This window comes from Melitaea cinxia, chromosome 17 (assembly GCF_905220565.1).
Source record: "Melitaea cinxia chromosome 17, ilMelCinx1.1, whole genome shotgun sequence".
Classification (NCBI taxonomy): domain Eukaryota; kingdom Metazoa; phylum Arthropoda; class Insecta; order Lepidoptera; family Nymphalidae; genus Melitaea; species Melitaea cinxia.
The window spans coordinates 6,415,776-6,487,864 of record NC_059410.1 but is presented as its reverse complement, the minus strand read 5'-3'; the positions used below and the strand labels follow the sequence as shown (position 1 = coordinate 6,487,864).

Here is a 72,089-nt window from a genome sequence, read left to right as displayed (position 1 = left end):
ATTGACCGCTCCAGCGGGATTCGAACCCGCGTCTTCGACATACCGTGTCGACGCTCTAGCCAATTAAGCTATGGAACGATATACCACTAGAGCGAAACTTTTGATATGATGATTTTTACTTTCGGTTTAAGCGAACCGTGGCGCCGTCTATAGTGAGTTCTTTACAGAGACTCGTAACTATTCAAAGTTTCATATTACAATGAAAATCTTTGACAGGAGACGACACCATGCTATTTTTAATATGTACGATTTTTATTTTTTGTGTTACCCACAATTAGGAATTCTAAACATTTTTTGAATATCATATCAAAAATTGACCGCTCCAGCGGGATTCGAACCCGCGTCTTCGACATACCGTGTCGACGCTCTAGCCAATTAAGCTATGGAACGATATACCACTAGAGCGAAACTTTTGATATGATGATTTTTACTTTCGGTTTAAGCGAACCGTGGCGCCGTCTATAGTGAGTTCTTTACAGAGACTCGTAACTATTCAAAGTTTCATATTACAATGAAAATCTTTGACAGGAGACGACACCATGCTATTTTTAATATGTACGATTTTTATTTTTTGTGTTACCCACAATTAGGAATTCTAAACATTTTTTGAATATCATATCAAAAATTGACCGCTCCAGCGGGATTCGAACCCGCGTCTTCGACATACCGTGTCGACGCTCTAGCCAATTAAGCTATGGAACGATATACCACTAGAGCGAAACTTTTGATATGATGATTTTACTTTCGGTTTAAGCGAACCGTGGCGCCGTCTATAGTGAGTTCTTTACAGAGACTCGTAACTATTCAAAGTTTCATATTACAATGAAAATCTTTGACAGGAGACGACACCATGCTATTTTTAATATGTACGATTTTTATTTTTTGTGTTACCCACAATTAGGAATTCTAAACATTTTTTGAATATCATATCAAAAATTGACCGCTCCAGCGGGATTCGAACCCGCGTCTTCGACATACCGTGTCGACGCTCTAGCCAATTAAGCTATGGAACGATATACCACTAGAGCGAAACTTTTGATATGATGATTTTTACTTTCGGTTTAAGCGAACCGTGGCGCCGTCTATAGTGAGTTCTTTACAGAGACTCGTAACTATTCAAAGTTTCATATTACAATGAAAATCTTTGACAGGAGACGACACCATGCTATTTTTAATATGTACGATTTTTATTTTTTGTGTTACCCACAATTAGGAATTCTAAACATTTTTTGAATATCATATCAAAAATTGACCGCTCCAGCGGGATTCGAACCCGCGTCTTCGACATACCGTGTCGACGCTCTAGCCAATTAAGCTATGGAACGATATACCACTAGAGCGAAACTTTTGATATGATGATTTTTACTTTCGGTTTAAGCGAACCGTGGCGCCGTCTATAGTGAGTTCTTTACAGAGACTCGTAACTATTCAAAGTTTCATATTACAATGAAAATCTTTGACAGGAGACAACACCATGCTATTTTTAATATGTACGATTTTTATTTTTTGTGTTACCCACAATTAGGAATTCTAAACATTTTTTGAATATCATATCAAAAATTGACCGCTCCAGCGGGATTCGAACCCGCGTCTTCGACATACCGTGTCGACGCTCTAGCCAATTAAGCTATGGAACGATATACCACTAGAGCGAAACTAGTTAATATTATAAGGGTGAAAAGCTGGAGCTTTGAATTGAATTTTTTTCTGTTGAAGGCTATATGGACCAGTCCAGCAGTGGACTGCGATAGGCTGAAGTATGTGTGTATGTGTGTGTGGGTGTGTTACACATACAATACACAGCTAATAAAATTATAAAGAAATTAGCATTCATTATTTCTAATTGTTGAAAATAGAAATAGAAAGTTTTCATAGTGTTAATATCATTATTAACATCTCTGAATATATACTTTACATATTATATGAAAATAATAAGAACCTTTTACTATCGAGCTACATTATTTATTATAAGTTATATATTTAGAACTTCCTTTTTTGACTCATATTTTACGTAATACGCTTTTTATTACGATAATATTTCAAAAGTATTTTATATTATTATTTGACGAGTTGGCGATCACCGCACTGGTTTGTGGCTGTGTCGCTGGCGGTTGCGGGTTCGATCGCCGCACATTGTAAACGTTTGTATTGTCCATACAGGTGTTTGCCGTGGTCCGGGAATTGGTCATCGTTATCACTTCAGCTTAATGCAGTCTCGCAGTAGCGTGAACTCGTGTGTTTTGCTCATAGTCACCACGCTGGGCAGGCGGGTTGGTGACCGCAAGGCTGGCTTTGTCGCACCGAAGACGCTGCTATTTTAGCAGACTAAATATATGAATTTTACAGTTCCTAAAAGTCACATAGTTTGGTCATAGTTCCGCTAGGAAAATTACTATCGTGTTAAAAAAAAAAAAAAAACGCGCCAATTGACCTGCATAGAATTCTGTAAAAGCTACAATTGATTTCAATTTTTATTAATTATAAGCTTTAATTCGCCGAACACTCAATTTATTTAAAAAAAATACCCCGAGTATACTTACTTTTTGTAATCCACAGGTCTTTAGCAATCGAACCGACAAACATTTATGTTATTGGCAATATGTAAACATTTTTATCCATTTCGTAATAAAAAGCTTTTATTTAAACAATGTCAAAACAATTATTGTCTAGTTTTGCGTATTACATTTTTCAAATTACTGTTATAAAATCTCATTACCATAGAAAATATTTTATGTAACATTTTAATAAATATCTAAGCAACAAAACTGATAATAAATGCCTCAACTATAATTTCATTAGTGATTGTATCCGCCGCTTAATACATTGTTAACTTAACTCCCTGCACAAGTTATAGGAATAACAAAGTTGACGAACTTACATGTTTAGCGTAACTTAGTTTATAGTGGTTTCATACAACTCCACTTTATTGTTTATACTTTTTTTTTTTTGTTTCAAACAACGCTTGAATATTGTGTCTTTAGTTCTTACTGTGTTAGTAATAAACTACTTTTTTCTTCTATATTTATGTTCCTAATGAAAAAACTACAGTAAACAGTTAGTGTGTTTTGCAATTGCACCAACACAAGCTTGGGTTTAATGTTTTATTGATCTTAGTATCTGTGTTTTCAAGGTCTACGAAACTACTTCTACGAAATAAACTACATTTTCGCTTAAATGCAAGAAAACTAATACATCTATCTTCGATAGAGAATAAAACAGTAAGCAATATACAATACTGACACGTTTTTATGAATAAATAATTTGTCGAAAATTTATTAATCATTGCTAGAAAAACAATGACATCAAAACCTTATACATTAGGTACTAATACTTAACCTAAATAAAATATCGTATTCGTAAAGACAGTTTAACGTTTAATAAAGGTGTGTGTGTATGCTTACTTTGACTAAATTCGTATTCCAGCTCCGCACACAGCGATACATTTCTAACCGTGTCGAATTAAACAGCACTAAAAATTTCGCCAACAAATTACATGTATTGTGTGAAAAGAAACGCTGATAAGATACAAGAGTCGTTGAGCGAGATGGCCGCGGCCATTAGAGTTAACGAGGAGTACAAAATGTCCTGTGACAATGCCCACCTACGTACATAAAACCGTTGTTACCCTACCGTACCTTTGTGTTTCGGTAATTCTTCAGAAACGCCGCAATTTATAAGAGATCTTCGCATTCGTGTTTTTAAATTAGAAACAGTGAACCTTACGAATCTAATTAAATGACTCATAAAATTAATGGAACCGTGGTGATTTAAACAATGTCCACGGTAATGGAACGTTGGTTATACGTTTACCGCTAGAACGAACTTATACATTCGCGGTAATGCAATGCGAGGATTTTACGACCGCCAACTAAATTTATAACCGCAAAAAATACAGGTAGGTTTGATGTTAGAGAGACGTTAAATTTTAAATGAGACGTAGCCATATATTCGTGAGCCTAAATTGAACATTATTTCGGTGGCAGTTCAAGTTACGAATGAATGTCTAGTCTGATGACTAGACATTCATTCGTAACTTAAGATCCTATGTTAAAGGCATATAGCGTCACTCAAGTGGAAAGTCAGAGTCATTAATCTTTAGAAAATTAAATTAAAAGGAATTTATTATTATAGTATCGTAGAAGATATTTAGTTATGTTGTTTAGCTAGAATATTACAAGAGAGTATAAAAGTAAATTGTAACAGATTAAATTGAACATCTGTTATTCATATTTGTATAAATTTACTTAAGATAGCTCTATTTATATTCACTTACGGGTAATGAAATTATAGCCATAGTTCAAGTTCAAGGAAGTTCAAGGAAGTCATTGATTAATGCGATAATTTATTTTACGATTATTTAATTAATTTTCGAGTATGTACTCAAAGAAAGTTTGGCTTTTATTTATTTTATGAAAAATTGATGTAAAAATTTCTAAATATTTTTTTATACGAATTATACTTTATAATATAGATACTCATATTGTCGTATAGATTTTAATCCAGATAAAGACAGAATATTCCATTTTATTTGTGATAGTAAAAAAAAAACTCGGAACACAAGACACAAGGAAATCTTCACCCATTATAGCTAACGAAGAGGAAAAACTGTTCTGCCGACATCGTGTAACTAAGGTACAGGCTTTACGTACACGTACTACAATTTCATACTCGACTTGCTGTTTTTAAGGCTTAATGACATGAGAAGTTTAAGTTCAAATTATGTGTACGTCATTTTTAAAATATTTTAAATATTTGTTATAGTAAATTGATTTTCTTTTACATATTATATCACTCTGTATTAAGAAATCTAAGCTTGAAATACTAAGTTTATTTGAAATGTTTTAAAGCACAGTTATAAAACTTTTAATTTTTAAATTATTACACTAATACTAAATGTTGATCATGCCCTGTGGTGTCGGCCGAGTAGAATAGTACCACCACCTTTCTTCCCGTGGAGGTCGTAAAAGGCGACTGAGGCCCGAATTGGGGTCTCGTCAAGCATTTGTGGCATAGCTCTTAAATGCGAAAGACTCCAGCAGCCGAACTGGCTCCACACGTATCGACTCGTCGTTCCTGTGGGCCTAGCCAGTGAGGTCGAGATAGTGGCGCAGAGCTTAGGCAACTCCGCTTTTTCCAGAAGAGTGTCCTATGCGACACAGTGTCTGTCTGACACTGTCTAAATTGTCTACAATAGAAGGACTAAGACCAATGATCAAATGTTGATATATAGAAGAAAGATTTTGCTTCGTGCTTAGTTATTTTTAGTCGTCCACTGTACAACCTTTTTATGAAAACTAAGATCTTCTCCACTTAACATGTCAAACAAAACAACTACAATGTTTTTGCGTTACTCTGAAAGTTTTAATAACATTTTCCCGAGGGGGCAATTACTGTGGAATTATCTACAGAATTTTTTTTTTAATATATAGACTAGCGCTTGACTGCGATCTCACCTGATGGCAAGTGAAGATACAGCCTAAGATGGTGCGCGCTTGCCTAGAAGATGCCTATTCACTCTTGATTTAAATATACCCAAGTTATAGTTCGTTGTAAAAACGGAAGCCGGAAGGGCATTCCAAATTTTTGCGGTGCGTATTAGGAACGAGGAAGCAAATCGTTTAGTGCGAGATCGTGGGATTTCAACCACATAGCGGTGCAGATTCATGTGATGCCTTGCGGTTCGGTGGTAGAAAGGTGATGGTGGAACCAAATTGTATAGTTCTAGAGCACACTCTCCGAAATATAACCTGTAAAATACCGACAAACAGACAACCTTGCGCCGATGTTCGAGACTTTGAAGTCTAGAGCGAACCACCGATTTGTCACCGATGAGTCTTCTGGCGCGCCGATCCACAGAATCCAAAGCAGCGAGTTGGTACTTGGCAGAGCCATCCTATAAGTGGCTGCAGTACTCCATACACGATCGAACTTGTGCTTGGTAGAGAGTAAGAAGCTGTTCCGGTGTGAAGTACTGCCTGACTTTATTGAGGATACCAGGTTTCTTACCAGCAATCTTTGCCTTGGATTCTATGCATTGTCCGAAGTTCATATTAGACGAAATATTTATGCCTAGAAGATCAATACTGTCGGTGAGCGGTACAGATACACCCCGGAAAGTCGGAGCTAATGGGAATGGACTCCGTTTAGCAGTGAAAAGACACGCTTGCGTTTTGGAAGCATTAAATTTGACTAGGTTGGCTTCACCCCGATCGGATACCTCTTTCAAAGCCAAATTCATGCGTTCAACCAGAGCCTCTCTATGCTCGTGAGTTTCAGCCCCACCAGCTCGGGGACCGGACACGTATCTCTCCGTAACAGTGCTGTCATCCGCGTATCCAAAGATACCGGGCCTGAGGAGGTCATTAATGTGAATCAAGAAGAGGGTTGCAGAGAGAACGGATCCCTGAGGGACACCGGCATTAACCGCCATCAAGTCAGACGAGGAGCCATCTAAGACCACCCGAAATGATCGCCCACTCAGGAAATCTGATATCCAGTCACACAAGCTCGGGGTTATTCCGTAAGCTGAAAGCTTGCTCAATAGGCTCTCATGCCAGACCCGGTCAAATGCCTTCGATACATCAAGTAAGACAGCTAGCGCCTCTTCGTGCTTGTCCAAGGCTTCGCCCCAGATGTGCGAGGCGTACACTAAAAGATCCCCCGTGGACCTGTTACGGCGGAAACCGTATTGCTGGTCGGTTATTTTTATAGATACTATTCTATAACAAAGTTTGTAAATATATTCAATATCTATAAAAAAATTACACAGACTAATAATATTATTATAGTTCTTACAACACTTTAATAAGTTTTATCTTACACGGTCACTATGAATACTTTTTATTCTACGGGCTTCTTACCGCAAATAAAATATACAGGCTATGCACGAAGTTGTTCAATGTAGCGCAGTTATTCAATAAATAATCTTACAGATACATGTATAGGTACATAGATAGATAGATAGAATATACATAAAACAGTTATTTTTACAATTAGAGTTTGTAATTTACAAAGGCGGTCTTATCGCATAGTAGCGATCTCTTCTAGAGAACCTAGAAAGAGGCAAATATGCCTTGAAAAGGTATATTTGCTCCGCTGCTGGTATGCCCTGAAAGGTGCCGTAGCGTAATTATCTGTATAATTTGTAAGTAAAACATTACGTATGCAAACATGATTTATTTTTGTACTCTACATAATAAATATACAAAAAAACATACTTAATACACATACATATTTACAGACATAATAGTAACAGAACATTTACATACATAGATCACATATATATATATTGTTTATTGCACTTTAAAAAAATCATAATTACAAGTCATTTTTACAAAGCATGTTGGCAAGGGCGAACTTATCTCTGTAAAAGATCTCTACCAATCTACCCATGGTGGTGAGAGATGATGTTACCGCGAGACTTATAAATGCATTTGTGATAAAGTGAAAAAAAAAACTGAACAAAAAGGTTAAAAATAATAAAAAAGCGTATACTTATTTTTCAATACATACATTCAAAACTAGTAATATAAAATACTTAACTACAAACACAGTTACATGGACATATACATACATACAAACATACAGACATACATTCATACATACATACATACATACATACATACATACATACATACATACATACATACATACATACATACATACACACATACACACATACACACATACACACATACAAACATGCACACATACACACATACACGAATACACACATACATACATACACACACACATAACATGTCGTCACAAGTTAACAAAGTTAATAAGAAAATAGAAGTTAAAATAAGTAAACGTGATGCAAATTGGAAAACACTAAACTAATTAATCATAGTGAGATGAGTGTGCTTTAACCAAGTTTTTTAAGTAAATAAGTAATTATTATTAAGTATAACTAAATCTCGTAATTTTAAATCTATAATAATATATATAAACGCGAAAGGTCACTCATCACGAAATCTCCGAAACTATAACACCTAGAAACTTGGAATTTGGCAGGTAGGTTCCTTCTAGAGCGTAGACATCCGCTAAGAACGGATTTTACGAAACTCGATCCTTAAGGGGGTAAAACGGGGGTTAGAAGTTTGTATGAAAGTCCTATGTTTTTGAAGTAAGAGACTTGAAATATAAAATGTATGCTCTATAGATGGTGAGAAGGTGTCTAAATAATGTATATTTAGAAATCAACTCCCTTTTGGGGTTAAAACGGGGGATGGTAGTTTGACTCATTCATCACGAAATCTCCGAAACTATAACACCTACAAGCTTGAAATTTGGTAGATAGGCTCCTTATAGGGCGTAGACATTTGTTAAAAACGTGTTTTACGAAATTCGACCCCTAAGGGGATAAAACGGGGGTCGGAAGTATGTATGAAAGTCTTATGTTTTTGAAGTAAGAGACTTGAAATTTAAAATATATGCTCTATAGATGGTGAGGAGGTGTCCAAATAATGCATCGTAATCTATATATAATTATAAAAGAGAAAGGTCACTAACTCACTCATGACGAGAACTCAAAAACCACTGGATGGTTTATCCATCCAGGTTGGACATAGACAAAATTTGGCAGGGAGGTAGATTATAGTTAGCAGACGTCCGCTAAGAACTGATTTTACGATATTCCACTGCTAAGAGGGTTTATTGGGGTTGATGGTTTGTATGAAACATATACAGCCTGAAAATAAAACTAAAAATGTGGTATATAGAGAAGTTTTATAAAAATAACTATTAAATTACACTAAATTGTGCCTTTTAAAATTTTAGTTTGATAAGCATTTTAAGTGACTGAAATAAAAAAAATAATTTGCGTTAAACATCTTAATAGTAATGCATAGCGTCATAACCACGCGGACGTTGTCGCGGGCAACAGTTAGTGTATTATAAAACAAAGTCCCCAAAAGTGTATGTGATCGATTCGCTCAAAATCTACTGAACAGATTTTCATGCGGTTTCACCATTGGAGAGAGGGTTCCAACATTGGCAAGAGGAAGGTTGAAAGAACGGCTAAGCCGATTTTGATGAGAGTTTCACTGGAAGTTTGCCAGGAAAACGTTGTGACACTAATTTCAACGCGGGCGAAGCCGCGGGCACAGCTAGTCTTTTTAATATGTAATTAACATATATACTAAGCCTATATAAACGAAAAAATAACACTAAAAATTTAACATACCACGAAAACCGGGGCGGCTTCCTTTGTACTTTTTCCTTTGAAACATTAATCCCTCACGTATTCGCAATTAAACGATTATAATTAATTGTAGCGTAAAAAAGTTTTTCAATAATAAATTTTCCACCGTATGTGCCTTTATAAATTATCCCAGTCAGGTCATTTCGTTCTTTCAAAATATGCCTGAGTGGAGTAGCGAATTAAACTACAAAGTTTTCTTATACAAAGAGTCTTCCCAGCAGTGGGAAATTTACAAGAGTGAGTCATTGACCTTTCTCTTATATATAGGGGGTTTAATCCACCATCTATATGGGATACATTTTAAATTTCAAGTCTCTTACTTCAAAAACATAGGACTTTCATACAAATTTCCAAACCCCGTTTTACCCCCTTAAGGATCGAGTTTCGTAAAATTCGTTCTCAGCGAATGTTTACGTCCTATAACAAACCTATCTGCAAAATTTCAAGTTTGTAGCTGTTATAGTTTCGGAGATCACGTGATGAATGAGTCAACCTACCATCCCCCGTTTTAACCCCAAAAGGGAGTTGATTTCTAAATATACATTATTTGAACACCTTCTCATCATTTATAGAGCATACATTTTAAATATCAAGCATCTTACTTCAAAAACATAGAACTTTCATACAAACTTCCAACCCCCGTTTTATCCCCTTAGAGGTCGAGTTTCGTAAAATCCGTTTCTAGCGGATGTCTACGCTCTATAAGAAACCTACCTGCCAAATTCCAAGTTTGTAGGTGTTATAGTTTCGGAGATTTCGTGATGAGTGAGTCAACCTACCATCCCCCGTTTTAACCCAAAAAGGGAGTTGATTTCTAAATATACATTATTTCGACACCTTCTCACCATCTATAGAGCATACATTTCATATTTCAAGTCTCTTACTTCAAAAACATAGGACTTTCATACAAACTTCCAACCCCCGTTTTACCCTCTTAAGGATCGAGTTTCGTAAAATCCGTTTCTAGCGGATGTCTACGCTCTATAAGGAACCTACCTGCCAAATTCCAAGTTTGTAGGTGTTATAGTTTCGGAGATTTCGTGATGAGTGAGTCAACCTACCATCCCCCGTTTTAACCCAAAAAGGGAGTTGATTTCTAAATATACATTATTTGAACACCTTCTCATCATTTATAGAGCATACATTTTAAATATCAAGCATCTTATTTCAAAAACATAGAACTTTCATACAAACTTCCAACCCCCGTTTTACCCCCTTAGGAGTCGAGTTTCGTAAAATCCGTTCTTAGCGGATGTCTACGCTCTATAAGAAAACTACCTGCCATATTTCAAGTTTCTAGGTGTTATAGTTTCGAAGATTTCGTGATGAATGACTTTTCGCTTTTATATATATTATAGATTATAGATTATAGATAAGCATGCAGTGAAATTACGTTGACGGTTATTTAATCAAACCCAGATATCTTAAAACGACTTTTTTCCGATTCAGTGACGGATACAATTTTTCAAACGATACACCAAAGGAAATAAATAAACATGTGAAAAAAAAAACAAATATCGCGCAAATACTAACGATTACAAAACCTTGATTCTTTCGTTACAAAATCTATAAAATATTTGTTATAAATTATCGTTATATTATTTTGTTACAATTGTGATAGTCCAAATTAAATATAATTTATTTTAATTTGCTACTTTTAATCTCTTGAAATTATTTCAAATAAAAGTTAAAATGAAATGTTGTACAATTAAAAACGTATTTTGTGTATCAAGCATTCGTTCCAAATTAAACAAACTAAAGCGTCTTTAGTCAAGAAAGCAAATAATCGAGATAAGAACTTGAAACCATTTGGATTGTATTCTTTAGTAATTAACCAAGATAAGCTTATATATTGAATACTTTAGAGTTAAAATCAATAATTTATTTATGAATCTATTTAAATACTTAAATATCACGTTAAGACTAGTTTAATTGGTTAAAGGTATTCTATACACTCATTTAAGAATACTCTGCTTGAACTTTTCATGCAATTTATCTTAATATTTGTTTCAATACTTTAAAGTTATGTATTACCCTAACTTATTTTTCTTCCCACGTAATACTGAAGTCGAGGTATTGTATAAATTCATAGTATGAAATATTGAGTCCCACACTGGGCGCCAAATTAAGACAACGAATTTACATGCAATATTTTTTAATTTAGAATCTTCTACATAAACATAAAATTGCATCTCTAGAACGTATGTACGCACATAACTTTCGAACGATTGCACTAAATTGAAATTACTTACTTTTTTAAATTGGTAATGTTTTATGATTAAGCTTAAAACGTCTTGTGATTTTTTGCAACGTAAGCAATACAAAAGAATAATTTATTTATTCTCCACATTCAAACGTAATTTACTTCGCTGATGCCATTCTTTTGTTAGTGACAAACAGATTTTCTAGACCACTGTATCCATCTATTTCACTTACCATTTGCGGCAGTGACTGTTACACTCGTTGCAGATAATGAAGATTGATACTCGTAGTACTGTTTCTTCGACCATTTTAACAGTTCTTTGTACAATATTACGCGAAATACATGGTAAGATTTTTAAAGGATCATTGAACCTGTCTTATAGCATATTATAGCTTTGCTTTATAGAACTCTTTGAGGTATTACTAACTCAAGTACTGTGTGATAACGATATGTGTGTACTTTTTTGCTTTAAAGCTATGTCATTTACAGTTTACTTATTATATTAATAATATTTGTTAAAATTTGCTCTTGATCAATTGGGATATTGTTCAGTTGAGTTATCTCTAATGTCAAAAGAGACGGGTAACGGTTTTTTTTATATTTTTGTTTTTTTTTTTTGTTAATTTTTCAACGATTGATGTATACTTAATAAACACGTCTACATACAATTTATAATCGTTAATGTATTTTTTTAAAGTAGAATGCATAAAATTGCATGAAGAACAAACTAGAACGATGCTGCATATTAACTTGATGTCAATCTTGTAAAACAGATTTTATAGCCGTCAAGGAAAATTACTGAACAGAGACTAAACAACATGTAGAACGGATAAAGACCAAACTTCGCTCATTCATAGTCGTGGATGTATGTGTATTTTAGTTACAAAAATAACTTTCTCACAATTAATAGTAATTATGATGACTTGTATCTAAACCTACCTACTCAAGTTTTGTAGTTTACTTACAAAATTATATAAAGCTCGTGGTATGAAAAAAATATGACGAGTGGAATAAACATTTGTAACAGTAACGTAATTATATTATATTTACTGCTCTTTGGAATCATGTATGTTTTGACTTGTACTTTTCACTTTACAGTAGCATACTTTGGTCAATGATTGAATCATGTATTCTTAAGAAGTAAACTGCAGTGACAAGCGTGTCGATGTCGGAGTTGCCACGCACACTCTTTTTGTTCATATGTTTTAAGTGTGAATAATAATTAATTATTAAAAGGTCAGTTCCTATATCAAATTAAAGAAACATGAACAGTCAAATTTCGAGCATGTCTGATTCGAAATCGAACGAAAAGACGCTTTAATCTTTAAATGAACTATACCGTTTATAGAAAAGTGTTCTTCTAATCTACATAGAAACGATACACTAAGGAACATTTTCGTTTAAAATTTTACATCATCGCTATTACGTATTAATTACAAATATTTTACTGTTTCTGAGAACCAATTAAACTTACAGATCACTGAATAAGTAGATTAATTATTAATATTATTAATTTATTCTGTATACATTTTTCGTTCCTCTAAATTTTAGTTAATTTGTAAGACTGAAAGACACCTTTTTTAATTATATCTAACATAATATAATTTACTCATATACGACCTCACATTACAATAACTGTGTTTGTTATCAAACATCGCTTCTTTGACTTCAATTTACATCGATAAGTAATAACAAACAACGTCATCAAAGTAGATAGTCGAAAAAATAAATAAAATAATAATAAATAAAAATACATTCAAGTTGAGAATCTCCCCTTTTTTTAAAGTCGGTCAAAAATTGAATTAAAGGCCACGTGACAATTTTATCACCATTTTCATAGACATTGACTGAGATAAACAATCAGTCAATTGCTAAGTCATCTTGTCCAGTCCCAACGGACCAAGTAGTAAGGATAATAACTTGGCGGTAGCGTCTCATAGCTTGCACTCAGTAGGACAGATTAATTCTACCCGCTTAATGAACATGAATAATGTACTTTTTAACTAGTTACGTTGTGAAGTTCACGTCGAACGCTTATTATTTATGGAGTTAACTTATTTATTACAACCTAGTGTTATAATTAATTTCCCATCTAAGTGTTATAAAAAAGTGGATATCGCAGCTCTAGTTAACAAACAAAACACACAGTAGTAAAAAATTTAAAAAAAGGATAATATGAATATCTTTGTTAACAGGATATGAAATGGAGTCAAGAATAATAAAAATCATTAAAAATTACCAAAAATTAATCCGACAAAAACGAATTTAATATGATTACAAGTGTTCTTAAAAAACAATAATGTACATATAATTATAAAAATATATTGCTCTGCTACATTTATATAAAAATGTTTTATTTTTATTCTACTGTATTTAATTAATTATACTAACGTTATGAATTTAATTTTCTGAAACAATTTATTTATATTTCATTTAAAATTATATGAGAAATTTATTATACTTACACAACTATGTCCTTTTTTATTGTACTGCTACAAAACCTTCTTTGAAGCTCTGACTGGCTGGAAACTTATGAGCCAAAGATCCGATAAAGCGGTAGAGTTTTTGCTGTAACTTCGTTTAGCCACAGATTATCACCTCTTCTACTATTCTTTGTTTCTTTCATTAACAATTATTTATCTATTAAATAAGAGATAAAGAAATCTAGATAAATGAAATTGATGTTGAGAATTTTCCGTTTACATTTTTTATATATATATATTTTTTTTTAATATTTATTTTCAACAATGAAATGAGGACTTATACTATACTATACACTATGATAAAACTATTATCTTATATACAAAATGCTTAAAATATTAATAAATAATTGTTATTGTAAATATACAGTAACATTTTCTTGCCTAAATAAAAATATATATATAATTTAAAATGAAATCTAAATTTAAAATATTGTAAAGTTTAAACTGTCAGAACTCTTACTGTCTCTATAAAATCGATACTGTAATAAAAAAAGACCTCAGTTCTCTTACCCAGCTGCATTCGGTCGGTTTTAATTAACTCACGTTAATTAGATTTTTTAATGTGCCCCCCGAGGTCGATTTAGCGACCCAACTTAATTCTACCATTTCATATTTCGCGTTCCCGTTGTAAACTAAGCCAGCGGTTTCTTAAATAAATTTCGTTTCTTTTAATTTAGCGCTAAATGTAAAAAAAATTATGTCAATTATATATATTAAAGTAAATTTACCTTTACACCATCTTTGTTATAAACGCATTGTTCAGAAATTGTAGTAATAAACAAAGAAAGAAAAAATGAACAAATTGTCGCTTATTTTATACGTACATATGTCAAATTAAATGTGTGTTATACGAGTAAGTTAGGACATACAATGATTACGATTAAATGTCACTTTTAAAATTCAAATAAATTCAAAAAAGAAAACAAAGAACCTAAAGAAATCAGGTAAAACATTATACATTACAAAACATAATTGATTTTGTTCTAAAATTCAAAGCACGAATAATTATTTGTTGTATTATGTAAGCATACTATAATGCTATTGATGCAATTTAGTTAAACGTAAAAACTCGGTGGCCCAGATGGTAGATATCCGAGAAAAGTCGATGGTTGGCGATAACTCACGAAGCCGCGGGGCGAGGGAATATGCGCCTTGACCTACTTCCCCAAGAGCCTTCATAAGAAAACATACTTGAAAAAACAGTGATTCTACGAAGAAAGGGTCACACTTAGATATTAAGTATTTTTATTACTTCATTTTAAATTCAAATATTACTAACATGAACACAAAGATAGAGTTCCATTCTAAGTACATTCGTTTGGAAGATATGCGCGCACCATACATTTCGGCTATTCATTATTATTTATATATCCGCCAACCCACATTGGAGCAGCGTGGTAGATTTTCCATCTGACGCAAGTTCTCACCGGGCACGGCTGCTTTGGTGAATACTTGTGTCGGACGGCCCAAAAGGAGCCGACGACTGGATGTCACGATTGTAGCGCGGCGGTGAACTCTGCCTAGCACACCCTCGAGGTGTGCCCGAGATGGATGGCGCTGTGTCGCGATCTGACGACAGTCCTCGGAGGGGACTTGTCACTGCCGAGCGTCATCACCGCGATGTTCGGCGATGACGAGTCCTGGACGGCGATGGTCTCCTTCTGCGAGACTGTAATGTCCCAGAAGGAGAACGACGAGCGGATGAGAGAGGAGGCCACCGACGAGACCTCCGTCCGCAGGCGACGAACGGGGGTGCGTAGGAGGCGCTACTTAATGCGCCTCCAGTAACGCCCCTGTGCTCGTGTCGGGCCGGGATGGGAACCCGGTCCTGCTAGACATGGCGTCGTAGGGATTGTTCAGAGGTGAGCCGGACAGTCCCCATGGAGGAGAAGTCTGGCCTTTTCGCCGAGGTCAGCCGGTCGCAGGAGGGATCCTATTGCCTGAAGATCCGGGACCTTCCAGTTAAAGCGGCTGAAGGTTCCCGCAGGGGTTTGGTCGGTATTGGCACCCCCAAGTGCTGAAGCCGACATACGGTCTAGGACTGCCTACCCGGGCGTCCTGGATATCACCCGTAAATGGGTTCTCCTGCGATACCAAAAACAAAGCGTGGTAGATTAAGCTCTGATATTTCCCCTACATGGGGAAAGAGCCTATGCCCTGCAGTTGGGATATTACAGGCTGAACCGTTGGCGTTATTATTATTGATATATATTATTATTTAAGTTACGTTTATCAAAGTGTTCCACGGTACGACTTTTATGGTATCTTACAGACGACTTATTTTACTAACATTATTTATTACCTTTACTTCAAGTCCAAACAAAATTCGTATCCTAAATAATTGTGTTTGCTCGCAAACGAAAAAAAAGACTTCAATTACATCGACAAGTAACACAACGTAAGTAGACGAAAAAAATTCACACACGTTAGTTTTAGTTTTTACACGTTACAATAGTTATCACTACAATTTTCGAGGGTAGGAAGTTATCTCCGAACATACATTAATATACGGTCGAATTGAGTAACCTCCTCCTTTTTTGAAGTCGGTTAAAATATTCTAGAATATATTCGAATTTTTGTGCTTTATTAAAATTTCCTATTTCCGCTCCTTTGCAATATTTAATTATTAAAAGACAGTAAGTAACACATCTGTCTCACAAGCCCAGTCTAACAAGAAGCGCAATACGTGTTGATCATCCATTGAGAATTTAATCTTAGGTTCTGAGATTCTGAAACATAAAACACTACTTTACAAAATCTGCACTTCCAAGAAATACAATGCCACCATAATCTTAGATATTTTCTGTTTTTATGGAAACCCCGCATATAGAAGTCTTAATATCATGTTTCTATTATTTTACATATTTAGCACAAACTGATTTATAGGCTTATAATAGGATTTATAGTTATATATAATATATTTTAGGTATAATTGATGTATGCATACACATCAATTGTTGTGAGTTAGATTAGGTAGTGCTTGATTACCAAATCGGGGTTAATCGGGGTTATTATTCGGGTATTTCTACTACTCAATGATAATAGTGTTAAATATAAAATAATAGAAAATTTATTAGTCTAGAAAAATATGAAGTATGTCTTAAGGGAACATGAACAAATATGACGAAAATTAGAAAAGTAGTCCACGGGAGCACTGAACCGTGCGACGCAAAGCTCTTAAACAAGGCGGATGTCGTCTTGTCAGTGGAAAAAACTTGAGATATGGGTCACAAATGTGGACATCATATTGTATGCTCTGACAAATATTCACGTCACGTTAAATATTAAATGATATTTCTAAACCAATTTTAACCTAAAAATACATTACAAAAGAATAAACCATCATAGATATAATTGACCGATATAATTTTCCTGATAAGTATCTCAAACAAAGCGAGCGCTCCGAGCTACTTCACCAAGGAATAGATTGGGAGCTTAACTGCCAATATCATTGTGAAAAACTCAAACCTATCTATACACATAAAAAGACCCTCAGAGTTATCTCAGATTTTATCGTAAGTGCCAGAATACTTTACTTGTCGTCTTACTCTTACTACGCGCTTTATTTCTCGAAAACATTGATCGAAGTAGGTTTTTTTTATGAATAACGTTTCATGCACAACTGAACACTTTTATCTATACATCGATCGCTACTGCAAAATGAGCTGGACTTATCCATTCGGTTGGTTACTTTGAGAAATATGTAATATTAATTCTGCTGTTATGGTGTTTTAAAAGATGAATAGAGGCGATAAAGACGAAGACTGCTTTATTGAAAAACAAAAGTTTACACCAAAAGCGCAATATACATATACACATTTACAATAGATTTTTAAAAGTAATTTGTTTACTATATATCAGTATGTCACGTTGTAATCTAATAGCTTATTACAAAAAGAAGAAATTTCGTATACATATCATAATTACATTTTTATATTCGCGAATCAAAAATAAAAATTTAATTGAATTTACAAAATATCAAAAATTATTGTTCTAATAGAGCATCATTACGAACTCTGATGGATTTAGATATTACAGTTATTTTAAAACTCATTTCACCATTCACTCATTCACTCATCTTGGTCTCAGGACTTCAAAATATTTTAACACTGAAGTACCTACCTATCTACAACCAATACCCGTCAAAGATCAGTCAATGTCTCAAAAATGTTTAAAACTATTCATGTAGTCTAAAAATATGAAATACTTAGTTTTTGAATATATATCAACAAAAATATATCATCTTTGTAATAAATTTTGTACTGGCAAAACTAATATTATTCGTGGGTTGTCGATTTGTCGTTAAAAATGAATACCGATATTTATTCTACGTTACCGGTAATTATTCAACGAACATTCAAATTCTTAATTTTATTTTAAGATAAAATCTTCAGTTTAATCGTTCATTTGTTTCGTAAAAACATTATCCCTGAACTATATTAAATTTTAATTTAACAATAAAAAAGTTTTTATACAATTTATATATATATTAAATTCTCGTGTCGCGGTGTTTGTAGTTAAACTCCTCCGAAACGGCTTGACCGATTCTCATGAAATTTTGTGTACTTATAGGGTAGGTCTGAGAATCGAACAACATCTTTTTTTCATCCTCCTAAATATTAAAGGTAGTCCACCACAATTTTTTTTAATTTTTAGATAAATTATTTATTTTTTATTTTTTATGATACAACATTAAAAAATACATACAACCCTTTTCAACTCTCTACAATCAACCCCTATTTTTAAATAGCGATTAGCGGCAACACAACGTTTGCAGAGTCAGCTTGTATTTATATAATAAAAGAAAAATAAATACTAATATTAGTCGTATATTATATTTGTCAAAATACATATAGTTATATTTAACTAAAACGTAACCAATTACCCCAATCGTGTGTACCGTAGAAGTCGCATTAAACCGTTAAACTCTGACGATAAATTGTTACCCGACTAATGGAAATGCAAATTTCTTCCCGGCTTTATAGAATATCGTAACAGTATACTAATGAGATAAAATCGAAACTTTTACGTTGCTTTTAAAATAATTGGTGTCAGGTGTATGTGAATACTGAAACCTGATCGAAAACGTTAACCTTTGAGTTACGTACTATGGAAATATTATTATTTTAGTCAATACGCGTACGATACTATAATTTTAGTCAATATATGTACGTTTCTGTAAAATTTGAATAAAAGACAACGATGAGTTTGTTTATATATCGGTATTTAATTTCCATGAGTCCAATAACATTTTTTCTAATAAATATAACTATGAAACTATCATATAATTTAGCTATTGCTAAATTTTAAAGTGCTGAATGTAGATATACAATATACTATGTATGTATATGTACGTAGTGCATTTCTATGTGTTAAGTAACTAGGTGTGTGTGCGTGTGTGTTATTATTAAAAATATCATACAACACATAAACACAAAGAGCAATAAATAATTTTTTTATCAATATAATGTCTTTCTTCCAGGGGTCGACGACACGCACAAGTTCCTTGGCAATGAGACACACACAGATTTCTTCAGATTATTGTTACGAGATGGGAATTACTTACTGGTTGGCGGCAGGTACGTTTATTATAATAAAATATTATATTATATGAAAATCTAATATTTAATATTACATTTTCATACACCTTCTTATTTGTTTTATAAACACGATCTTACACGTGCTACACGTGTATATTATTAATTTTTAACCGACTTCCAAAAAAGGAGGAGGTTCTCAATTTGACTGTATTTTTTTTATGTATGTTACATCAGAACTTTTGACCGGATGGACCGATTTCGACAATTTTTTTTTTAATCGAAAGGTGGTGTGTGCCAATTGGTCCCATTTAAATTTATTTGCGATCTAACAACTAGTTTTCGAGTTATATCTAATAATGCGTTTTTACTTGACGCTTTTTTCGTCGACCTACGTTGTATTATACCGCATAATTTTCTACTGGATGTACCGATTTTGATATTTCTTTTTTTGTTGGAAAGGAGATATCCCTAGTTTGCTACCGTGATAGAGAAATCGAGGGAAACTCTCGAAAATCCGCAATAACTTTTTACGGGGTGTACCGATTTTGATAATTTTTAATTTTATCGAAAGCGGATGTTTATCATGTGGTCACAGTTAAATTTTATCCAGATCTAATAACTACTTTTTTAGTAATCTTTGATAACGCGTAGTTACTTGACTATTTTTTCGTCGATCTACGTTGTATTACTCGTCGATGTAATTGAAGTCGGTTTTTTTTTTTCGTTTGCGAGCAAACACAATTATGTTTATACGAAATATCGTATGTATAACTTTTACAAATTTATGACATATTTAACAATTTTTAACAGCCATTCTGGCGGTCGTGGTTTCGATTTCCGCTTGGAACAAAGGTTTGTTTCTGGTCTTAGTATATATTCTCCCCTTACCGTAAAGATTACAGAAATAAGGCCGAATGCTATTGTCGACTCCTGATGATTGTTACTCATGGTAGTAATTATCCAGCAAAGTGTACTAGCGTGGTGGATTAAGCTCCAACTCTTCTCCAATATTGTGACGAGCTCTCGACATTGACCAGCAGTGGGACATTTATAGTTTGAATCAGTTAAAACATTTTTTGCGGTGAACCACATTGTCGTACCGACCAACATACCGATGATGGATGGTTAAAATTTCGTTACCAGATTCTTTACGATATTAGTAAGCGAATTTATTTCTGATTCTTACAGCAATACCTTTTGCTAACTGTTATTGATTCTAAGATTTATTATGCCTAACTTCCAGGCGACAGAACAAAATAAGATAATATTGTTTGTATTTTTTTTTGTTCTTTATTATCACAAAGTTTTTGTGAAATAAAATAAACGAATAACTAAAAAGTGCTTAGATATAAAAACTATACCGGTTTCATCAACAGAATTATTTTTCGTTTATCATAATAGATCCGATTGTGGTTAAGGAAAACAAATCGTGAAGGTTGTACGTAAAGGGCTAACAGGATAACTAAGAGAAAGTAGTTCCTGCGGCAAATTTTTAAAACATACTGGTACGCCATGAAACACTTTTAACGCCATCTTTAAAGTACTTTTGAAATACTATTCTTTTTACTACGTTTTTAGTAACTATTTTTTAAGTTTTCTCAATAAATGTAGTATTAAATTTTTTTACTTACTTCAAAAAAGTAGAGGACCTCAATTAAACTGTTTTTAATGATGCACATTAAAAAACATAATTTAAGCGAGATCTAAACATTAGTTTTTGAGTTATATACAATTATTATGATGTTCTCATTTTATTACTTGTAGGTACCATATTTATGTTTCTTATATTCTGGACGTTTTTATTTGTGTTATGTGCGTTTTCGGAGTCCACAAAAGGATTTCATCTCACTAGGAATTATTAAATTATTATTAAATAGGAATTACAAATAGATATTACCGTTAAATAGATATTACCGTTGTGTAACTGTTAGGCGTCATTTTTTCAGTTTTAAATGTATCCTGTTTCGTTGCCGTTGTTTTCGTCGTAGTTATAATTCATTTTATACTTCTATAACCATAAAAATATATAACATTTAGATAGAGGTAAAAATCAAAAGATGTTCACGATAGGTGATAATTTTTACTTTTTGTGTACAAATGTTAAAAATAATTATTAAACTTTCCGCAGTTTTATACAGATAATAAACAAAAAATATATATAACGATCGACCACGATCACACGATTCAGCCCACTGTAACGCCCGACTGCTGGGCAAACTTCCCACGTAAAAAACTCTCCAAAAATCACTTCGCTCATAATAAAAATAACTATATTATCTCACAAAAACAAAGGAATTTAATATAAAAGCAATTAATAAAATATTAATAATACCGAAGAATCGTATAACTAAAACAATGTTCTTTAAACACGTTATTTAAATAACGAAAAAAAATTCCATTTGACACTCGTTTCACTTGCCTTCCATTTATTTAAAAATAAAAATATTTAACAGATATTCATTTAACAGAACACTCATGTACTACTTATCTCAACTATTTTAATTAAAAAGTCATGTACGAACATGATCTATCGATCGATATGATTATAGTTCCCGACAACTTTTTCGAGTATTTGGACAATTCATTGTCCGTCATCATAACGAGAAGTAAGAAATGTCGTGATACACATATATCCTGTATATAAAACCAGTGAGATAAACAGTATTTGTTCTGCCGTGGGGTGGTTACATTCTGTTCATCAATCATCATCATCACTACAGCCTATCGCAGTGCTAGATATAGGCCTCCACAAGTTCGCGCCAAAAATGGCTTGAACTCATGTGTTTTACCCATAGTCACCACGCTACAAGGCGGGTTGGTGACCGCAGGGCTGGCTTTGTCGCACCGAAGACGCTGCTGCCCGTCTTCAGCCTGTGTATATCAAAACCAGCAGTTGTGTTATCCCTTAGTTACCTCTTACGACACCCACGGGAAAAGAGAGGGTGACTATATTCTTTAATTTCGTAACCACACCGCACAGCATTCTGTTATAGTATAGGATTTTCATTCTGGTATAATACTAATATGTATGAATCGCATATTAAACGTCAAACCAAAGGCTTTCTCATGTGGTCGTATAATACTTACGCATTTAACCCTTTCAGGTAATTAGAATAGGATATGCTGACAAAATAAACTTATTTTACTTGTGAAGTAATATTTTTTGTATTCATATTATTTTTTGCAATAATATTAAAATGCGTCAATTTATTAATTAATACTTAGTGGTTTTATTATTTAATTTATATTTAACACGTATAATACGTGTATATGCTTTGTATATGCTTCGGAATTTGTCAGCATATTTAAATAATTAACGTTTTTTAAAATTTGGCTTTTGAGACTTTCTGTACCCACACACACACACACCACCACCACATACATACGCGCATTTACACTACCTGACGAATGTATTTTTCAAGTGTGCATACTTTAAATATATTCTTTGTAACACCTCTTTATTTATACACATTCAGACGAGATACTTATTTGTTTTTCCAACTCCTCTTGAATTCGTAGCTAAGTTAGGGTACTTTTAACCACACCGGGTGAAGTAAGAACCTCTTGTATCTACCGCGGAGCTAAGTCGAATGCAATACTTGCGTCTTTTTCCAACTCCAGCTATGTCATATCCTTCTATCTCGCTCGCATTTGTAAAGATTTTTGGCTGGTGTTTGGAGGAAAACTTAAATCACCCCTCGCCCGACGGCATACGACGCCGTGTTATTAGTGCTGCGTAAAACATTGTCGATAATATATTGCTTTACACTTTAATTCGATTATAACGGATTTAAATTTGTATACATAATTGAATTACTGACGTAATATTTTATTTTATTAAAAATGTATCGTATAGGATAAAAATGGCTGTATTTTAAAATTGTTCAACCATCAAAAGTATTGACGCTAACATATTAACTCTTAACAAGAAACGAAATAAAACTATTCAAGACAGACACAAAATATGAAATATAAAGGTTTCCATCCAATCTAATATATAAAATTCTCGTGTCGCGGTGTTTGTAGCTAAACTCCTCCGAAACCTTTGTGTTCGAGGGAGCCTCTCAGGAGTTACGAATCGCGTCGAGCATTTAAGGCAACTGCTAGCGGTATCACGGAAGTGCAACTGCGTCCCCGTGATCCCGCCCAGGCGTGTCGAAGGAACACCCCAGAGGTTTTAGTCCGTGCGACTCAGACATACCATCCAGCTCCCCCCCGCTGTATGCATCCTTTAGGGATTTCCTCTGGGTAAAAAAAAGGTAGGCCACAGCAAGAAATATCCTGCTCAAAATCTGCACACTGACTAGGGAAGTACCTCGAACTTAGAGAAGAAGAGCACGAGTAAATAACACCACTTTCAAGCAGTGCTATGTTCCTGTGGTGAATAAGGTGCCCAGAGCTCCTGGTGGGGATTGAGATTAGGGTTTCAACAACGCGCTTGCAATGCTTCTGGTATTTCAAGCATCTATTAGCTACGGTAGCCTCCATTAGCGATAAGACGTTCTGATATTGATTGTTTACAAAATCAGAACTGCGATTTATCAGATAAATATTTCAAACATCATGTCCACGAGCGTGGTAAAACGAAGACACGATTTGTAGCGTAATTGTCTATATTATATATAGATATATAATTATTCTTATAATAAGGTTAATTAATATAGCTAAAATTAATTCATCATAGACCTACTCCGTAATGTGCTGTTGACATAATAAAACATAACTTTATGCTGTATTTTAACAAGAACTGTTATACATGTTTAAAAAAATCATTACCTATTAAAAACTGACGCTACATCATTTATGCTATAAAGTCTAAGATAAGCGTAACTGAGATCATACTTTACAGAACGCACGCGACACCAGCCATAAACAAGATCATAAAGAAAACTCGAGTGTGTGACAAATTGGAGAATATTTCTCACAATGAGCGCAGAGTCGAGTCATAATTTGAAATATTCATTCGTTCTCTCAAACTTTGCATTTCTTTCCAAATCTGATTTACATGACAATGGTGACGCAGCGCGATGAAATTCGCATAACTAGAGCTCGAAATATATTATAGGGAGCAAAGAGGTTGTTATGAGAACCAGTGTCGTCTGTTGACCCGTATTCATCGTCCGTCTTGTGCCTGAAAAAAAAAGAAAAAAAAGCAATTCTACCCTCACCTTGAACTTCTGTACCGCGACTCGCATTGTTTTAACGAGACGACGCCGAAAGCGGCTGACTCCAAAAATATGCTATTGATTTTCTTGATATAGTAGAATATTAAATCTCTTCTGGGGTTTTTGCGGTTTATATTAAAACCTTTGTTCTTTTTAGTCGAATTCTTTTGTGTAAATAATAAAAAAGTGAAGTTCGTTACGAGTTTACTTACAATAAATATGGAGGAGTTATATTTTTTTATACATTACCACATAACTATACAAAATATATTTGCAATAGACAGGCTTAAAGCTTTACAGCCTTAGCTACGACCCAAAGAACATAATTTATGTAGATGTATAAAATAAGAAAAATAAAGAATAATAAGAATAAAAATCAGTAAAAAATTAAAGATATGTTTCTAACTTAGCAGATATGGATGTTACATTAAATTTGCTTATAAAATAATATTAAAATATTTATATTTGATTAGCAAAAAATATAGAGTTTCCCCAAAACGTATAACTTAACGCTACTACAAATTGATACCTACAATACGAGGTACACAAACACACTTAAACAAAAAAATTCAAACACATAATTGTTTATTGTTATTGTATCCTTTTATAGTTTACTGGCGTTTACTCTTTAAGAATCGATTTTCATATATGGCCCCCAAGTATGAAAAAAATATTAGAAGTAAAATCTACTGAATGAATGACCGTTTCTCGTAACGCCATTTATCTCCTAAAGTCTAAGGCGTACGTTTTCTAATAATGCGATCTCGTCGCAACGCATCATCAATAGATGGCGTTATTTGATTCGTTTATATACCATTTGATATGCTATTAATCTTTTTCTTAGACTAGTAAGCCTTTTTTGTACTTATTTAGACAGTCGATCGATATCGATATAAAATATAAAATATTTTTACCATTTTTAACCGACTTCAAAAAAGGAGGGGGTTACTCAAAAAGGTACTTACGGTAGTGAAAGATAAATTATAAAATTTGATAAAAATTTAAATTTATGTAGAAAATACACTTAAATATTCTGATTTGGAATCATAAAAACACATTATTGTTTTATTATATTGAAATTAAAATTCGTATATTTTAATCTGTATATCACGTGACCTAAAACACAACTCGCCATGGTATGACGTAATACGGGCAAAAACAAAATTCTGTCAGTGCTGTAAACAGCTAGGTACATAATTATCTATCAACTTTAACTTCAAGGAGTAACCGTTGTGCTCTTTCGTTAGTGTATTTCATTTGTAGCTATTTATTTATTAAAATTCAAAAAGGTTTTATAAAAGCAGATGGTACGAATCTGCCAGAAATTGATTCAATGGTGGTTGCAAAGTTTTTTTTGCATGTAACCCAGACTTCTGTTCTGCCGAATTTCGGAATGTTAAAACATCTTTGTAAGTATTACTTGTTATATTATACTTTTTTTTTTTTTTTTTTTAATATTAGTGCCAGGTATACCTAATTTGAAAAATAATGTTAGAAAGTGTTAGGGTATGTTTTATTCCTTATGTTACTGCCAAATAGTTTTTTTTCAATGCTAGTATTTGTACAGCTAGACACTACACACCAACGATAGCTATTGTAATTCATTATTTTACACAAAAACACAAAATATTTGTAGCTGTTAACGTTGAACGACAAAGAGTATATGTATAAGGTATTGAACTTTTGACGTATTGAACGAGTTCGGTCTTACATACGTCATACACGACTTTTGTTAATAACCATATTACGTCACTAAAATGGCTGATAGGGATTTCGCGCAAATAAAAAAAGGTTTAAAATGTAATTTAATTTTATGGCATGAAAGCGTGTTTATTTCGCCGAAATATATTTTTTGTGGCTTTTTATTGTAAAAGCCAATGTTTAATACATTTAAATTTCATCGAGATTTGATTACAAATTTTGGAGTAATCTTTGATACTGCGTATTTACTTGACTAATTTTTCGTCTACCTTCGTTGTATTACTTGTCGATATAATTGAGGTCGGTTTTTTTTGTTTGCCTACAACACACAATTATATGTATTGTATAGTAGCTGTATTACACCGAAAGTAGATGTACGTAAGTTATTATATAAACATATATTAATATAATATATTTATATTACAAACATTTATATATGAAGAGAATCCTCCACATCACTTATACCAGGTATCACGATACTATCATCACATGTTTAACCGCATGTTTTTAACTCATGGTTAATTTCCTTAAGTTGCCTACGTGTGAAAACCATAGGTTGATGATCCACCTAAACATAGCGTGACATATTCTTAATTATAACACTTTATTACTTTAAATACTAGCCGACCCGGCGAGTATCGTACCATATTTTGTGAATATATCATTTTTAATTAAATTTTGTTCTATGTAAGTATGAGACCTTGTCTTGACAGTAACAAACACAAAAAATAATTAAACAATTTGGTGCAGTCACTCGGAGGTTAGGTATTGCGGTGATTCATTTTTATTTATATAAGATTTAAAAATAATAGTGGGTATTTTACGTAACAAATTCCATTTGCAATTCGATTTTTTTTATTTTTATTATAATAACTGTCATAATATGTTGATTTAAATCACCAGTGACAAGTTTAAGATTTTTTGTAAATTGAACATGAATTTTTCAATAATAATAAAAGTAATTTTAGAACACTTACCTAAGTTATAGTTAAATTGAGTTCTATTTGACAGGACTCGTACAAGCCTAAACTATTTTAGAATTTTCGACGACTTTTTCTAGATCTAGTCATGTGTCTTATCTTGTAATTAAAATTCATTTCAATATAACGAATTAAGCAAATATTGCAACTAGTAAAATAGAATTTGTAAAGCGCTGCTTTATTAGTCAGATAGGTGGTCACCTTTACTTGACCCGCGTCTCCGTAATATTGTTCCAGTATACAGTGTGTGAGCCTTTTGTGCCCTTTTAAGTAAATTAACGTTTCGACCGCTGTGCCAGCTGTGTGCACAGATAATATCTTAATGTGCCATTACTTTGAAACAAAGCGTTATGTAATTTTAATAAGGAACCGTATCATACCTGCGTTGTAAATTCGTTTAATGTGATATTAGTTCAACGAAATCTTTAACATACAACGTGTTATTTTACGACGTAACGTTTCCATTTTCTACCTGCCTGTGCAAATTTGATACAAAAACCTGAATAAACAGGACACGGTTAATTGTACTCGAACATTTCTCAGGTCAAAAATAATTTACCCTCAAAATTATTATGAAACAGAATTTTTAAGTAAAGAATTTTGATAAGCGTAAGCGCTTATCATGTTTGCACAAAACTTTTGATGAAGCCACCTCTTCGTAACGTTAGCAACTTCGTAACTTTTATTAATTAATTATTTTACACACGAAATTTTGTTTTGCTTCTAAATTTCTGAAGGTTGAATGTGGACGAATGGATTATGAGGTTAAAGAGAAAATACTTTTGGTAAGAAGTTAACAAGGTAGGTCGCAAGAATATGAAATTATATTAAGTTTGATTAATTTAAAAAATACTACCCATTTTTATTTTATGTACATAAAAGTATGTGTTTTTGTTAAATAACATAATATTTAGTGTAGTAGCCCCTGTGCACTTTTTTTTTAAAATCATAACTATCAAAACAGGTCTTGAAATTTTCATTTTGCAAGACTTATTGAATTAATAGTCTTTATTTCTTTTTCCCATATGTAATGTAATATCTGTAAGTCTAGAAAAACTCCATTGCGGCATCAATTAACATAACCCAAAAATACATTAACCTAGATACATCACGAAAAAACACACAATACCATACAAGCGGTCGGCCGCGGATCTTCGGAACACTCGAGTCCGTGGCAAAAAAGAAATTAAGGTAATCATCGCATCCATCAAGACCTCGGCTAGACCGAAGTGCTCCCTTGTGCCTCTCCGCTCTGATTTCTGTTCATTTGCTCTCCCCATCGGATGCGGCGTACTTAAATTAACGCCGTCTCTTTTGCTTTACTTGTTATTTACATCAATATATTTATTTATATACGAACGATACAATTTCGTTTCGTATTATAGAAAATGTACACAGTTTCACTCAAGTTGGAGATAATAGTAACGCACTTTCCTAAGACAGACTTTCAACCCAATAAGAGATCGAAGTGTATAATAACTCAAAATTTTCTTATTACCATATATATACCTAATATAAATAAAAATAATATAAATGTAAAATGTTTAAGTTTTAAACGCCTCACACTCAGAGGGCCAACAATAGAATTAACTTCTGTATTCACGGAAACATAAGTCAAGCAAAATTCAAGTTTCTACCTACCCCTATAGCCTATTCAACGAGAGATACTAGGCATTCTTTCGTTAACTTCCTTCAAACTTCGAATAGACAATTCAATTCACTACGAAATATGAAGTAATCATTCAAATAAACCAAGTGTTTGAAAGAGCAAGCGAGAAGAACACCATTAGCGCTCTCTAAAGTATCTTTTGATTAAACAATACAGGAGTAGATGCAATTCGAGGTGGCCGAGGAAGTTCGTGAACTGCGTGTTTGTTGTGGCCCAAACAAATAAAGTAGTTTAGAGGAAAATAGATCTCTAACTTATTAAGTGTACGGACCCTATTGTCTCTAAGTTGTTACGGACCTTTGTTTTGCTCATCTGAGTAGTATCTTGTGAATTTAATTTTTAATTTGTACATAATTTTGTTACTTTTTGTTTAATATTTCATATGTTCATTTGTTACGTTTTCGTTCATAATTCGTTCTGTTTTTAAATGTCACTTACGTTACGTGATTGTCTTTTTTTATAAAAGTCATAGGCTATATTTGTTGTTCAAACTTAAGTTCAGCTGGTAATGGCTAGTATGTTAATAGTTTTAAAGATTAACTTATTGCCAGATAAACATAGAAAGTCATTACAATAAATATGTTAACAAGATGAAAAAAAATAAAAGATAGAGAAACTTTAAAATTCAAAATATTTTAGTGTTTGGCACATGCATGATACGTATACAATTTAAGGGTTTTACATTTTGTTATGCCGGGGCACGCGATTTTTCGTTTATGCTATGCGAGCTCGGTCTTACATAACACTGTAATTGCATAATTATAGACCTGGGACGTCTATTAAAATAATTTCATTAGGAACCAGGATTTTAATACGTTAAAATGATTCAATTACTATTTATTTATTCGCCTACAAACCTAGTTCGCTTTTAATAAATCTCGTCCATTATAGCACTTTATATACTTTCAATTTCACTACAACCTCTTTTAGACTTTCATATAACTTTATTTCTAATTTTTTTTTTTTTAATTTAGAATATTCTTGTAAAACCATGCACTAGATCTCATTTAACACTTCTCGTTAGACTATAGTTTTTCTGGATAAATAAAGCCTTTTACTTGAAAAACCTACTAACTTCGTCCATGTAACTTTAAAAGGTTATTTGGGCTACAAGAAACCCATATAGTTTCGTCAAACTGTCACAGCCCAGTGGGTTTTACATTTTATCGAATGATAGTTATCATATAGTAAAGCTTCAACATAGGAAAAAAAAATAAGGGAACATATCAACAGAATGTATAAAAAGTAAAAAAACATATATAAAGTCGTTTGAGAATAAACACAACAAACCACAACATTTTGATTGTACGTATGAATTAGGCAAATTTTTGAATATTACGAATTTGGCCAAACTACCATCGATTATTTCATCAAAGTCATAACAGTGAAGACATAACGACCTTGTTGACCTTGTAACTTTGTCGCAACTTCGATTAAATTTTGAAGACAGAAGCTGTAAAAATTTCAATGTTAATCAAAATGCCACCCCCTATATATGGATATATAGCGGTTGAGGTATTTTTTGTAAGTAACGGGACAGTCTTGTAGTTCTGACAGAGTAATCAGCACACACGTAATTATCAAAAAAAAATGTTGTTTTTTGAAGTCGGTTTAAGAGATTTAATAACTTGATTTCTTAACAACATTCTTTAACAAAGAACAAAATTGTAGAGGTTCTGTTACAATGAAAAGGTGGCCGCTTCATACTCATTTATACAAAACAACTGAATCTGTTTAAACTGCAGGGTTAATCTCGTGATTTATGAAAACTGTAGCTTTGAACTTAGCTTCCGAATACATCCGATATCACGAACAGTCATGTGATAAACAAGACTTCTGTGTGATAAATGCTTTCCTATCAAAGTAAAAGTATATAAACAGTAATTGCAAACAATAAAATTCTACACTTGTTATATTGTTTAATTATCTTCAAACTCTTTTCACATTTTAATAAAGAAAATCAAAAACTGTAGGCCAAATATACAAAATAGATAATTCTCAGGACAAAGTTTGAATAAGGAGAATTTAAAAATCGACGTAATCACGAAAAAATATAAGCTATACGAAATTCGTCAAGTGTTAGCATTTAAATTTGTAATTCTGTCAATTATTAAAATATTGGATTTTGGGTCGATATTACTCTTATTGTTTATTCGCTTAATACCGGAACAGTACAAAGATGGTGACGCCATCTACCGAATGGTTAATACCTATTAATTTACGATTAGTCAGTCACTATCTTTATTATCTGTTTTGCAGGGTAGTTAAACAATAAATACTGTTATAATTTAAATGTTCTTATTCTAATTATTATTTGTTGAAGTATATACCAGAAGAGCATAAAGATGGAGACACCATCTTCCGAATAGTTAATACTAATTTTACTTGTTGATTGTTGATTGTTGTCCCATAAATATGGTAAGTTGTAAGTGAAGAAGCAGTTATTGTTTAATTATTGTGCGGCTAGCGTTGCTGCTCGATAAGTAGCGTATAAGTGATTAGTGTCGTATCGTATTCAATATAGTCAAAAGTGTGTATTGTGAATGAATAACTATAAATTTGAAGTGAGAAATAAATGTTTCGTTGAGTGTTCTCAGTCATGTTCTACACAAGTCGGTTGGTTTTAATATATTACCGTAAATCAAACAGCGACCTACAGAATTTGGTAAATGTTACATAATGACAATCGTGCAGGTCCAAGAGAATGAACAAGAGACGGTTGCAGTTAGGAAGTAACGCAAGCAGTTACCCAGCTTGGACTTGTAAAGCGCTTTTTCACGAACTCGCGTTTTTAGATAACATTGACGTTGTATGGACCAAACATTCGATCTGCTATGGCTTGTTCTTATGGTTATGGGCCACTAAAATACATATTCGATTATTTACACATTAATATGTATAAAACGACATTGCTAATGTCATGTAAATATATATTTATATTGAGACTATTGCGTGTATAACAAAAAAACCTTATAAAGAAATAACAAAGATTAATGTTTCTTCTTTTATATAATTCGTCAAAAAAATCCATCATCTATTTATATTTCAACAACCCTTCTCATTGTAGTGTCATAAATCAAGGCAATGTCAGAACGACAACAATGGCATGACACTTGGTATTTGGTACGATTTTAATTAAAACGCCAAGAATTTGTATTGTTTAAGAATATATGCTGAACTTTGCATTTGATAACGAAAGTAAGGAAATTGTTCTGTTTCACGAATGTTATGATAAAATGTCTGACTTGAGGTTTATAAATTTTACAAAAGAAAGTAATATTATTTATTACTAGAAATTGTCTTACATAATTCTATTATTATCTGAACTTTGAACTTTCTAAAACCTAACCTTTGTATACAATTGATTGTGTATCTTTACAAAAAAAGATAACTTACCTGTCTTCATAACCTTGTTAATATTTTTTTTAATTATTAAATTTTATTATAATATAATTTATGAAAAATTATTTTAACAAAGAAAGACAGACAGCCATCTTAATGACCATTATATCACATGATTCTTGTAAAAGATCATGCAAACCTATTACTGAGTTAATAAAGTGTATATAATATATACAAATAATTGTGTATTTTATATTTTCTTTTATTGTATTACTAACCTGTAAGAACAAAACAAATGTAAACAATGTTTAAATGTTGTTATATATCTGTGTATATATTACACATGTTTTACTGACACATAAACTGACACATACATTGAATTTTTGCACAAGTCAATCTGGTACGTTATTTGGTATTCGTTTCAGTTCGTTAGGTAAATAAAACGTTGAGTGAATGCTTCAGTCAAGTTTTATTTTACCGTTCCGACCAATTTTAAAACACAAATTTCGTAAATGTTTCATTCGACTTTGACAGTTACATAACAAACTAAAACCACAGGATATTAATGTTATTGTTTGAAATAAACAACGAACACTGCGCTTATTCGAATTCGCGTTAATTTAAATTTTTTGAAGTTAAACTTGTTTAGAATCGAAAGATAGATTACATACAGAGATACATTACACAGTATTTTATGTTCTCGGTGAAAAAAAATCTCTTGTAGGCTACTTTTGAGCAGTGATCCCAAACGTGCGATAATTACGATACGTACGATAATTTCATGCATTTTTTTTTATATCACTAGGTCGGCGAACAAGCGTACGGCTCACCTGATGGTAAGAGATTACCGTAGCTTAGAGACGGCTGCAACACCAGAAGCATCGCAAGCGCGTTGCCGACCCAATCCCCAATCCTATAATCCTATAATTATTCTGCTGTGATCTTCTGTAAGGTCGAGGTACTACCCCAGTCGGGCTGCTCCATAATTTGAGCAGGGAATTCCTGCTGTGCCCTACCTCAGTTATATGAAATACGACCGTAGCATAGGATCGTACGCGATTTGTACGATAATTTTGTTTGTCCTAACGATATACTAAAACGCAACGTTCAAACAGTCGTTCGGTATTTGTTTTTGGGTGTACGATAATTTAAAGCAACGACCTCTTTTGCCGACGGAAATTTGAAAACAGTTGTTGAATGTAATTTACTTAAAACTTGAATTTGAATTTTTTTTTTTGGGAATACGATAATTGTTCCGAAAACACGATAATTTCACGACACTGTGCCGATTAGACGGGTAAAAGTTTATGGTAATATTACTTTTGAGAAATTTCACTTCTGCCGTGCGTGAATTGCAAACACACGCCTTTTTAACCAACTTGCAAAAAAAGGAGAAGGTTCTCAATTCAATTATCTTTTTTTTTTTGTAGTGTACATTTTAGATAATCTATTTGCATGAAAAAAACAGTAACTCATAGCCTGTCTAAAGAGTTTACTTCAACTTATCAATTTAAACCCAGCGTTTTAATTTATTAAGGACTAGCCCTACCCCGCGGCTTTACACTCGTTAATTTGAGAAAAATGTACCAAAATATTACAAACATAAAAATGTGCCAAAATATTACAAATATAGCCTATACAGGAAAAGAATTTTTCAATTTTAACCCATACTTCCTTAGATTAGTATGTTCAAAGAAACAAACAAATAACTGTTCAGAATATGAAAATATAATCTGTTAATATTTTAAAATGATTAATCCACTTGATATAAAATTAGCTTTGTCTGCTACTTCGTCTGTGTGGATTAAAAAAAAAATTATTGTTCAGTTCGCAGAGTTATAAAATAAATAAATTTCAAAAATAAAAGTAGCCTAAGTTACTCCTTACTACATCAGCTATCTGCCAGTTAAAGTCCCGTCAAAATCGGTCCAGCCGCTTCAGAGATTAGCCGAAACATACAGACAGACAGACAAAAATTGTAAAAAATGTTATTTTGGTATATGTACCATGCATATCATATGCATTTATTATAAAGCGGTTATTTTAATATTACAAACAGACACTCCAATTTTATTTATTTGTATAGATTAGTCATGGAGCGTGGCCAAAGAAACAGCAACAAGGCACTATCTTCTTAACGTGAATATAATATAGTAAATATTATCCAAACATATTATTGGCAACTAAAAACACTTAGGAACTGATTATTTTGTCAATCTACAAAAGTGGTCTTTAGACATAAACTAAATAATAATAAATAGAAACTCGTCAAATGCGTATAACTCTGATGAATTTTCGATATAATTCGATAAGAAGTCATAAATCGAGGGAATGAGTGATAAATGTTGCTTAGAAACAATTGCAATAAATATCTGCAGTATGTGAAGAGCGATTCTTCGACCGGTTGAGCGGCAGAACTTTTCCAATATTGACGCCGCCGCCATGTCAAAACGTTCACAAGATGGCTCCTGTATATCAAGCACTGCCAGCCACGTGAGCACTCATTTGACAGTCAAATGCTGATGATAAACGTCGAGAACTTTCGCTTATAACTCCGCCGTGACGTAGAAACGAAGTTGACACCAGTTATCGATATACGTATCCGTTTATCTTTGAGATAACATTATGAGGACTTGCGACCTAGGTGTAGGTTTAAGGAGGCCCGTTAAGTTCGCCCTGCCTAGCCAAATTATAGATCGTTATGTAACAAATAATTCGTTTGCACGAATTAAGTATAGAAAGAGTCTAGGTTAAGCTACTAGCAGGATATAACAAGTGCATCGTGCTAAGCCAGAGCCAAGACTACCCCCACTCCTCAATACTCAAACGTCAACTTCAAATCAATCACTACTGACATCTGCCACGATCTGTATCGAACACACCAGAGGTTAGATAGATAGGTTAGAGGTTAGGTTAGATAAGTAGGTTAGAGAGATAGAGGTGGTAACACCTTTTTAAAAAAAAATGTTTTATTATTTCTTAAAATAAAAGGTGCAACAAACCTGACCTTATACTCAGAAATCCAAAGAAAAGTAAACATGCACGTACCTATGTAATGCAACCAACGCGCCCGAATGTCGAATGTCGAATTGATATTGTTCTAAACTGAACGCCGTAAAGTTTTCCAATATCGAAACAGTGTCGAGTGCATGCAAACAAATTGCATCAGCTGGAATTCAACGGTTAGCGCTGAAATTCATATTCCTAGACGACGTCTGCGTTCAAACGAATACAATTCGGAAGAAAATATATAAATCAGTCTAAAAGTAATTTATAAAACCAGACGATATACTTGAAGACATTAAAATATGGACTCCTTTCCAACTTTATTCAGCTGAAGTGCTCTTCCTATCTTTTATAAACTCGTATTTCCCTAAAAGCATTCTTACCATTTTAGTACTGATAAACTACAAGGATAATACCTCATAATTTATTTTGTTAGTTTGTTTTTTATTTTTATTTATTTTTTTACTTAGTCAACTTTTTATTTATTATTTATATTACTTTCATAAATTTTAGTTAATATCTATCTAATGAATCTTTCATCACTTCAGCCTATCGCAGTCCACTGCTGGACATAGGCCTTCTCAAGTTTGCGCCAAAAATGGCGTGAACTCATGTGTACTGCCCATAGTCCATAGAGTATACTCTATAGAGTTACCCATTGTCCCATAAAGTTTAACTGAGGTAGGACACAGCAGGAATTTCCTGCTCAAAATATGGAGCAGCCCGACTGGGGTAGTACCTCGACCTTACAGAAGATCACAGCTAAATAATACTGTTTTCAAGCAGTATTGTGTTCCTGTTGGTTAGTGAGGTGACCATAGCTCCTGGGGGGATTGGGGATTGGGTCGGCAACGTGCTTGCGATGCTTCTGGTGTTGCAGGCGTCTATAAGCTACGGTAATCTCTTACCATCAGGAGCCGTACGCATGTTTGCCGACCTAGTGAAATAAAAAAAAGTCACCACGCTGGGCAGGCGAGTTGGTAACTGCAGGGTTGGCTTTGTCGCACCGAAGACGCTGCTACCCATCTTCGGCCTGTGTATTTCAAAGCCAGCAGTTGGATGGTTATCCCGCCATCGGCCGACTTTATAAGTTCTAAGGTGGTAGTGAAACCTTAGTTGCATCTTACCTCACCCATGAAAAGAGAGGAGGTGGCTATATTCTTTACTGGCGTAGCCACAAATGCAGCTCCACATTCATCATTCTGCAAATTCGCGAGTTTTTCTTCCGCTATAATTTTAAACTCTACTAAACTACTAAATAGTAATTTTATATGGAATGTTTATTAAAATTTTATAGACTATTTAAAATGCATTTTTAGTAGCGAAGTACTACAAAATTTAAACTATAAATAAATATTTTTTTTAACATTGTTCCTATACTCAACTAATAAATAAATAATTAAATATTAAGATAACATGACATGGGGAAAGAGGCCTATGCCCAGTAGTGGGATATTACAGGCTGAAGCGTATATAACATACGCACACGGATATCTGTTCCTATGGTAAGCAACTTAATGCTTGTGTTACAGGTAACAGCCGACTGTTTAAACTAATTTTTTTTCATAGACATATATAGAAATAATACATATATAAATAAACACAAACATTATATTACACCCACACTCAGGTGGGAATTGAACCCGCAACCCGCAGAACAGAAAGCACAGGGCCACTACAAACTGCGCCAACGGGCTAGTCGAATATTATATGTATTTATTTTAAAGTAAAATAATATGTCACACTTTTTTTTAACTTAACAATAGTTTTAAACATATGTGCTTAGTTGTTGCGATAGATAACAGAAACGAAATCAGCTCACAACTATACCTAACACAAATCCTATTCTATTCTAGACTAAAATCGTTAAACAACAAGATCTAGAAAGACAATACGCAAAGTGGTCGAAAATAAACACAAGATTAATTTACAAATACCTCTGTTTTACCAACTCCCGTCGAGAATTAGCCAAAATGAATAGCCTTAGATTAGCATTCGCTTTTTACCTTATTGTACCCCGGGGGTGGAGGCGCTGCGGTAGTTTTGTACTGATTACAAATGAAAACATCAGATCGAAGGGGGATTTTTGTTGTTAAGATAAAGTCACATTGTTAGCCGGCTTCGCTAATAATTTATTCTTTCGACGACAATACTCTATCTCCCCCGTCGCTTTACTGTGTGCAGTTTATGCGCCGGTAATCCCATAAGGTCGATGTATCTTTTTCAGGAAATTTTAACATGAGGAACGAACGATAGCGTGACGATACGGGTTAATTAATTTAGTTCGTGTTTAAAGTTATTTATTACACTATCAATTTGATTAAATTTGGAAACAATTGTATATAGTTGTTGTGGTATATGCTGTACCTAGCTATTGTTAAATCCATTGTTAGTTTTTTTAACATTTTTAAGTACATCCTCTCTTATATTATCTTATCTTAAATTAAATAAAAGATACTCCTTTTTTAGATAAATGTTCTTAATAACAAATATATATGTGGTTAATAGTTATATTATTTTAACTTGCCGACGTTATAATTATAATCATTAATAATAAAACTTGCTTTGATACATTTAACGGGACCCTAGTTAAAAGTTACCTAATATAATGTTTTAGGTTTGTGACTCCAAGTGTTACAACTCAGTAGACTAAATACATCGTATCGCCGACACAAGCAAATACGAACTGTTGAATTAACCAATAATATTATTTAATATGTAAATCTCGTTTTAAAAGCCCCACCGTGTTTGATGTTTCCATTTCGATTCGATCATTGGGTCTCTGGCTGTCATGTTTATTGATGAGACAGACTGATTGGCAGATGCGAATTCATATGAGAAAATCATTTTTGTAACAAAAACGAACAACGTATTGAATTTTAACTTTTTTTATTCGATTACCATACCCTGTAAAGTTTTACTCTTCTTTACCCTATTGTTTATTTTGTCTGAGTAAACCCCTCAATCGAAAATTTATTTTGAAATCAAATATTAAAGTTTCTTTTATTACAGAACCTTTTAAGGACATTAATCAAATATAAGAACATTTTCAGTCACGAAATTTCTAGTAACATAATAGTGTTTTATTAAAGAAGCAATAAAACCACACGGAGAAGTCCCAACGGAGTCGCGAAAGTAATTGTAACTTGAATCATCAATCAGAGAACGGTGACTAGAAAATGTCTCAGCAACAAAAAACATGACCGAATACCGAATAATAGATGGCGCTGATTCAAACACAGGCAAAGATGGCTGCGGGCTTTTGGCGGGAATCACTGAAGCAAATAATTGATAGAGGATAGTCTTTGTGTAGTTTCTAGAACGCTATGTCGTCCTAAATATAACATAATTTAATTTTTTTTCGTAATCTTGCGCGTAGATATTTATTATTAAGCTAATATTTTACAAGAAACTTTTTATTATGAGTTTTATTTGTTAGCAATAAAATAAAGAATTATCAGTATGACATCCCTAAATTACTACTGCATCGTGCGCTTACGTACTAAACCAGTTTGGTAATTAAAAAGGAATGTAACTATTATTTACACAATTTCTGCCCAGCACCAGTGATAAATATTCATAAATATGATTAATGATAAAATTTAAAAATTCGGATTTTAGAGAAATGTAATGTTTTATTTAAAAGCTTCAAAAATAAATTATTTATGTCATATAAATTGTGTATTGACGTTATATTATGTTGACATAGTAAAAGTTTTAAGAGATTTTTTTTGGCGCAATCAAAATAAATGCCTTTTTTATAATTTATTTAAATGTCCAACGCCAATAGTACAATGAACTCTATGACTTTGATCTAGTGATACCGTGTAAATTTTACGTAAATGACTCAGGTTTAGCCTTCGTTCGTCAGACAATAATTATCCTAATAAGATAAGAGCGTTAGAAGAGAAATGGATCGACACGGATCTTCAGAAATCTAGTTACGTTACTAACGTAATGGGATTATTAGTTATTGTCAGTAAGTATACGGTTAAATTGATTGGCTCATCCCAGTTCGTTAAGGGAACAAAAAACAGTTTGCGTATAAAATATGGATAGGGTCCGAAGCCCACAAATTTGCTCCCCCAATATTACTGGCAAATTACGGGCACTCCGCTTCTTTTATAGTGAGCCCTTGCTGAAAGTAATGCATTATTCCGATGTACTATCTCAACCATGAACGTAACTATGGAGCAGAATCAAGAATCATCGTGTTGGCAGAATGTTTTCAATGTGAAATTACACGTGAACAATTTTGAATGTCATCCACTATTGCTAAAATTTGTCGATAGGAAAATTGGAAATATTCACATTTCAAATTATATTATTATTTGAATTGTGCCTCAAATGTATATTATTTACAATAATATACATCAATAATTTACATTTATACATTATATAAAGAATTAAATCAATCGTTATATGAATATTACCTATTTTGAAGAAAAATTACATGCGAAACATTAATATAGATATTGAACGATTTTCCAGTTTTCGTTTTGTAATTTTTACTTTTTACAGAGTTACTTTGAAATAAATATAATACAAAAAAGCCAAAAGAACCAACTCAATAATTAGCTTTCGTACAATTTTCGATACACAGTATTATATTGCATTAAATATCTGTATAACTGCTATAATGCAGAATCAATAATATATATAATAATATTATCCATTACCATTCGGAGTGAATTACGTATTTAATCAGATGCATCGTCCGAATAGCATCAGGGACAGAAGTTCGAAACAACTTCTGAAAAAGTTTTCTGATTAAAACCGCAAACGCCAGCTTATACAAAATTAACTCATATTATTTATGAATTTATTTAGAACATTTTATATATAATAAGCTGTTGTTTTATATAAATGCTACAAACCTTGATAGAAGGATGTATCCTGTGTTTATACATATATACACACACACCGTCCGGAAAAAACACATTACAAACAACCTGATCACGAAAAATATCTGTCTGGCCCATATAAAGATTTTTCATATACAGAAGTCAATACCACGTTTTCTACTGCGTTAACAAAGTACCTATTGTAGATACTAAACCAACGCATCGTCCAAAAAGTTTTCGTTTATATCTTAATATAACGATAATTTAATATTAATAAAAGAAATAAATTTTATACATATTAAATTATGATAAAAAAACTGAAACCAATCTAAAAATGTATTTTTCTGACATTATTCTTGTTGAGGTTTTTTTTTTATACAATACTAACATTTAAATTACATTGCTTTTCTCATTTGAAGAAATGTAATTTTCACGCAACTTTCAATTCCAATTTCTATGAAATCTAAATAAAGTAATATAGACTCTTACTTTTATATACCAGTTTCGCCCCAAACATCGAATAAATCACTAAAATTGATTCCAATTCTCGTGAACGAGACATTCGTAGATTATGTCGAAATATACAAATACTCCGCAAAATGAACTCCTCTTGTGTTGCAGATGTCCGTGGGCGACGGTAGCCGTTTAACATCAGATGGCTCCGTCTGCTCGTTTGCCCCCATTCTTATTAAAAAAATGAAATAAAAAACATGGTGAATATCCCATTATAATTTTTTTTTTTTTTTGAAAAAGCAAAAGAGATATGTGGAAACCTTTCGCACAGTATATATTTTATCATATTATATTGACTTTCAAAGTACCATATGCTCCTAGACAACAGTTTTTGGTTCAGAAGGTCAATACCTTTGTATGAAATCAAATTTCATTAAAAGAAGAAAAGAATTATAGGTAAAAATAAATTTTTGTTAAATAATGTATAGAAAGAAACCTTATATTCATATTTTTTTTTAATAACAAACCCATACATAATTCTTGAATTGTAAATAATTAAGTTCGACTTAATTTCATACACCAATAAAACAATTAAAATGTCATATAAGTGTAGGTGCTGAGTTCAATACAGACACGGCCAAGTTTGTCTGTTAAATCTCAAAAACATTGCGTAGGTGAATCACACTGGCCCTCTAGCGTGTTAGAATTGCTAAAGTTGAACGTAATTTCTTTATGAAATTTCATCCCAAATATCTTAATTAAGGGGTGAGACTTTCGCAATTACGTTACAACGCAGACATGCTCTCAAAATTAATGAATTGTAACAACGAACTTACCACATAATTTTGCTATAGTTTTGCTTACATAAATTAAAAACTGATTATTTACTTTAGTAATTAATAACGAAGCATCAGTAAGAAGTATTATAATTAGAAAAAAAGAAGTGACAATGAATTTCTTCTAAAAAATGTTAATAATTTCTGTAAAACTCCACAAAACATTAGTGGATGCTTAACATTTTTTCATTTTTTTTTTTTAAGTTTTATGACTAAGGAAGTAGACATTAAAATACACCAAAAGGAATTTTTCCGTACAACCAGCAACGTAATGGATACTTTTAATAATACATATAATGCTGTGGCTCCTGTGACAAGTGTATAAGTCAAATCATCAATATACCGGAGAGCAAAAACAAGGTTTCAAAAACTTCTTGTTTGTGAACTATGTGCGCTAGGTTTAATTTGAGTTAAACACTCTCTTTCAATATACATTTTTGTTTTTTTTTTTTTTTTTGATAAATATTGAATTTTAAAGGTAATTTACGAAAAAATATACTGAACAAATGACCTTGTTACGTTTCTCGCCTCATCAATCTCATCGGAACCCAATAGGGTTCCAATTGATGGCGTAACGACGTTTTCTAATTTCTAACCCTATTGGGTTTCTATAGATGGCGGTATTTGGTTCGTTTATTTGCCATTTGATATGCTAATGGTATTAATCTTTTTCTTCGACTGGTAAGCCTTTTTTGTGCCTATTTAGACAGTCGATCTGAAGGAGTAAGCTCCAGTCGTGCGTCGGAACTAACACATACACATTTTTTACAATTATTAAGTGTAAAAACGATAAATGATACTTGAACTGTTAAATTACTTTACACCTATAATTTGTCTTTGTGCGAACTCTAGAATAATGACCCTAGCGGAATGTTCTTCAAACAAAAGATAAAGATATAATCCTTTGGACTTATTTTTTTGTTCATCACTTCATCATCACTTTAGTCTTTTACAGTCCACTACTGGACATAGGCCTGCACAATTTCAAGCCAAAAATGGCGTGAACCCATAGTCACCACGCTGGGCAGGCGGGTTAGTGACCGCAGGGCTGGCTTTGTCGCACCGAAGACGCTGCTGCCCGTCTTCGGCCTGTGTATTTGAAAGCCAGCAGTTGGATGGTTATCCCGCCATTGGTCTGCTTTATAAGTTCCAAGGCGGTAGTGAAACTGTGTTATGCCTTAGTCGCCTCTTACGACACCCACCATTTTTACCTGAATTATACCAGTATATTAGTATAAAAGTTTTAAGTTCATAAGAATATGACCCTAGATGTATTAGTACTCATAAAAATGTATTGAAAATTAATTGTGAATAACGAAAAAATTCAATGCAATCGCATTTAAATTACGGAGCGCGAAAAATAGTGTTGAATACTTCCAGTGATTCATTACTTACTAACAAAGACTTGATATACTCGTATATATTAACGAATTTTTTAACAGACCTATATACCACGACGCCGCGTTGGCGCAACGGTCATAGCACTGGTTTGTGGCTGTTGCGCTAGCGGTTGCGGGTTCGATCCCCGCACATGACAAACATTTGTATTGGTCATACATATGTTTGTCGTGGTCTGGGTGTTTGTGGGTCTTGTGGTGTCCTTGTGGGTCTTCCCACCGTGACTCGAAAAACACGTTAAGCCGTCGGTCCCGGTTGTTATCATGTACACCTGATAGCGATCGTTACTCATAGTAGGGAATATATCCGCCAATCCGCATTGGAGCAGCGTAGTGGATTAAGCTCTGATCCTTCTCCTACATGGAGAAGAGGCCTATGCCCAGCAGTGGAATATTACAGGCTAAAGCTATAAACCACTTTGCAAAAAAAATATTTCTGTAACTATAGGAGATAGAATAACGTGAATTAGACCCGAAAATTCGTAATTTTAATTTCTGATTACGCCTACGTTAAAATCTCAATAATAATTGTTTGCCCGCAAACGAAACAAAACTGACTTTAATTACATAAACAAGTAATACAAAAAAAGTTGACAGAAAAAAATAACAAACGCACTAGTTGTTACTACAATTTTCGAGGGTTCCCCTTGATTTCTCTGGGATTCCATCATCAGACCCTGGTTTCCTTATCATGGTATTATCCTTGAGATACCTTCTTTACAACAAAAAAAGAATTATCAAAACCGGTTCATAAACGACGAAGTTATCCCCGAACATACATTAATATATATATAATAATATATATATATATATATATATATATACTAGCTGACTCAGCAAACGTTGTCTTGCCGCTAAACGCTATTTAAAAATAAAAAATAGGGGTTGGTGGTAGAAGGGTGAAAATTTATGTGCTAGGTGGCGTGATCGGTGCATCTGTTGTTTATAAATTCCTTGCTAATTGCGTACGACAGCGCAAATGCCGACAAATATATATCCTAACACCAATCTGTTCTTTGTTACAGAAATGTTGTCTACAATCTCAGTTTGACCGACCTAACGGAGCAGAGAAGGCTGGTGTGGTATTCATCAGAAAATGACGTACAAATGTGTGTCGTCAAAGGAAAGGATGAGGTAAGCTAAATTTTAACAGAAAATAACTTGCAAACTAATTGTGTTTTTACACAACCTTAGTTACATTTCAGAATTAAATTCTTATTGGCATTTACAATTAAAAACAATAAAAGTTCGAAATAAATTTATAATCTGATATATTGATATCAATATATAATACTAATACTGCAGTAATTGAGAAAAAAAAATACATAAAAAACTGCTACATTATTCAAAATATCCATATACATGTGTACGTAGACATGAAGTATCTCTGCATAAAGTTCTATACTCACATATAAAGTAAACAAGCTAGGTATTTCAATACAATAGAACAATAACTTCACCTTAAACAATACCACTGTTACCTTGGAAGGTAATTGAATTCGGCTAGCACTAGCATATGAAATGGGGCCATACTCTGCGAACATCTACCGAATACCGGCAAATTAAAACGCCAATCGAGCGGAAATTCGTTCTCTGCACGTTTGAATACTCGTACCTGAAAATTTTATTTCAGGTAAGGTTATTAAGCGGTCTGAAATTTATAGAATACGTTCCAACAAAAGCGTTTTACATCAAATAAGTTCCTATATGAATGACACTCGAAATAAATTAAAAAACTAGTATTTTAAATATATAAAGAATTTTAAGATTTTTTCGAAAATATTTATAGAAAATTCCGGTTTGGTAGCTCAAATTAAGTTATGTACAGTTCCTAGGTCCTATACGGTGAGGTTTCTTGTAGACATCTCACGTTCATCTGCAAGTAGATTAGGCTGTTGGTGGCTCGTTCGGAAATTCATGCCTCAGTTGTGAATCGTCAGTTACCAGACGTGCTTTGTCTTTAGACGTATCCAAACCAAATTTAATTTCAATGCATTCTTTATTTGAACATTTAGAATAAATCTTGAAGAGAAATAGTATACGTTTTACTGCACATAATATATAGATGTAAAATTTTAATACAAATACAAATCTTATTTACAAACAAATAGACTATAATGGTTATAACAACTGAAATAGTATTCCAATGGTTATAAATCTCCAGCGAAATTCAGAAAGTATAGTAGTAGGAAGCATATAGTAGATGGAAATGCAGAACTAACATCAAGTTCTAGAGCGTCTGAAATCGCACCAGGGGTATTTAATAGAATACTTATCAGAGACCACGTAAGCCCCTGAGTCTTAATTTTTATCATTAACACCTGACAGCAATTGTTACTATTAGTAGGTGAATTAATTATCAACTTACGTTGGAGCAGTGTGACAAAAAAAGCAACACTTTTTGCATATGAAGAAAAAGTTTTTGCTAAGTAGTGGGACCTTTCCTGTCTTTTTTTATTCCATTCAAATACCAAGAGAGTCATATATTTAAAAGTTTTAATGTAGTTTCTATGTTCTATAATATATAAAAAGATTTGCTCATTTTATAAATTTTTTCATGGAATCACAATCATTGTGCGTCATATAAAAAAGACAATAATTTATCCATAGTTCCAAAAGCCGTCCGTGGTGTATGAAACACCATAAATCGTTTCCAGCGTACCCATTAACAACGTAATGTGGAGGTGGGTTGCGTGTAATGGCGGCCAATATTTAGGTTGCTGCTGACTCTAGTGTAAAATTCGATACTTCTAACCTCAAGGTTAGAAGTATCGAATATTACACTAGAGTCAGTATAATTGAGTATTCTATTTTTTTTTCGATATTCTGAAATATAGAAAAAAAAACACTAATTTAAATAAAAATTTGAAGCTGCCTCACATTATTTGAATTGTTTAATTACATTATGAAACTAAGGGCTTATTGGTTCAATAAGGAGGTATGAACACCTTTTTAATTATAAGAGTGTGTAAAATAATTTCAGTTTTCGTTATTCGTATTAACTTAAGTATTATGTACGACAAGTATTTCTTACGTGTGCTAAAAAAACATTTCCTAACATGTATATTTAAAAAAAAACACCAAAACCACCTAACATAACCAACCACAGACAAAAATTTCGTACAGAAAAAAATGTATTTTTGCTTTCACATTGCGGTTGCGTTATCTCCGTTATCTCGGAGTACGTAACAAAGAAAACGAATTTTTAAAACTTTTTCAAATGTATGACTACATTTGTATGCATTTTTATTCAGTAGCTTTAACTTTCCAAATTAAAGCGAATCGAATGTTCTGTATGCTACAACTATATTCTATATGTATCGCAAATTATTGTGCACTTACATTGCAATTATTTCGATATACATTGATACAAACAAAAAAATAAGATAAAAACCTAGCTACATATATGTACAACAAGTATTTCGAAAATATACATAAAAATTTTAAAATCAAAAAATAACACACGCCACTAATTGGTAAGTCAACAATCTGATTATGAATCTAATAAATTACATAAAACTAAAAAAACCTTAAGTATATATACATATACATTATAACTAAAAATATTATTAAAAGGAGCCCCTTTAGGCAAGGTTCCGAAGATACTGGCTGCGTTCCCCCTTTGAATAGCTAGACTAATTCTTTGTCCGAAGTAGCTGCCAGCTCTTCGGTCTCCTGTGACGTCGAATAACCTTTTTGCTATTTCCTTAAAAAGTCTTGTAGCACTAGGACCCCACGGACCAAGGGTCTCGACACCGAATGGGACAAAATCATATTCGGAGCCTAGACCCCTGTATTTGTCTGCTTTTGTTTTTTTTTTTTATGTACAACTAATCTTATAATAAAGGAAATGCTATTAAATTATTTTTAATTTTTATTTTAGTTAGTCGCTATAATTAGGTTAACGTATGATATTATTCCCAGAAATAGCTTCTTCTTAAAGATGTAATGAATAGTGTAATAACACAGAATGTGTATTTTTTACTACAATTTCAATAATAATTATTAATAAATATTATTTTATATATCTAAGAATAGTTGGCTGCTTAATATAGCTTCGAACCTAGTGAGTATACAGGCTGCGTCTAGAATCTTGATTTCGCATTGCTCAGTAACAGACGCGATTTGGTTAAGTCCTGTTCCGTATAAGCTATGTTTTAGGTAGGGTCATTTGTGTCCACCATAGAGTGTGTGACCGTAACTGTTACGAGTAGATATGTAAGTAAAATTTTAATCATTAAATTACATCATTCTTTAATGATTTTTGAAAAATAAAGTCAATTCTATTTTGGATAAAGGCATTATTAGATTTGTAACATTAAAATAGTTACTAATGATTTTTAATATTTTATTTATAACCAATAAAGATAATCTTGAACAATTTCCTTTGAAATTATTACAGAGTAGTCATAATGTTTATTGACAAGCTTGCATATAAAACTTACTGACAGTGGGTTGATTCAAACACTAATGTGTTTGAAATTTTACTTAAGTGTGTGTATTATCTGTCAATCTTTCAATTGAACTATTCCTAATATTATAAAAGTTGAGAGATTTCTACACTCTTATAATGAATTTACATCTATTCAAAATGTTAATGTTTGCAGGTTTCAATTCTATGCCTCGTGTGAGGGTATCAAATCAATTGATATTGACAACATTATTATTTCGAATCCAATGACTTCCCCAACTAAAACTAACGCTCATTGTTCCGTTCCTACCATCCGAAAACCAACCTAATCTCTATTATCTCAACTTAATATACTGTGCGTGTCTTCATTGTCAGGATTATTGCTTCACAGGTGTCAGACTTGACATGATAATCTTCATAAGGCCCGGTGTAATTTAATATGCAGATAAAGTGATATTTGTCATGTAATAGTACGTATATGTTAATATTTCGGCTTAGATTCTGAAAGACCTATCACTGACTTAAACAAGCTATAAACAACAAAGCCAAAACCAACACACCTTATTTCATTGTATATTATATAATAGATGTATTTATACACATAAATATATTATAAAGAATCTGAATATATCAGATCATTTTATCATTTTCTATGAGATTTAAGTAAACATGCTAAACATTTGGGTCTGTTGTTACAATAATAAAAGTACGACTTGTAAAACAGTTTCAATTTTCAATATCAGTCTTACTAGTCATTGATGCTCAATAGTCTGAGATCCAACACGTCTACTGTGAGATCCAATCAGACTGCGACTCAGTGTGCTCGAATAGAATTACGGGCGGACATCTAGAGGTGTATGGCAATGCAAATGTAATCATATCCCACGTTCATTGCATCTGATCATCGTGAATCAGCCTGAATACGTGGATATAAGTCCAACTCCATCATAGATTGTTTGAAGATCACCTCGAATCTTTTTACTAGGTAAACCCGAAATAACGATGAAATTTTCAGAATCAGAACCATGTTGAATCGATTCGTATTTCGTATAATTATTAACGCTGTTGCTACAAGCTGAATAAATATTTTGAATAATAATTATTCCACTCGTTTCTTACTTTTAATAAAGTTTTAAAGTTTTAGTTACACAAAAAATACAATCGTACAAATTCTGTGTAAATGAAACATAAACAACGAATTGATTTAACAAAAAGCCAATCATTACAGCTCCGTTTTGAATTGTTTTAACGAATTTACATTGTCAAAAACCAAAACGCTATACGCTTAATTAAAAAACAGTAACGTAAAATAAAAAACGTACACCGAAACGATAATTTTTTTTAAATACATTTACGAATTATTCCATCGAATGTACTCGATTCTCTTTTTCGTGTTGTGTGTTCTCATAAAGCGTCTGAAAGATAGACTTTTACGCGTATCAGGCGGGTGTAATAGCGTAGAAGACACCGTGACTTCTCGTACAACCAAGCCAAATTGGTAGTGACATGAGCTCTAGGAAAAACAAAACGTTTTCCTGTTTCATACGTACCTACTGCGTGTATTGTGTGGGCCTCTGAGAGTTATCTCGCGGGTATCAGAGTAGAAATAAATGAACTCTGCTTTATATGTTAATGGTATCACGGATTTATACAATGTATCATTTTTATGAGAAATTTCAACTTAATAAAATGTTTTACTGTATATAACTTTTTGTAATAATCAAACAGGTCTTGTATAAACAAGAGCATGGAAATAAGATTTTTTATCTGTGTAGTTTTTATAAATGTTTATTTAAAGGTTTGTTTCTTTTTTTTGGTATTTTTGTTTTTTAAGCTTATTACCAAAAAAACATACGCGTGATAACATTAAATGTATAATAATAGCTATATGTATGGACATGTGTTAAATGTATGTAGGCGGTACATCGTAGCATTCGTGGCTCTGAAACGGATGAACCGTTATTAATCTAGATTTCTGTTACAGGAGAGTTGTCAAAACTACATTCGAGTGCTGGTGTCGCTCGGCACGGGAAGGCTACTGGTCTGCGGCACCAACAGCTTTAAACCATTCTGCAGAGAGTACGGTGTGCAAAGAGATTCCTATCATATGGAAAAGGAGAAGTCTGGCCAGGCGGTCTGTCCGTACGACCCTGAACATAACTCCACTGCTGTTTACGCTGGTAAGTACAAAATATGAACATATTTTTTGTGACGTACTGTTTGAATGATATGATAAAGTCGAGAACAAAAGCATACAAAAACCTAATTTCATAGAAATTAGTTTAACAAATATAACGTGTAGATCTTGATAAGATATAATTGAATTAGTATTAGAATAAGTAGCACTAAATTCATAACAAAGCTTCATAACTCAGAAACTTATTTAAATGATTCACTTCAATAGATGCAACTTCTGACATCTTATAGAATTTAATTTATATCATTTACACTAAATCTTTCTTGAATTCTCTAAAATAATTCTCTAAAAAAACGTGCTGTTTAAATATAAAAGGATAAAAATAAAATATAAAGAGATCTTCAGACGCATTTCAACATCTAAAAAATTCATTACTAAAAAATATAAAGCTGAATTTATCGTCAAAGAATGTCCTCGCAATTAGGTAGTCAGTTGAGGACATGTGACGCGTCATGGGGCACTAAAGCCGATTGCGCACGAATAAGCCCCAAATGAATGGGCGAAAAGCAACGGCTCGCACGATTTACGTGGACGTTAAACGATTCACGGTCACAATTCAATCTTATACCCGCATCGTTCACGATTACTGTTACATTTATCCTGAGAACCTAAATTACCAATTGTACGAGTATGCCCCAGACCGCCCGCTCGAAATTAATACGATTCTAATTGGAACTATTCGTTGAATCTTACAGGTTTTTTGTTTGTTTTATTTTGTTTATTAATAAATATTACAAATAATTAAATATATATTGTTTTTTTTTTGTTGTTTAATGTTCATACTATTTATTAAAAATTATCATATTTTTTGTGTAAATACAGCCCCTCGTTTTTACATTATTTTTTATTGCATATCAATTTTTATTTATGTAACACCAGCCCTATTTCTTATATTAATTTATAGAAGTGAAAATGTATATCATGTTTTAGAGTCCTATAATTCAATTCACACCAACGGACCCCATTGTTGAGACTTCGCGGTCTATATTAATTGAGTCGTAATAGGTAAACGGTTGAAATTTTTATAAAATAGGCATTGTGGGCGTTTAAAAATAAATAATAATAAAAAATATATTCAAGAAGATCTCTATGAAAAGGTTAGACGCTAATATATTAAACGTGTTTCATCATCACTACATAGTATAAAACAAAGTCGGTTTCTCTGTCCCTGCACATGTATTTACGCTTAAATCTTTAAAACTACGCAACGGATTTTGATGCGGTTCTTTTTAATAGATAGATTGGTTCAAGAGGAAGGTTTATATGTATAATAACATCCATTAAATAGTGGAGAAATACTGTTATTTTTGAGTTTTCTAATGTTATGTCGTAAATAATAATTATTTTTTTCGCTTAAATTGCAAACGCAGGCTGAACCTTACGAGATTTATCAAAATAATGTACTAAGTATTGTACACATTGAAAAGTTCTACAGAAAACTCCGCGATGGTACATACCTATCTCTTATGGATATCCCACAATAACATTTTTTTGTCATTTACTTTTTACGACAAATAATGGCTAATTTTCGAAGCGATTTTAACCAATACAGCATTAATCCTTATCCAATTAAATACCTTAAATATATTTTTTATTTAATATAGATCTATATGGCCCTTTACAGCATATGATTTAAATGAATATTTTCGAAGATATTACAGATTTAAAAATCGCAGTACGTAGCGTTTGCGGCGGTTCCGGCCGGCTTTTACTCTAAGTTAACGCGTGCGGGCCACGGGCAGTAATGAATAAATCAAAACTACTGGATCGATTTTAATCATTTTTTCAGTGAATGACATAGGCTATAATTATATTTTATACCCGTGCGAAGCCGGAGCGGGTCACTAGTTTTCGATAATTTTAGACCGTCAAATATGTATGAACCTTTTGTGATTGAGTCCGACTTCGACATTTCATTACACAGATCTTTGCCGAACCTATGACAATTCCAGCTCTAAAAAAAAAAGATATATTAATAAAAAAATTACGTTCTTTTAAGGCACAACATGTATATTTGCTATCATCCCGTTATATTAAATAAGCAATTCTTTTATGTATGTTATATTATAAGTATTAGTAAAAAGTTATCTGTTATTTAAAATAATTTATTTTAACAGTTAAAAAGTTTTTCACATCGTACTCCCCTCTTGAAAAAAACCTGACTATTCCGATGACAATGGGATCACATATGTGCTGTAGAGAAGTCATAATCAGGAAATTAGGGAAAAGAAATCTTTTTTATATCGAATGAACCCACTTTCACAGTCTGGTGGCGTACAATGGCCGCTCATTGTTGCGCTGAAAGGGATCGAGTACGTTTTATAACGTGACAACTATACAAAATGATCTACTGTGGACGTTAGTACGTGGAAGGATAGAAATCTGAAAAATGTTTGTCGGAAAGAATTCTAATAAATCCCATGAGAATCGTGAAAAAAAATATATTTTCATACAAATGACAAGGAACATGTCAAACGACAACGTGGCCTCTCACGAGCAGAGTTAAGACACAGTTCCATCTCGTATAAAATATTACCTAATCTTTGAAAATATGTCATAAAAATTTAGCAAGTTTCCCTGAATTCAACACATTCATAAACATAATACATTATCCTAATAAGACATAAATCTCTCTTATAACAAGAAAACTCATAAAACATAAGGCGACGTAAGAACGTGATACTAGTCTAAACACTCATAAATAAACTTGAGCCGTGACGAAAATCTCCAACGAATCCGGGAATATTTAGTTAGTAAGATTTTTTTTGTTCCACCAAAACCATATGTTTTCCTTATACGGCCTTCATTGTGCTCTACGAAATACACAAGTTGGAGATTATCCCAAACAAACAAACATAATTTCCTTACCCACTCACCTTTGAAAGAGAAAATCATTTATTATTCGTTTCTTAGAACACGTTAGCCTTCTATTATTGGTCACCGTAGGCGGAGCATTAACGGACCGATGAGAATAGTCAACACTATCCCGAGATTTAGACGGAACACAAGTATGTTAATGGTTATATCTAACCTAATAAGACAAAGGAAAACTTACTTTGTTCTATTTATTTGTACAAGACCCTCGTTTACAAATCACCTATACGATACTATTTCGAGACTATAATAGTATTTTTGTCTAAATTCCGAGAAAGTAGCTTTAAATCTAATGGAGAAAATGAAAGATTCATTTGGTAACGATTCTTAAGTACTTAAATAATTTTTTAACATTTTAGAGCTTACCAATCGTCAATCTGATAATTATTTTTGTTTAGAATTGAACCGTTTGTATAGTAGGGGCTTAAAAGATAAAATCATATATTTAGTGTTGATTGAACGTTTGATATGAAATATTAAAAAAATATTTAAAAAAAAATATGTATAAATCATCATAAACGATATTCGCAACGAGACAAAACATTATTATATGTATAAATTTAATGAAGTCATTCACAACCAGTAACTATTCTTTCCAGCAATAAAGTTTAAAACGTCCAAAGATGGATCCTATATACCATTTAAACTTCGGTTGACAATAGGAAATATTTGTGTAATGGCGAACGATATTTGGACAATTTCGCCAAACTCACCCCAAAATAAACACTTAATGCAACAACGACGAACATCATCAATTACTGTCCTTTGTACAATTTTCTTTACGTTAACATTCCCCCTTGCAAATTCGGTCATTCATTCGTTCGCCACTCGAATATATACAGAAATGACAGAGAAATATAATTATGCAAGTGTACCTATAAATTTAATTTTCATTTAAACTCTTGGTTTTGAATGTGGCTTCGTTCGTAAAGAAATTGCATTATCACGGTGTAATCTCGATATGAGTGTTTCTCAATCGATAGAGCCAGGGCCAGTAAAACTACCGTATACCCGGAAAACGCATAGCAATTTATTAAAAATATTCTTAAACTATATGTAATTCAGAAAACGAAACGTTAGCATGTTTAAACACAGGGCAGCGCCATCTAGTTTTACCTTATAGAACTATTCTAACAATTATAACTAAATAATATAATGATTTTCAAATTGTACAATGAGTTCATATAAAAAATGTATAAATCAATTTTATTTTAAATTTTTTACATTGTGTGTGTATTTTTTTTTTTATTCTTACTCTCAATTTGTTAGAATACTTTTCTTGATTTACTCAAGTTCAAATTATTATTTTTTTAAACATGTAATACACGACCTAGTGCTAATACTATATTTTTAAATATAATTATATAATTCATTAGTTAAATTTTGAATAGATTTTTTTTATCGACCTAAGTATGAATTAACTTATTTTTTCTTTAATTAGTATTATTTGTTTCACTACAATATCAAATAAAACAAACATTTATTTACTACTCATATATAATATTTTAATAACTATTCAATAACTTATTTGGCTTTGTTTTAGAGCCAAATAAGATATTGAAATGTATTAATTAAAACATATTTTAAATATCATTAATAAATACTCTAATATTCAACGTTAAATTAAAATCAGTAGTAAATGTTCGCACAAACTGGCCACGTATTATACTAGGATTGCTACACAAAACTGAACATTACTCGTTGGAAAGTGTAGCGCAGTCCATTACCATGGGTACGGTTAGTTATCTCCTATTGATCTGGACCAATTAAGCCATGCGCCCCATGGGACCACTATACAGATCTAATGTCTGCAGTATTGTAGCGCAGTTTTATATACACGTTTAATGGCATTGAAGTTATCAAACTGAAATATGGTTTGTGTAGACATTCAAAGATTATTCAGTAACGTACTAATGACGCCTTTTATAATGGTAATTATTTGGTTACAGTAATAATAGTAATTAATTACTTGTTGGTTAATAGTTAAGGCTTTAGGTAAAGTTTAAATCGATGCCAATTTAGTGCCATTTGTAATTAAACGTTTAATATTTTCGTCAAATATAATTGAAAGTTTTCTTTGTAAACATATGTACATTCAACCTGTAACATCCCACTGCTGGACATAGGCCTCTCTTTCCGTGTAGGAGAAGTATTGGAGCTTAATCCACCACGCTGCTCCACAGCGGGTTGGCTGATATGTTCCCTACTATGACTAACGCAATCAGGTATTTACGATTACAACCGGGACCGGCAGCGTTAAGCGACTCACAAGGACAGACATCCAAACCGGAAAGAAATATTTATACAAATATTCATCCCGAGCGGGAATCGAACTCTCAAACCGTTGGTATTTTAGGACCACTGCACCAGAGTGATTGTTACGTAAACGTATACCTATATAAATAAAAAATAATAATTATAATAAAATACTAAAACGGAAATATTTAAAATTAGTTATACCTTAAAATTAATGAACGTTTTAAAATAACATTTATCTCGGTTAATTTCTGAAGTTTCCTTGCTATGTAATAAAATTACTAGTTTAATAACAATAAAACTTTCTTGAGATTGTTCTCCCGAGAAAGAATCCTGAAGTAGTTTAATGTAGTTATTTAGTTGTTTTATGTTTTTTTTTTATTTGTTCTATCTTTAAATAGATAAAAGAATATTTTTAGTCGTTATAATGTGTTTATTGCAAATTAAATAATGAAAATATATTTAATATTTTTTTAAGGTTAAAAAATCAAATTAAAAAATAAAACTAATACTTAAAAGGAAGCAAAACTTGTACTGAATTCTCTACCAATTAAGAGAGAATCGTTAATTACTATATATTAGTTGACTATTACTGCAATGGCTTTCTCTTAACGACTGAAGCACTGCAATGCGGTACATTGCAGGGCACAGACCACCACACTATACATATGGCGATGAATTAAATTCGAACCAGCCATTTTGATATTACGTACAAAACTATAAAGTTCATTTTCGCATGCACAGTTTTGCGTTTTAACTTGAAGCTGACTGTGAAACAAAGGATGGAACGCACGGTTAGTAGGCAATTTCACTGATATTTATGAGTCGTCATGAAATAGCAAATACGATTTGCAGGCATCCGTTATTTTTTATCGCTGATGATGAAAGCATATTATAGGCGTGAAAGTACTATAAAAAATGAAATAAGTTCTCACTGTAATTTACACGTTTAATATACTTTTATAGATTTTTTTAACAAAGGCGCACCTAAAAATATTTCTACAAGAATTTATACGACTAAAAATTATATGATAACTTTCTGATCTACCTGATTTTATAAATAAAGTCAACACTGTGATATTATACGTCATACATCTATATAATAAAAATGAATGTCGTTAAGCGCATAACGCGACAATGGCTTGACCTTTTCGGCAAATTATTTGTTTTAGTATGTTCCTCAAACTCCACGGAAGGTTTTTATAACAAAAAAAGAAATATTTTTTTTTAAATAAAAATTTATGTCATCACTCGGAAAACGTTGCATTTTTTTACTAAAGCTGTACCCGCGACTTCCTCCGCGTGGAATTTAAAAAAAAAGTTATTATTCAGTTCGCAGAGTAATAATATAGATAAATTTCTAAAATAAATGTAGCCTAAGCTACTTCTTATTACATCAGCTATCTGCCAGTGAAAGTCCCGTCAAAATCCATCCAGCCGTTTCAGAGATAAGCCGGAACAAACAGACAGGCAGACAGACAGACGGACAGACAAAAATTGTAAAAAAAAAAAATATTTTAGTATATATACCGTGTATACATTTAGTAAAAAGCAATTATTTTTATATTAGAAACAGACACTTCAATTTTATTTATTTGTATAGATTAACTATTAACAGAACGAAGTCTGTCCGGGCAGCTAGTATACGAATATATATGGGAAGGTGAGTGGCATCAAATGTATCAACTTTTAGAAGGGTCTATTTTTGAAGTAAAACTTCTCTAAGCACGCTTGACATAGGGATTAAGCTGGTGAATGAGTGACGAAAGCGTTACGAAAAGTGAGATTGGGCGAGGCGAACGGAAGTTGAGAGGGATAAATAAGTTAGAGAAGATAGAAAGAGAGAGAGTTACGTTTCATAACTTTTAGTTCAGTCGTGTGGTCTAAAGCACACTAATTTTTTTTTTAATAATATGTCACTTTTATTATTATTTATTTATGTTTTTACTTTAAATATTAATTATTTTTATTTATTTTTATGTTATTAATTAATTATTATTATTAATTAAAATTTATTTATTAACTTCTAATAATTAACTACTAATTAACTATTTCCTATTACTTACGACTGCTTCACTGTGTAGAAATGGACTCCCTGCTAGACTGTCCTGATAACTGTATATATACTATCAGTACTATGCCTACCGTCAGTCTTCGAGTTATGTGATCAGTTGACGTGGGTATTTCAGATTTACAAAGGTTTTCACCTTTGAAATATATGTCAAGTTAAGTAAAAATCTCAAAATTGATTTACTAGGAAGATACTGATAACAATCTGGATTAATTATAGTCAATCTGGTTAAGTTATGTCATCTAGGTATACTTTAAAATATTTACAGTGAATTTAAAATATATGCCGTGAGCATACTAAAACTGTTTTGACATCAAAAAGATAGAATCAATAAGAATCAATAGGCTTCTGGTAATATTAATATCAATTTCGTATTGTCTTTCCAGATGGAGAACTGTATTCAGGAACGGTAGCCGACTTCAGCGGCATGGAGCCCATCATCTACAGAGAGCCATTACAAACAGAACCGTACGACTCTATGACTTTGAATGGTAAATAATTTACATAGTCCGTAACACGAAAGCTGAAACTGAGTTAGTTATGAAACTTTTACATGGCAACATTGAAGCAATGTCGCAGATGTCATTTAACCACGTTTCAGTAAACGAAGTGGAATGACGAGTGCTCACTGAATTTTGACACTTATTTTTTAAACAGCTATATACCTAATGGTAAGCGATTACCGTAGCTACAAGCGTTGCAAGGGCCTTATCGACCCCATCTACAATCCTCTGGTCACCTTACTAATCACAGGAACACAACACTGCTTAAGAGCAGTATTAATTGTATAATTGTGTTTGCTCGCAAACTAAAAAACCAAGTTCAATTACATCGACAAGTAATACAACGTAGATAGACGAAAAAAATATGCTAAATATGCAAGTATAATTATAACTATTTTAATTTATGGTAAAAGAATAATAAAGATTTATAATTTACTAGCTGACCCGGCAAACGTTGTCTTGCCGCTAAACGCTATTTAAAAATAGGGGTTGATGGTAGAGGGTTGAAAATTTAGGGTTGTATGTATTTTTTAATGTTGTATCATAAAAAAATAGAAATTAAAAATTTTGTCTAAAAAATAAAAAATAAATTTAGGGGTGGACTACCCCTAACATTTAGGGGGATGAAAAATAAATGTTGGCCGATTCTCATAGATACCGGATAAGCACAAAAAATTTCATCAAAATCGGTCAAGCCGTTTCGGAGGAGTATGGCAACGAAAACTGTGACACGAGAATTTTATATATAATTTATATAAATTAGTAATAACATATCCCTTAATATGTATTCATAGTTTAAATATTTATGTATAGTATAGACCATTGCGCGTGAATGTCGCTGTCAAACATACATCTGTCAAATTAATTGAATTTAGAACGCATTTCGGTGGGAACTCTCGTCACAGCCATGATATCCGATGCGACAGACGATAAATCAGATTAGGATCGTGTTAAAATCATCGACACTATGTTATGGTATTGTTAGGGTTGCCAATGATAAAAACTTAAATAAATAAATAAAAACCTCATACTCAACGCTACCCAGTAAGATTCCTCTGTCCAGGGGTATGGAGACACACAATTCATAAGCACAAACACCTATAAGGCCTATACAACTCTTTGCCATGAGCGGGGATTGAGCCCATGATAGTGCAACTGCCAGTGGTGTGACCTCTGCGGCAATGCGTCATCAAACTTTATATAATTTATAATTTTTGTTTTATAAAATTTCACACATTTATAAATTAATGATATATTTTCATATAAGAGATAGTTGCTTTATAGATAAATCAAAATACTTAAATTTACCGGAAGTGAACCTTATCAAAATTCGAAACGTAAGGGTAAATCTTCTAAGCGATAAACAAACGCTCATGTAAACGATATCGTTACATTGTAAATAAGGTTGGAGCGTCAGCCCTGTAATAAGAGGGCTGTAGTTAATCATGTTAGTTTACATAATGCATTAATATCGACCTGTTTGCTACTAATGCTAATTATTCCGTTCGCAGCTCCTGATTTCGTGAATTCATTAGTACACGGAAACTTCGTCTACTTTTTCTTTCGGGAAACTGCTGTCGAATACATCAACTGTGGAAAAGTACGTATAAATTTCGTTCTGTATATATTTATGTATATATAAAACAGCTCGGGGGGCGGGTATATAATGTATAAAGGTTTCCAGTGGCTGTGTTATTTAAAAAGCTAAAAGCTAGGTTTAAAGCTAAAACTATAGATGTAATTCTTACTTCTTTATATATTTAATAAGCTTACATTTTAAAGCTACTAGCAGCTGCGTGTTTAACATGTTATGTTAATAATTTATGTTATGTTATGCTATGTTAAGAAATTTCTTATCAATGTTAAGACAGGCTGTCGCATGCTGTTAAGTTTGTATATTATATTTTTCTTTAACGTTTCACGTTTAAAAAATGTAATAAAAAAACAATTGATAGAATGAATTAGGCTACAAAAGCACTTTTGAATTGTCATGTTTATTCATTGTAATTGTGTTAGATTTTAATACAATAACTAGGTATCGATAATATGAAGCGTCTGATAAGAAAAATCGGTAATTATTTACGTAGTTCCTACATTAACGTTCGCTTTACAGGCGGTGTTTTCTCGAGTTGCTCGGGTGTGTCGCGACGACCGCGGCGGACCGCACCGGTTCAAACAACGCTGGACGTCGTTCCTAAAGTCGAGACTCAACTGCTCCGTTGCAGGGGATTTCCCTTTCTACTTCAATGAAATACGTAAGTACCTATAAATTTGCTACGCCTATTGATGGTAGGAATTCTAAATATAATTCAATATTTATGTTAAAATTGATTGATAAGTAGTTAATTTTTTACTTTCTAATGCCGTGCTTGCCGATATGTATTTGACTTGCTTTGTCTATCTAAGAAAATATAAAATCGCAATCAAAACCAGAACTTATGTCATTCAATTTTCGTCTAAACTTTCACAATTTACAACAGGCTCAAATGTACATTTAATTAGACACCACATGTTAACGCCAATCTTCTTGATCATGTACATATACTCGTATATTCTTGTACTGAACACAAATATTTAATGAATTGGAACAAATGAAATCATTTTGTTAAGTACACTCCATTGTTAGAAAAATTAGCGGAATTTTAGTATAAAAAGGAATACAATAGAAAGCAATGTTTGTAAAGTTGATTGTGTTAAGAGTTTTAAAATATATCAAGCGGACAATTTTTTTGTTTTATATCAAATAAAGATTTATTTATCATTAGAAAACTACAGTTGCGCGGAATTTTTCAACTTAATATTGTCTTTATGCACGCCCAAATGGAGAATACGAATCTAAAGGCAGAACTGCATATTTCACTAAAAATGTTTTATTTCCAGAATCAACAACAGAACTAATTGAAGGCGTCTACGGTGGCCTCAATGCACAGTTAATTTACGGCACGTTCACAACTCCTCCAAACAGTATATCGGGGAGTGCCGTCTGTGCGTTCAGTATGCAAGATATCGCAGATACGTTCGAAGGAACTTTTAAGGAGCAAAGTGCGATCAACTCTAATTGGCTGCCAGTAAATAGTGCAAAGGTGCAATTGATATTACCATAACGTATTTATTTATTTATTTTACACTTTATTGTACATCAAACAAATAAAATAAACAAGCACATTAGCCATAATTTGTAGAAAAAAAATGTACAAAAGGCGGCCTTATTGCTTAAAAGCAATCAACGTAATGAATTATATTTCTAAATTCATTGAAACAAATTTTCAAGTTTCAAATATCTTACTTAAATCTTTTAAATCCATCAGAAATCTTCATAATCTCTTATTTATCACCACTACTTGACTTATATTTAAATTGAGGAAAATCAAATATTCCTCATACTGTTTGATATGGCTCAAAATTCTCAGGCTAATTTTTGAAAAGAGTTTTTAGTAACATTAGAACAAATTACTTTACTTTAAATATTTCTAGGTACCAGAACCTCGACCGGGTACTTGCCACAATGATTCAAGGCAGTTGCCAGATCAAACGTTGAACTTTATCAAAACTCACGCTTTAATGGATGAATCAGTGCCAGCTTTCTTTGGAGAACCAATAGTTATAAGAACCAGTTTTCAGTAAGTATCGAGATCAAATTATATCATTAACCGAGAGCGTCTTTTTTTGTATAAAGTAAACACTGATTTTCATCTACTTATTATTACTCCCTTGCCTAATATTGGGCCTTCCGTTTTAACCCGAAACAAAACCTAATAAAAAAATATTAGAAAATGAATTATTTTATACTGAGCTTCCAAGTGCAACATACATAATATTTAAATAAAATATTTTGTTTCAGTTATCGATTTACACAAATCGCTGTAGATCCTCAAGTAAAAACTCCTGGTGGAAAAGCGTATGATGTTCTATTTATTGGGACAGGTACCTATAACATACTTATTAACCTCATTACACTATTTATTACCTAAATGCACTAAAACGAGTTTCAAAGTTAGCAACTAAACATTATTTTTTCTTAATTTTTGCATGACTTCATTAACTTTTTTCTTTAAGATAATGGCAAAATCATCAAAGCAATAAACGCAGTATCTTACGATTCGAACAAGCGAGCGGTACCAGTTGTTATTGAAGAGTTACAAGCGTTCGCCGCTGGTTCTCCTGTTAGAGCTCTAAGGGTAGCCAGAGCTGGCCGAGACGCTGCGAGGCTCATCGCTGTATCAGATAGAGAAGTCCTTAGTCTGAGATTGCATCGGTGTTCAAGTGACAAGATAAGCTCTTGCTCGTAAGTTTTAAATTTTTTGTTTTAAAAGAATATACTAATTTGGATTGTTTTCTATTTTATTTATTGATTTTAGACTTTGTATAAAGTTACTTAGTTATGAGTTATATAATTACTAGTAAAACTAGAGATTAAATCATACCGTTTTTAAAAATATAAAATAGGTACTAACCGTAATACTAACCATATTATTCCTCAATAGGGAATGCGTAGCGCTTCAAGATCCATACTGCGCTTGGGACAAACAAGCTGGTAGATGTCGCGCTTATTCACACGGTGTCAGCCGTTGGCTCGATGAGAATTCGTTCTACCAAAGCGTCAGCACAGGAAGCCATGCTGCCTGTCCACATAGTTAGTATAGCACATAGCTCTTTTCTATCAAAGAAATGACTTTAGCAAACTGTAATACTTCAGTTGTGTGGTCTAAAGCACACTCGTATTTATTTAATCATTAAATTTTGTGAAATATTAAATATTTTTAAAATATTAAATATTTTTATTTCCGTATTTACACAACATATTCAAGTAACAAGTGACAAAAAAGGAACAATCAGTTTCTAGGTTTAATTTGAAAGCAATTACTATTTTGATCTCTACTTCTCCTAGCTAGGTAGCTGAGCTATCTATATTAAGGAGAAGAGATTTGTCTCCCAAGAATTCTACAATTTTTACTTTTCATTAGTTTGCCACGAGTTGTTCAGAGTTCAAAGTTACATTATAGATTATAAAGTTACATTACATTCTACAAAAGATAACATACATAATTTTTAATATTAAGTAGGTTAAGAGTGAAATAATAAAAAACAAAAAACAAATAAAAACAAAAAAAAAATGAAATAAAATAGTAATTTTGTAACAGATATGTCTGCATGATTTCAACTAAGAGTTACCAATATGTATTTGTGTGTGCGTGTATGTAAGTGTGTGTTGGTATATGTGTATGTTTGTGTTGGTGTGTATGTTTGTGTTTCTGTGTATGTTTGTGTGTGTGCAAGTATGCTGATATGTCTTTTATCAGGAAATTTGGTGGATGCACTACATGGTGACCGAATTAAGCAATCAGTTTGAGGAGTTCTTCAGTTTCGTCATAAGTTTTAGAAAGAAGAAAGGAACGGACGGTTCTTTTGCAAGTTGCATAGGGTAAGGAATAGATAGGTAATTTTATATTTAGTTTATTATATAGATATGGCCCGAGAAAATAATTAAATCGTTTTGTGAAGGCATAATTCGACTGTGGGATAGTACAAATCTTGTCTTTTCGTCGTTTTCGGATCGGAATAAAGGGGGTCTTTCTGTGTTGCATAAGAATAGTTTGTAAAATATAGTGCTGTCTGACGTTGAGAACATTCCATGTTTTGTAAAGTTCTGTAGTTAATAATAGGCTTAAATGTGGCTACCTTCAATATTGCTCTGTGGGCTATTTCCAGCGGTTTTATTGCGGAAGAAGCAACGGCACCCCAACATGCAATGCAGTAGGTAATAATTGTTTGACATAAGGCATAATAGACTGTGCGTATTACATAACAGTTGGCAATATGTCGTAGGTTTTTAAAAATATAAATTAGTTTCCTGACCCTAGTTGTAAGAAGATTAATGTGTGTTTTAAAGTTAAGAGTTTTGTCTATGTATATACCTAAGTATCGTATATTATCAACGGTGGCTATGAGAGGACATTTGCATGCTGTGTCTATTTGTGAGTATGCGTGACAGGAGTGAGCTTTTAATATGATAGGAGTTTGGGGTTGTGATTTTGGTGAAATAGAAAAAGTTATAAATTTTGTTTTTGATGTATTTAATGTAAGAGTATGAGAAAGAAGCCAATCATATGCAGAACTAAGACCGTTTTGAGCAATAATCTGAACTTCAGCCCACGAGTTTCCATAAAAAGTGAGTGCTGTGTCATCAGCAAAAGACACTATTTTTGAATTAGGGGTGTACAAATTACATAAATCATTTATGTAGGCTAAAAACAACGTAGGACCAAGAATACTGCCATGTGGCACTCCACAGGTTATTGAAATTTCATTGCTAATATAGTTACCCAGTTTAACCATTTGTGTCCGATTTGTCAGGTAGCTTTGGAATAAGTCCAATTGTAAACCTCTTACTCCCAACATGTCTAATTTTAATAACAGTTTGGACTTAGGAATGGTGTCAAAAGCCTTAGCAAGGTCAAGAAATATGGTAAGCACTTTGTTGTGGTTATTTAATTTGTTAATGATGAAGTCCATAATGTCTTGAACTGCATCAGAGGTACTTCTATTCCGTCTAAAACCGAATTGTTGTGGAGAAATCAAATTAAACTTTTCAAGGAAATCTACGAATCTATTATTTATTAAACGCTCGAGAACTTTCGATAGAGAAGTAAGAACCGCTATAGGGCGATAATTATTAAAAGACTTTACATCACCTCCCTTAAAAATTGGATGAATAATTGCCTTTTTGAATGCTGTCGGAAAAATGCCAGTCTGGAAGCACAAGTTGAAAATATAACATAACACTGGTGAAAGTAATGAAGAGTATCTTTTTAAAGTAGCAGGTGAAATTCCATCCCATCCTGTCGCTGCATTTGTTCTTAGAGAGTTAATTACAGCCATGATTTCTTTAGGATCCGTTTCATTTAAAACAAAGGTGTTTGTTAGTCTGGTATATCGTATGCACATAGGTTGAGACGATGGGTCTTTGCAGATGATTTTGTCCGCTAGATTTTTTGGTGTTTCAACAAAAAAATTGTTTATGTGATTACAGGTCTGTGAAGGTGATTCGGCGTGAGACAGTAGGTGATTTGGTGAATGTTGTGATTTTGATATATTTGTAATCTTTTTCAATTTGTCCCAGAGAATCTTAGAATTATTTCCAGCCTTAGTAAGTTCATCGGTATCGTACTGTCGTTTAACTTTTTTTAAAATTTTATTGCAAAAGTTTCTGTATCGTTTATAACTAATTTCGAGAATACTATTATTGGGCGACTTTTTTAATTTTTTATGTAGTGAATCCCTGTGTCGTATACATCGCAAGAGCCCAGGTGTAATCCAGGGTTTTATGATTTTTTTTCTAGCAGGTAGTTTAATAACATTGGTACTATTAGAAATAGCACTATTTAGCATATTCACCAGAGTGTCAGCAGCAATATTAGGGTCCTTAATAGAATAAATGGGGGTAAAATCAATTTCTTTCATTTGTTTGTCAAGTTTCGCAAAATCTACTTTTGTTATATTATTGGATGTTGTTTTGGATTTAATTTTTTTACAAAACAAGCACAGAAGAGAAGAAAAATGGTCAGTCACTGTGGTTTCAAGAACTAGAGAAATTGCGGGGATTTTAGTTTTTAAAATAAAATGATCAAGGCAGTTGGAACCTCTAGTGGGTATGGTATGGGCGGGCAAGAAACCATGAAATGCCAGAGCATTGAGATAGTCATGAGCGCGTGTGTCCAAGGTATGTGGTTTTATATCCAAATTTATGTCGCCAGTTAAAACGACTGAATTGAACTTAGCGAAGGATGGTAATATGTCAATTAGTGTAGAGATAAATGGATCTACATTGTCAACTGCCGGTGATCGATAAAGGCAAAGAATAGCTAGATCCATCCCAATATTAACCAACATTCCAGTAGCACAGCCCCCCAAATCTACCTCTGTGCATGTGGCATCAAGGTCGTCTTTGATATACACAACTACACCATCACTCTGATTCAAATTATATTTGGTACAGTGTGCTGAATAATTTGTTAAAAAAGGGATGTTAGTATTACTGCTACACGGTAACCAGCATTCGGTCAAAACAATAACATCACAGTTAATGGAAATTCGATGAAGTACTGTTTGCAGACTTAAGAAGTTACAATTTATTGATCTTATGTTCTGGGCAAAGATTTTAAAGTAATGCTGCGGTTGCTTAATAAATAGTTGTACCTGTTCTGGACTACAACAATACGACTCCGATACAGATAATTGATCAAGATTGTCCGATAAATTATTATTAATAGCCATTTTTGAAAATAAAGTTAAGGGTAATTAAATTTTTACAATGCTGGAGAAAATATTCCAGATAAAAGGTAGGTGTATTATATAAGTTTAGTGTTAGAATGAGGTAGTGTTTGTTTAGTGTGAGAGTAGAGTATAGGCATGAAAATAGGTAATGTTGTTCATGTATTGGTGTAAATGAGTGTAAGTTCACAAAAGGTTTACAAATTAATACTAAAAGGAAGCATGAGTTAAAGCAGAAAACTAGCCACGCAGACATATTAAAGTTATAATAATCTAGTCATATGTTAGTATTATTATTCCTCAACGATAACTGCTGTAATTGTTGTTCGGTTCTTATGACAATATATTGTGTATCAGAACTTTTCTTGATCAAGACACGTCCATTTGATGTCCAGCAGAAAGTGAAAGCGTTTGCCTTACAGAAGTTTCTTGCAGCATAAAACAGTTTTTTGAAATATGGAGTTAGCTGCTCTGCGATGTAAACAGGTGTACGGGGTACATCAAGGCCCAGATGAGTCGAATTAATTTTACTGCTAGTATTTTTATTGTTGAATTGTTTTACAGAGGTCAGAAAGTTATTCTTAAGAAGAGTATTTGTAAATTCGACGCTGATGCTTGACACCCTGCTTTCCTTTTTTGATGGTAGTCTAGAGATATCTCGAATATCGGACATTTGTATCTCCATTCCTATTTTCTTTGACAGACGATGTACTAAATCATATAACATATTCTTATTTTCTTGACGTATTTTGGGGACATTACGCATTTCTACGCAGGTTTTAATAAGGTTGTAATCAATAAAGTCTATTTTTCCTTCCAGTGAGCACATTTTCTCAGCTATTTTATTGCGTTCACTTTCAAGTTTTGAAATTTTTTCTTCTATGGCGGTCAATTGATCCGAAACATATGTAACAGATTTCTCTATGTCTCGATTAGATTCTTCTATTTTTACGTATTGAGTTTTTATATCTAGTATATGCGTTTCTAATTTATCTAGTCACGTATTTTGAGAGCTTACCAATTCTTTAATCATGTTCATGAGGTCGGTTCTTAGTTCTGTTATTGAGTCCGTATGTTCATCTGAAGACCGGCGCCGCTTTGAACGCTGTATAAGATTTACTGCCGTGAACTCCGGCGTAAGAGCTTGTTCAATACATAATTTTTGTATATCGGACTCCGAACGTGAAGGTTGTCGAGTTGGAGAAATATTTGGTGGTGTTCGAAGCATATTGGATTATGAATGAAAGAAAAAAAAATCCAAAATAAAAATAAAAATGGAGACAAAAAAAAAAAAAAAATAAAAATTTATATATCTTGCACCTTCCGATTTCACTGAGGTTCGAACGTTCAACGCTTAACTTATGAATTCATGCATATACACCGCAGGACCACCGAAACATTAACTTTAGATGCGAAATTATCATATATGTTATTAATGTTTTAGACAGATATGATTGCGCTATGACATTTATTAAGGTCAAGCGCCACGACACATCGAAGCAACACTAAACAATTTAAGTTCACTGTAACATTCGTTTTTAAAGTTTTTATAAGTAATTGCTGCTGCACTGTTGAATTTTTACACAAAATTGGTAGTTCGTATGTTAAACTCGTACTTGCAATGTTTATTCACCTTTTCACTGAGTTTTAAACCACTTTTATAAAATAAAATGTAAGGATATATACAAAAACACGTCTGCTCGCGACGACGTCCGAAGGGGGGGGGGGACTAAGTTTTCCAAAGTTTTGCATACGCCTTTTCTCGTATTAAAAAAACGCCTTGAGCTACTATCAAATTTTTGAATTTCTTAGGTTAGCTAGGTTACCTACATACATACTATTATTATATTGTTATCTCGTAACTATTCTTTACCGCCAAACACGATATGATTTTCAAGTACAAAACTCCTTAAAAAGTAATTCATGGAATTGAAACCTTCAACTGCCAGTTCTGTTTCCTCATTTATCTAAAAGATTTTTTTTAAGTAGGACACGTATTGGGAAGTACCTAAAACCTTAAAAAAGATCTCTGCTAAATAATACTACTATATACAACTATAATATAAAATATCTATTTAAAAAAATACTTGCACTGTACGTTATACTTTTCATTGTTAAATAATATTTTTGTAGGTAAAGACGCTGGAGCTGTAGGGGGGCTGAGCTCTGGTTTATATGACGATGCAAGAGGTGAAAACAAGGGGGAAGTAATCAACATTGTTCAAGATAAGGACGGCAAGGGAAACAATAATAATAATGAAGGTAAATTGAATTGAAATCATAAATTCCTCTAATAATTCTATAATTCTAGTAAAGACTTATTTAAGGCGTTTTCATATGTTACATTTTCGTTATCTTCTAATATTTAAGTCACACTTACAGCAAGAAAGCTCAAATAAATTATAGTATGTGTTTTCACCACCACCTATAATTTTGTTACCTACATGTTATGAAAATCTATGAAAAAATAAAAATATGGTTACTGCCGTTTTTTATAATATTGCATAGATTATGCTTATTGTGATGCTTTGCCTCAACAAAAATGCTCGCAAAAATTATTTGTCAAGTCTAACGGATCACACAACATCAGCATTATCAAACAAACAATCAAATTCTTTCATCATCACCCGATGCGACCGATGGCGGGATAACCATTATCCCGCCATCTGTCAGTTTTGTAAATTCCAAGGTGGTAGTGGAACTGTGTTATCCCTTAGTCGCCTCTTACGACACCCACGGGAGGAGAGAGGGTGGCTATATTCCTTACTACCGTAGCCACACAGCGTTCTTTAGCTTCATTAAATTAGTATAGATTAAAATTATTTCATATATATATTTCAGGTCCAGAAGTGCTACAAGCAGATCCCCCTCCCGCCGCCTATTCAGTAGAAACACTAGCGCTGGCAGTCGCAGCCGGGGCTCTGGCGGCGCTGGGCGCTGGGTTTGCTGCTGGTTATATTTGTGGACGGCGTTGCAAGAAGGACGATGATGATAACATGCCGTACCCTGATACGGAATACGAGTACTTTGAGCAACGACAGAATATTAACAGGTATAAATTTTATTTACACACTCTTTCTCTCTCATATTTGTCTATCTACTGTATCTATCTTCACTCTTTTACTCTCTGTTTATGTACGAAAAGATAATACTACAAAATTACGTCAATGATTTGTAATATTGTAATTCAACACTGCAATTTTATTGACTTGCAATAAAATTTCAACCTTGAAATTACCGCACACTGTTTCGATATTCCAGGATTCAAGCAGAACCGAAGTTACTGCAACAAGTAGAGGAAGTCACATACGCGGAGCCAGTGCTAGCCCCACAGCCCAAGCCCGCGTCCCCACGTGCCACACTGCGCAAGCACCCACCATACCACCCCCACCACGAAACACTCTTCCAGTTCCAACCCGACTCGTACCGCCGGGATAACTTCGGGACGCTTCGCTCCCACCAGGTCAATGTCAGTTGTGCTTTGTTCTCTATGCTTAATTAGAATGATGATAATGTACGAACAACAGTGGCTAGATAGTCCTTAAGGGGTCTCAATAAAATACCTTTGCATGTTTGAGGGAGGGGGGATTGCTTAGTGTGGTATAATGTGACAAGGGAGAAAGGGGAGAACTTCAATTTTTTTTTTTAATTTTGGTAGGGTCATAGAAAGTGTGACCATAGCGTGACAAAGGGGGAGATAGAGTTCCAAAATGGTTTAATTTTATCTGACCTATTTTATGGGTGGGATAACGAGCTATATTAAATTAGTTTTAGAAGAATTTATTGTTCACTAAGTAAAAATACCAAATCGTTTTTTCGTATAGCCACAGCCATGTTGAGCGTACTCTCAAACTTTTTTTTTATAGTTTTATTTGGAAGCTAGTCGATGTTCACGTGATTTTCATTTTATCATTATTTAAAAGATTTCTTAATTTTATTATTTACGTAAATAAATTCTCACGAAAATTATAATTCAGACAGTGGCTTTTTGAACCTTATCATATTTTTTTAAAAGTAGTTTTATAACAGCACCAAAAGTACACTAAAATAATGATTTTTAATCTCAGCAAATTATGATCTAAGTATGAATATTTTTTAAAAAGTAGTTTTATAACAGCACTAAAAGTACACTAAAATAATGTTTTTTAATCTCAGCAAATTATGATCTAAGTATGTCAGGTTTGTCGATATCAATTGTCATCGTGCTTTTTTTTTGTAAATCATCTGCACAGCATTCTGTTCAAAAATTTTTTATTCACCCAAAATTAAATTTCGAACTAATCTAATTTGCTATGTGGCTTGCCGTATATTTCATTGTTTGTTTCATTAATCAAAATCATAAATTATTATCCATTTCATTATTCATTCTTATCATTAATACCATGGAATTATTGTGAGTTTGATTGATTAACAAATTCTATACTAAAAACTTAAAATAATTTCATAATGACTTTGCAAAATTGGATGCGTACTTATCATTGCGCTAGATCGTCAAAGTAGTTATAGATATGTTCTTGTTTGTAGTGTTCGACCAATGTCGTTTGTCAGTTCGTGATACAAATGCATTTTACTTGTCTAAAATACGCATCCTATTTGCAAGGTATAATATCACTAACGCCTCATTAATTTTATGTTCTCATGCATCCATATTCACTGCGGCATGTTAGTTAACGCAGGAATATTCGGACCGCAGGGCGATGGGTACCGGCGTGGGAACGACAATGGCTTCTCGACCACGCGCTCAGTGAAAAAAGTGTATCTCTGAGAAACAAGCGGGGCGGACGCGCGCGATCAGATGCACCACCACAAGCATAACACGCATCACCACCATACGTTGGGTACGGCCTCTTATTTGTAATGTATACATTATGCCACGTTATTATGAACATTTATTGCGGTAGGGCACAGTAGGAAATGTCCCGCTCAAAATCTGGAGCATATCGTCCAAGTACCTCACTCTTACAGAAGGTCACAGACAAATAATTCGTGTAGTGTTGTGTTTCTGTAGTAATTAAGGTGGCCAGAGCTCTGAAGCAACCCGACTGGGGAAGTACCCTGCACTTACAGAAGATCACAGCTAAATAATGGTGCTTTCAAGCAGAGTTGGGTTCCTGTGGTGAGTAAGGTGACCAGAACTCCTGGGGGTGTTTGGGGGTAGGGTCAGCAAAGCGCCATCAGCTGAGCCGTGCGCTTGTTTGATGACCTCATTTGATAAAAATATTAACTGCAAATGTAGTAGTATTTAATATAATATAGCTTTACCAAAGCAACGTTACTAAGTGAACCGTCACGCGCTCGGCGCGGCCGCAGTGTCGCAGCGCAGCAGCGGCTCGGGCTCGGGCTCCGCGAGCGGCTCGTCGTCGTCGCCCTCCCCGCCCTCGTCCTCGCCCTCGCCCTCGGCCGAGCGCCCGCCCACGCCGCCGCCGCCCGCGCCGCAGCCCTGCGCCTACATCTACCGCAACTAACCGCCCCGCACGACCCCCGTTTCTGACTAAAGGACCTGGTGCGCGACCGTTCGAACTGTTATCGATAGTGTTTAGTGCAGCTACTGACGGCACTCGGTGTGACACGTGAGTATACGCTCTCGCACCTCCGAAACTACAAGACGCACTGGTGCGCGATTCGAACTATTGTTATCGATAGTGTTTAGTGTAGCTACCGACTGACGGCACTCAGTGACACGTAAGAATTCGAGTATCGACCGTCCGTGAGCGAAGTTGAAGCGAAGACGTCGTCCGCCGTCCGTCGTCGGCACCGATGATGCTCTGTCGGATGTCGCGAACGTCGTACGAGTGCGTCGCCTATAAATTAGTAACTTAGAGCCTATTTTACAAATGTCTAAATTTGAAAGATAGGCGAGAGAATATAGTGTGTTGTTCGTGTAATTTGTTACGACTCGGATTGTATACAGTCACGGTTCTCGTTACGGATATATCTCTTCCATGATATAAACTCATGTACTCTTCTTTGAACCGAATCTGAGTCGATATGTCAGAGAACATGACAAAAATGTATTTTTTTTAAAACGACAGATCATTATTAATGATGAATGTTTGTACGATGAGAAATGTAACAAATTTGTAGATTGTTTAGAATATACATAGTTTACTTATATTTTAGGTAAAAATATAAGTTTTGTTGGTACCATGTTTACGACTAGCTAGTGTGGAGTTGTGGGCGACATTGCAAGTTTTCTTTATGAAATATGCACTACACTATGAGTATGATAAATGTTCAAAGAAAAAATTGCAATGACCTCACAAATCGCTTTTACTACTATTAGTAGCACAAGATTAAGATTATATTAAGGAATTTCTAAAAACATCTATTACAAATCGGCAACATCGCCTGAAAGCAGTGACTTAACTATTACTTACTTGAAACTATAACTTACCAATAAAAATTGGTATTATTAAAATTGTATACTTTGTTTTTAACGAATTTCACCAACTTTACGTAAACACATCGAAGGACACAATAAGGATCGTATCCTATAATAATTGGGTTTGATACCCGATACTAAACGATGTTGTCGACTTCATCTAAAAAATCGTTTACGATTTATGTAGTAAACGGAAAAGAGTAAAGATATGATATAAATTATATTTACCATGTATAAATAATATGTAAATTCTGATACTCATTCATTAAAAAGTGCTTCTTATGGGTGTATCTAGATTAT

At 33.1% G+C, this 72,089-nt stretch overlaps 1 protein-coding gene across 1 annotated transcript; it reads left to right on the top strand.

Annotated features, from left to right (window-relative positions):
- Positions 1–43,916: 43,916 nt before the first annotated feature.
- Positions 43,917–70,172, top strand: LOC123661789 (semaphorin-1A). The gene is made up of 14 exons (XM_045596729.1): positions 43,917–43,958; positions 49,220–49,415; positions 57,020–57,124; positions 58,648–58,736; positions 59,250–59,391; positions 60,017–60,219; positions 60,611–60,756; positions 60,978–61,060; positions 61,193–61,421; positions 61,621–61,769; positions 67,541–67,669; positions 68,249–68,459; positions 68,669–68,870; positions 70,101–70,172. Exons 1-14 carry the CDS (start codon positions 43,932–43,934, stop codon positions 70,170–70,172), a joined length of 1,983 nt encoding a protein of 660 aa, XP_045452685.1. The 5' UTR covers positions 43,917–43,931.
- Positions 70,173–72,089: the final 1,917 nt, after the last annotated feature.

Bases quoted from the DNA above. Each gene is read 5' to 3' on its own strand.
- LOC123661789 (XM_045596729.1), top strand. From the start codon at position 43,932: ATGTGTGTCGTCAAAGGAAAGGATGAG. The intron at 61,061-61,192 runs GTACCTATAACA...TTTTTCTTTAAG, and splicing joins TGTTCTATTTATTGGGACAG to ATAATGGCAAAATCATCAAA. The intron at 68,871-70,100 runs GTCAATGTCAGT...TTCGGACCGCAG, and splicing joins GGACGCTTCGCTCCCACCAG to GGCGATGGGTACCGGCGTGG.